At 39.1% G+C, this 72,089-nt stretch overlaps 1 protein-coding gene across 8 annotated transcripts; it reads left to right on the top strand.

The window, feature by feature from the left end:
* Window positions 1–23,175: 23,175 nt before the first annotated feature.
* On the top strand, window positions 23,176–63,353 carry LOC148017041 (protein DETOXIFICATION 46, chloroplastic-like). 8 transcript variants are annotated; one of them, XR_015687861.1, is made up of 15 exons: window positions 23,176–23,414; window positions 23,725–24,566; window positions 24,690–24,784; window positions 24,928–25,036; window positions 25,121–25,176; window positions 30,082–30,137; window positions 59,414–59,552; window positions 59,666–59,803; window positions 59,886–59,954; window positions 60,035–60,145; window positions 60,327–60,455; window positions 61,245–61,322; window positions 62,539–62,647; window positions 62,743–62,805; window positions 62,953–63,026. XR_015687861.1 is itself a non-coding variant. In XM_087662806.1 (15 exons), the coding sequence occupies exons 2-15, from the start codon at window positions 23,888–23,890 to the stop codon at window positions 63,043–63,045; spliced, it is 1,887 nt and encodes a 628-aa protein (XP_087518932.1). In that variant the 5' UTR covers window positions 23,179–23,409; window positions 23,783–23,887; the 3' UTR covers window positions 63,046–63,347. The 8 variants fall into 8 exon arrangements, 7 of the variants coding, with proteins under 7 accessions (XP_087518933.1, XP_087518934.1, XP_087518935.1 ...); XM_087662806.1 differs by having other exon boundaries at window positions 23,179–23,409; window positions 23,783–24,566; window positions 62,539–62,610; window positions 62,953–63,347; XM_087662805.1 differs by having other exon boundaries at window positions 23,179–23,409; window positions 62,539–62,610; window positions 62,953–63,347.
* Window positions 63,354–72,089: the final 8,736 nt, after the last annotated feature.

The following is a 72,089-nucleotide window of genomic DNA, read 5'->3' as shown; positions in this document are numbered from 1 at the left end:
ATATGAATTTCTCATGAAACTAAGAAGAGAAGCTAAGAACACTCCAGATTGCAATCCCTATTAGTTCTTGTAAACTCAAAACACAAATCTCATGTGGAAAACTCCTAGTTGTTATCCCTAAAGTTAACTCTGCTCAAACACATATCAAATTATCAGTCATATTTTTGACATTGAAATAAAACTTGAGTAGATGTATAATGTTCTTTTCATGAAGCTCTAACCTATGTATAAGTAAAATCTTATAAAGATTCAACTCTTGAAATTCAAGCTACGGATACTTGGTTTGCATTGATTCAAGGTAGCTGAATCTCTAGAAAGAGGATAGAAGAGAAGATATGAAACATTAAGATGAACACGCTCAAATTATAAGAAAAAATGAAATCCTATATATTTTTGGTCCTTTAGATACACCTTGAATCATGCATCTTGATTCATAAACCCATTTCCACAATCTAACCTAATTTCTACATTCTATTTGCCCTTTAGATTCTCTTTCTCTCCTCAATCCATAAATCTTGATGTACAAGGATAATATCATAGCTTTATCAACATCCTCATGAAACTTAATACTACATATGTCCACCAAAACAATGCTATGTCCACTACCAAGCAATAATGCTTCATGTAGATTTAGTCGGAACTACGTTTGATTCTATAGTTGATGATAGCAGTGATGTAGTTACTGTAGCCATTGTTATTTGTTGTTGCTAATGTCAAAGATGATATTTAAAATCATAGTGAGCAAGGCTAACAACAACGATATGGCTCTACTAAAATATTTATTTTAATTTCAAATATTGAGAGCTACATCAAGTAGACTAATGCAACAAGTACTAAATAGTGGTTATCAAATCATGAGTAACCAGTAGGGATGCAATGCCAGCTCGATTAGCGGAAGTCATTGATGCCATGTGTCACTAGCTTTCTCAACAGGAAGAAGATGACAGAGAGTAAGCCTACATTCTTATTTATCCTTGTTGAAGAAAGAAAAATCTATATATCCTACATTACTCAACAATCCAAAACATATTGAAATGATGCTGGCTTTATTTCTGTTAATCACCTAGCCTACATCCATTCTCTTAGGTGTTTTGTGAATGGATGTGCAATGTCATGACATCCATTGTTGGGACCTAAAATGGGCACGAAATTGGCTCTAACGGCTATAGCAAGGCTCCTAAACATTTCATCTTGCCACCCCATATGGACAAATTTTGCAATCATTGTTATATTCTTAAGTATGTAGTGAAATGAGAACCTTAACGCACAATATGAGGCCGCATTGAAGCAATCTCCATGCCATGACATCCATACAAATATTATACAATATATATTTATTATTTCACAACACCAAAATTCATCTAATCATTTAATACTCCTCAAAAATCTATTTTTTGTAATTTAATTCATTTTACTCAAATGAATGCCTTTTCAAAACCAATTATTATTATAGAAAGCATGATATTTAAGCATTTAGAAAATGTTTTTCTACTTTTTGCCAAGTAAGAATACTTTATATGCACATACACCATTCATTTTTTTCCATTTTTTAATAAAATGAGACTTATTATAAAATATTTTATAAAACTACTTTACATTTTATTATTTTGGGATGCTTAGATAGCCCACTAATGCTCCACATAGCTATTAATAACCACCTTCATGCTCCCTTGCTTCATTGCTCACATCATATCATGTTTCGACACCCCTTTCCCTTTTCCCTCTACACTCTGATAATGAACACCCACTATGAGGAGAGAGAAAGACTAAAATTTGATCTTTTCATAGAAAGTATTGTTTCATTACTTCTTTTGGAGATGGAGAGTGAAGAAGGTCAAGAAATCATGTAGATTTAGTAGGAATTCCTTGACAAAGATCAAGTCATGTATTCCATAGGGATAGGCCAAGGATAATTTAACAAATGAGATCAAGAGCTAGTTGTTAACCAATTGCTCCAACACAAATCGACAAAAAAAAGAGCTATCAAAAAGGTTATCTTAAGTGGTGGTATGATCCACCTACCTAACCTAGGATAACTGTATCAATAACTTCTACTAGAAGAGTACTCCTATAGCATGGACCACTTGAATTCATATATATTCTTTTTTTTATCATTCTCTATTCTTCATTATTTAGTACTCGAATGTGTAAAATGAAGGAATTAAATGTATTGTGATCCAAAGAGAACAAGGTATTGGCCTTACTTCCAATCTCAATACCTAAAAACTTACCAAGCTCTCATGAGGCAACACTAAATCTGTTTTTCTCGCTCACTTTTATTTTTGCTTTAACAATCCTTGTTTTCTTTTAGCTAGATGCTACCCCTAGGAAGGCAAGGCATCGTCTCTAGGTCTAATTCATCTCTAAGAACCTACTAGGTCTTTGTAAGGCAATGAACATCTACTCTTCGAGTTTTTCTCTTTATGTTCTTATTTCAAGGGTTAGAACCCCCTTTTTACACATCTCCATATTGTATGTATTTCAAACACATTTATCATTTTCTTCTTTTATTCATCATGCTTCTCTAGCTGCCTCACAATTAATAGGAATTTTGAAACTCAGCTTTCTAGCATGTTTTTGTATGTCAAGAGACGAACAACTGCTCAAACCTCCCCAAACATACCTAACCTAATCGTGGCACTTCATGCCTTAACTGTGGGTCCCCAACAAAGAAAGAAACATTCCATTATGCTTAAGGGAAAAGAACTTGAAAAGGAAAGATAATACCTACATTGGCCACAAAAAGCTTCCACCTAATAAGTGGCTCCCTCCCATTGCTTCTTCAAACCTGTAGTACAGCACTAAAACAAAGAATCCTCAAACACACCTGCACTAACCAAACACGTGGCCCTCTTAGCCTAATGAAGTAAATCAGTTCAGTGCAAAAGAAGTGGCTCTCTTGGCCTAACAAAATGTAATATTTATAGCCAAAACAATCAAACCTCTTGCTCTAAAGTAATAAACCAATACATACCACATCCCCCTTTAGAGTGGTATTGGACATTCAGCAAGATGCTTCATTCCAAGGAGAAAATAGAGCTCCTAGCCCTAAACTAGGTGCATTAAATTATTACCTATACCTCCTGAATATATGGCAAGAGGCATATACATAACATATTTCCAAACGAGCCTACAAGCCCAATATAATAATGGTAGATGGGTCTCGACTACTTTTTACATTATCCAAACTAGCCACCACCTACCATATAAAGTATATTTAGATAAGAATCTCCATAATCGACTAGGTCCCATCTCATCAATCAATAGATCGTAATTGCTTGGATATGCTAGGTGGTCTAGCTTACCCCCTATGAGCCCTAGCATATCTCCCAAAAGGCTCTATTGTTAGGTGAGCATCGACTTGGTGGGTTTATTTTAGTCTTTGAGTGGAGTCCTAATATGGACTAGACCAGCTATTAGAATAGCAATAAATATAACAAATTTAAATAAGTATTTTGATTTTCCAAACAGATGGTTTTTTCTTGTATTCATTCATGTGCCTAACTTCCGTGGAGACTTGGTGGGTTTATTTTAGTCTTTGAGTGGAGTCCTAATATGGACTAGACCAGCTATTAGAATAGCAATAAATATAACAAATGTAAATAAGTATTTTGATTTTCCGAAAAGATCGTTTTTTCTTGTATTCATTCATGTGCCTAACTTCCGTGAAGAAACACTATTTAACAAATTAAGTAACAAAGTTGTCTTTATATACCAAACTACATTGTATTAGGATAATTAGAAAACTAAAAAATTGTCATCAGGGGAAGTGAATGGTTAGATCCCCAATGCATCTTTCTTATGACACTATAGTTTTGATTAGCACAGAGGCTTCCAACCACAAAAACTCAATTGCTGAATTAGGACAAGCTAGGGAGTGTGGTGAGCCCTAACTGTCCTAATCTGTCATTCTCAAACCCAACCAATATCATTTTAGTAAGTGAAGTTGAGGCTATTCCTTATGGGTAGAGGGATTGACACATATCACTCCCTCTTGTTTCTCACTCTCTTTGAACCAAGTCCGATAATGGTTCACTTTAGTTTGAGAGATGATAGCAATGCAGTCACATCAAAAACTAACATTAGAAAATACTTATAGAAGACTCTACTATTAATTTAGGCCGATTTATGTTTTATCCTTGTGGGATTGACACTGAGCTTCCCTTGTAGGGTAGACTTGTAGTTCAAGGTCATAGAGTTCGTCTATTTGAAGGGAGTTCTAAATTATAGTAACCTTGATTATCTCTTGATGGACTACCAAAAAATACCTACCTAGGATTTGTTAGCTAGGTAAGATTTGGTATCAGAGAGAGGGAAAATTTTGAGGTATATACCTAGATATTGTTTGCAAATTATTAAAGCTAGAAAAGAGTCAATTGAGAATAAATTCTTTACGATTCATTTTTCCACTGATTTTTAATGCATTTGTATCAAAATGATGAAGCGCTTCCAAGCATTCTGAGCTATGTTTACATCATTGACTATGCATTCTCTAGATTTTGGATCAATTCATGCGTATCTTAGATCAACTTTACGATCCTTTTGCATTGTGTTGCAAAAGGCGATGGGTGCAAAATGGTATGTATCATTTCATCAATCCTAATCATCTTTCCATATTCAAACAAACTTTAGATGGATATGATCTATCGAAAATCTAAACATTGACGATATATTTACTTTTAAAGAATCTAGGGTTAATCCTATTCCATAGCAAGATGGCAAGTTCATCTAAATCATTAAGTGTATGACAAAGTAACTAAAGTAATTTTGGTCAATAGAGTTGTTATTCTAGGCCACTCTCGCTACAAAATTATTGTAAAAAATGTTATACAAACCTTTCTTTCCAATACATACTCTTAGAAGTTATTTGCCAAACCTCTAGGCTATCACACTATCGATGTATTGGATTTCCATGGGTGAACCTTCATAGTAGAACCCTATTATAATGTAATACCTCTAGCAATTGGAAAAATTCAAATAAAAGATGTTTCTTTCTCTTATACACATGCAAGGTCAATAACTCTGAAAAATCTTATCTTGAAACATGAGAAGGTTTATATGGGATCACAAATGCTGTATACTAAACTAGTTATTTGTGTTAGCCTACCTATTTTAGCATGCCAATCTATCGTCTCCTAGTTGTGATCTCCTGTCACAGTCTGGCACGAGACAAAGGAGCTCTGTCAGTTCATTCAGCATTTGTGTGTGTTTCCATTTCCTTCTCGGGTGGCGGGCAACCCATTTTAGGGCATTTTCTGCGTGTCGGCCAAATTTAGGGCTAGTCGCCAGTTTGGATTGGCTGCCGATAGGTCAGTTAGATTTGGGGATGGGGGGCTAGAGGGCTATATATAGCAACCCCCCAATCACTCACACACACTCTCTTCTACTGCGGATTTCAACACTCTATCTCCCGTTCCTCTCTGACATTGGCGTTGCCATTCATTTCAGCCTAATTTGGTTCCCTCACTAATGCTCCAGGGCTACATGCAGAGAGATCAATCCACATCATTGTATTCAGCATTCATTTTGGTCAATGCAGTATTTCTTCTTTTATTTTATGTCTCCCTCCCTCCCTCCCTCCCTCCCTCCCTCCCTCCCTCTCTCTCTCTCTCTCTCTCTCTCTCTCTCTCTCTCTCTCTCTCTCTCTCTCTCTCTCTCTCTCTCTCTCTCTCTCCGTTCATGTTCCTTCTTCCATTGCATGCTCTCACATGGTATCATCGCCTACTTGAGAGCAGGGAGGAGAGATTTCTTACAGATCAACCCCCAACCTTCCACCATCAAACACAACTGAGGTAGCCATATCCAAACACTCCCTACCTTGCGCTTTGCTAAGGCAGCATCATCTAGATGAGGTGACCATATCAAACATTGTGTTTGTCTGCTGTAGGGCAGCATCCTCAAGAGGAGACAACCTCATCTAGCTTTGTGTTTGACTGTAGGCAACATCTCTTGGGTCAAGGGCCCAACATTTGTGGTGATTTGCGACAATTTTTGTGCAGTTGACACCTTCTCTTTCTATCTTGTGTTGTCAATGACTAAGTGATTGTAGATTCGAAAGATGTCTTACCAATTCTTAGGCTTTGATGACTCAAAAGAGGAGCTCCTTTCTCAACACTCCTTTGAGTGGAGACATGAATAATGAGAGTTTCATGATTGATGACGAGAGGAGTCTCCTCGAACCCATTCTTCTTTTGTATATGTATCGTAGGGGGTTCCATCTACAGTGAAGGCTCTGTCAGAGAAGCCTCCATCAGATGTTCATATGCCTTCTCTAATTCCCTCTATTCAAGTGCCTATACATATATTCAAGTCCATCTTCACCAATTGCTTGTCCCAAGGAGGACCCTGATGATGGGGCTACCACGGACCGTGCAGTGTTATGGGATCGGCTCAACTCTCGAGCCCGATCCTTTCTCTTCTCACGAGTCTACAAGATTCTATTTTTGTACATATTCGCAAGCTGCAAACCATGGCGAAAGTATGGAAGAAGCTTGCATCTTTGTATCAGCACAAGACATTTGCCTACGAGATTTCCCTCGAGAAAAAAGTGTGGATGCTCAATCTTGATGATTCTTCTTCCATGAAGGAGCACATCATGAAGATGGAGGATATGAGAGGTGAGATTTCCTCTCTTGGACAGGCGATCTCTTTGAAGATATGGTGATGATTCTCGTGACTTAGCTACCATCTCCTTGGTTCAATGTTTTCTACACAGCCTCATCTTGAGGACCCGTGAGAAACTCTTATGGGAGGAGCTTTCACCGCTTGTCTTGGAGCATGACAAGTGACTCATAGAGGTGGGGGTCAGTGGTTCTAGCTCCACCAAGGCTTTTACTATAGGTACATGTGGAGAAGATGTAGTAGAAGGAGAAGGCCAAGGACAAGAAGGAGAGGACATGAAGGATTTGAAGGAGAAGAAGCCCAAGTGCCCACACTATGGGAAGGGCACTCATCTCGAGGACATGTGTTGGCAGAAGTACCCCCATTTGAAGCCCAAGCAAAAAGATTCGACGACAACCCAAGCCACAATGGAGTGGCTTTGTACATGTATTTATTGAGGAGGATACAACCCTTGCTTCTACCACACTCAAGAGAAGCCTTGGCTCATGGTGGATAGTGGTGCTTCTTCTCACATGACTTTTAGGAAGGATTGGCTTTAGGACATCCATTCTAGAGGGGGCACAGTCACCATTGATGACAACTCTATTGTTCCTATTTGGGGCATGGGGACTTTACCTTTATTCTCTGACAGGAAATCTTCTTTTGCTAGAGTTCTTTATGTACTGGATTTGCACTTTAACCTATTGTGTGTCCATGGTCTTACACAGCTAGGCACCTAAGTCATTTTTACCTAGGATATAGTTACTGTGGAGGATGCTTCTACAGGTATAGCTCTTTGGATAGGGACATGGGAGGGTGGGCTCTACAAGCTCAGAGCCTCAGCCACGTGGACTTCCCACAAGCTTGGGCTACTTTAGCATGCTCTTTATGGGCATCTTCATGTTGATGCGATATAGTGGGCTTCTCAAAAGAAGATGGTGGAGAGACTTCCCGATTTCCCTCCTCTTTGCACTTTATGCCCTAGCTACTTGAAGGGCAAGCAGCATAGGTTGTCTCACCCAAAGGTTGCCTCTAGGAGGGCTTCTTCACCATGGTGGAGTTGGTGCATACCAATCTTTATGGACCTATGGGCATGGCCTCCCTTGGGCCAAGTACTTGATGCTAATTATTGTTGATGACTTTAGTTGTTATGTGTGGCCTTACTTTCTAGAGTAGAAGAGCGAGGTGTCTCCTGATTTTGCGAGTGGACAGTGTTTGCAAAGATGCAAATTACTTCTAAAGTCCATGGCATACAAGCAGATCATGGTGACAAGTTTACTTCTCACCTCTTTGCTCAGTTTTGCAGGGACCACTGCATTCAGGTGGAGTACTCCCATCTGAACACACCATCAAAGAATGGCATGGTAGAGTGTGCGAATTGGACCATGCTAGAGATGGCATGTTTGATGTTGGAGCATAGGAGACTTCATCATTCTCTTTAGGGTGAGGTGGTGGCTATTGCAATTCCCATCCGCAATCGATCTCTAATTTCTACTTTACAAGACATGACTCCATATGAGGCTTTCTTTGGGAAGAAGCCTTCCATGTCTCATTTTCACATCTTCAAATGTGATGCATTTGTCCATACGGACAAGAAGAAGAGGAAGACGAAGCTCAACTCAAATTCGAGGAAGCTTATCTTCATGGGCTATAGCAGGACCATGAAGGGATCTTGGCTCTACAACCCGACAACATGAAAGATTAAGGTGAGCAAGGATATGATCGTTGATGAGGTTGTGGCCTTCGAGGATTTGATTGATGGTTCTCTTCCAGGTGATACTTTATCATCGACTGGCCCTCCCCCACCTTCAATACCTCTTCTTCCATCCAAGTTGTCTCTTAGCACCCCTCCATCTCTTCAGCTCCTCCCCCTCCTATTCCTCCTCCTTATTCTTTACCCTCTACCTCGGCTTCCCTTCCACCTTTGGCGGATATGACTACTTCTTTGTCAAGTTCTTCCACCCCTTCAACCTCCCCTTAGGAGTCTTCTCAGGACACTTAGCTATCTAAGGAGGAGCCATCCTCAAATGAGGAGGATATACCTTCCCTTTGGTGAGGGGGAGTCCCTTCTGTAGATAGGTGCTTTGCAGGTTTCGGAGCCTACTCAGTCTCCCTCGCAACAGAGCAAAGCAGAAGCCTATTCCAATTCCTTAGTAGTACAAACAGCTTATCCAAGACTTAGGTGCCACTCACTTTCTTGCTACTCCAAGTCCACATAGATTTGCCTAATTACAACACGATAGTTCACTTTGTGTGAACTATGATCTTATGCACAGATTCTTTAGGATCTCGAGCCTTCTATAGTTGTGGAGGCTCTTGCATAGGATGTTTGGAGACAGGCTATGCAGGATGAGGTCGATTCCATCAAGCAAAATCACACTTGGGAGATCATTCCACATCCCAAGAAGTGAAAGGTGATTGGTGTAAAATGGGTGTATAAGACCAAGTACCTTGCAGATGGTTCCTTCGACAAGCACAAAGCTAGGCTTATTACCAAGGGTTTTGCTCAGAGGGCTACTTTGAGACTTTTGCACCTACAACTGGGATGCTTACTATTTGGGTTATTTTGGCTCTTGCAGCCCACCACCACTAGCTTGTTTATCAAATGGATGTCAAGTCAGCCTTCTTGAATGGCATCCTTGAGGAGGAGATCTATGTGTCATAGCCTCCATATTTTCTTATGCAGGGGAAGTAGGACCATGTCCATAGATTGCGGAAGGCCCTTTATGGCCTAAAGCTGGCTCCTAGAGCTTGGTACCAAAGGATTGGCCACTTCTTTGTGCATAGTGGTTTTCCTCGCTCCGATCATGACCTCAATCTATACTACAAGGTTGAGGGTGGCCAATGTGTTTTGGTTATTTTTTATGTTGATGATCTTATCATTATAGGGAGCAACACTTGGGAGATGGATCATACTGGGGCTATTTTGAGGTAGGAGTTTGACATGATGGAGCTTGGGATCCTACACTGCTTTCTTGGGTTGGAGATCTATTAGATGGCATGACGCATTTTCATTTCCCAACATAGGTACATCTCCTACTTTCGGAGTTTCATATGGCCAAATGTCGGCCTATTTCTTGCCCCATGGACCCTGAGTCCATGCTTGTGGTAGATGGAGTTTTCCTTGCTAATACTACCCATTACAAGTATCTTGTTGGCTCCCTTATCTTTGGCTTATCCACACATAACATGTTTTTTTTTGTGGTGCCGTTGTTGTATTCTTTCATGAAGACTCCTACACAAGATCACTGGAGGGCCATATTGCATGTTCTTTGGTATTTACAGGGGACTCGATCCTACACGATCATGTATGGAGAGAGGGTCACTCTTTCTAGATGAAGTGACTTGGATTGGATAGGTGATGTAGATTTGAGATGATCCACTACAAGATATGCCTTCTCCCTTGAATCGGGAGCTATCTCTTGGAGCAGCAAGAAGCAGCCTACCGTGGCCCTTTCTTCTACTGAGGCTAAGTATTGGGCCTTATGTTTAACCTCTATGGAGGTAGTTTGTCTTTGTTGTATGTTGGTGGAGATTGGCTTTCCATAAATAGGACCTACAGAGCTACACGTGGAGACAACCAAAGTGCCCTAGCTCTAACCAAGGACTCAATGTTTCATGCTCACACAAAGCACATTGAGGTTTAGTACCACTATGTTCAAGAGCAGATCATGGATCCGGAGTTGGCGGTGGCTTACTATCCCATGAATGACAATGTAGATGATCTCTTCATGAAGCCTTTTCCCAAGGCTACTTTGCTTCATCACATGAGATTGTTAGGTCTCCAAACTCTCTCAGGATTTGAGAGGGGGTGTTAGCTTGCCTATTTTAGCATGTCAGTCAACCGTCTCCTAGTTGTGAGCTTCTGTTAGAGTCTAGCAAGAGATAAAGGACCTTTGTTAGTTCATTCAACATTTGTGTGTGTTTGCATTTCCTTCTCGAGTGGTAGGTAGCCCATTTTAGGGCATTTTTTGTAGGTCAATCAAGTTTAGGGGCAATCAGTCAGTTTTGGCTGGCAGCCAATAGGTCGGCCAGATTTGGGGGGTGGGGGCTATATATAGTAGTCCCCTAGTCACTCACGTGCACTCTCTTCTATAGATTTCAACACTCTATCTCCTCTTCCTCTCCGACATTGATGTTGACATTCATTTCAAGCTCATTTGGTGTCCTTGCTAACGCTCCAAGCTATGTGCAAGGTCTGATCAGTCCATATCATTGTATTTGGCATTCATTTCAGTCAGTATAGTATTTCTTCTTCTTCTTCTTCTCTCTCTCTCTCTCTCTCTCTCTCTCTCTCTCTCTCTCTCTCTCTCTCTCTCTCTCTCTCTCTCTCTCTCTCTCTCTCTCTCTCTCTCTCTCTCTCTCTCTCTCTCTCTCTCTCTCTCTCTCTCGCTGTGCTTATGTTTCTTTTTCCATTGCGCACTCTCACACTTTGAACATTGTAAACTAGGATATTCTAAGTTGATATTAATTTTATTGAGTTAGAAGAAAAGAAAACCCTTCTCAAGCAAATAAAACCCCTCGAGTTTGGTGGGAAGGGTAAGGATATATAAACACACAATGAAGTTTGGATTAAATCTATGGAGGATTATTTTTTAGCCACAAGGAGCATGTCTTTGGTTGAAGCAATCGTGTAGAGACATTCGAGTCTCGGAGGTTGTTGTTACTCCTCATAAAGAAAGCTAAGCATGAAAGGTATCTTCCACCTTTGTATTATGCCTTGAATATGAACAAGTTCTTTGAACTTTACTAGCTATGATTAAGCTTGGAAGCATACTACTCCCGATTTGTGACTCTTGAGAAGTGCGCTCTACTTATGGATATCTTCAATAGGCGGCAAAGTTTTACCAAGGCTTAAATCCTCATTTGGATATGCAATTGGAAGCTATGCATCTGACAACTTTAGAATACTTTGATAAGAGCTAAATCACTTACATCCAAGCAAGCCAACAAGAAACACAAGTTATTGGGGTCGAGGATTGCCCAACAAAGAACCTCGAGCACAAGGACAACAACAATTTTACACAAGAAAGAGGGCCAATGTTAATACAATTGGCAACTTCATACTATTAAATCAAAACAGTGGCACTCAAAGGTGTTTCCATTGCAATGAACTAAGCCACTATAAAAGAAAATGTCCTAAACTAAAGCAACATTTTTTATAAGGAAAATTTCATGGCCAAAATAAAGGTGAAAGAGAAAGAGGAAGCAATAACTCTCATACAAGAGGAAGAAAAAGATCCTAAATGAAAGTAGAAATGTAAAGAGGAATGATTCATGCCGCACTTAATAAGAATGGACCAAATCACTAGTTGTCGGTGATTCAGACACTAATGAACCATCAAGGTAAACCCTTCTGAATTTTAACAAATTGTGGAATTACTCCTTTCTTTATTTCTTCAAAATGTGCATACAAACTAGGCATAGAAGTTACACTAGCATCTAAACTTTTGGTAAAGTTAGCAAATGGAAAGGAAGTTGTATCATCACAACAAACTAAGAATGTCAAGTTTGATCTAGGGAATGAGCCCACAAGTGCAACATTCTAGTGTCATGAACCTGGGCACTTATGAATGCTTGTTAGGAATGGAGTGGCTAATCCCCAATGATGCTTATATCCATTGTGAAAGAGGCAAAGTCTCATTTCGAAACCTACAAGGAAATCAAGTGATAACTCAAGGAAAGCTAGAAAACCAAAAATCCAATTAGCTAAAGCTTTATGAATATTGCAAGGGATAAGAAAAGGATTGCATGTATACTTAATCAAACTCAATTAAATTAGTCAAGACAACAAATCAAAGGAGAAACATTTGTGGATGAAGGAGTATGTAGACATTTTTCCAAAAGGATTAACTGAACTTCCACTCCTCATAGAGAAGCTAACCATGAAATTAAGCTTCTTTCAAGTATTGCTCCAATTGCTCAAAGGTCGTACTGAATATCCATTCTTGAAGCTATCAAGTTGAAAGAACAACTCAAGAAATTACTGAATTAGGAATACATTCAACCCAAAGACTCATTGTGGGGAGTCTTGATCCTCTTTCAAAAAAAGAGAGATGGAACTCTTCGTCTTCACATTGACTATCACTACTAAACCATGTCACAATCAAGAACAATTATCCAATCCCTAAGATTGATGAGTTACTTGACTGAATTCAAGGAGCTAAGATCTTTTCAAAGATTGACTTAAAGTTTTGAATACTATCAAATAAGGTTAAAAGAAGAAGTCATTCCTAAAAATACATTTAATATATGGTATGGCCACTATGAGTTCATTATTATGTCTTTTAGACTAACCAATGCTCCTACAACCTTTAATAAATTATTGCATGACATCTTTCAACCTTATCTTGATGATTTTGTTCTTATTTTCTTCGACCACATTTTGATATATCGCAAGAAAGATGAGGAACATGAGACACAAGTTTGCATTCTTCTTAAAATAATGAGGGTACACAAGCTTTATGCTAAGAAGCAAAAGTGTGTGTTCTTCAAAAGTTAGATTGCATATCCATAGTTTATACTATCAAAAGAAAGAGTTGATGTAGATCTTACCAAAGTTGAGGTACAAGAATGGCTACCCCCAACAATAGTCAAAGAAATGCACAATTTCTTAATATTAAATAGCTGGTACCGGATCTTTATCAAGGATTATGCCTTGATTGCTACACCTTTGTCGACACTCTCGCGAGCACATCGCCAAGACCCATGGACCACTTATTGCTTCAAGCGTTTCAAGCTGAGAGCTATGGCTACCTCTCACATAGTCATGCACACTCTCGCACACCTTCAAATCTGATCAAGTTGCCTCCTCCCACGAATATGCCAGTAGCTCCATGATCCAAGATGCGCTTTCAAGTAAGCTCCATCTCGAAGCTCCAAGGTCTATAGCTACACGCACAAGAAAAGAGAAGAGAAGAAGGAGAAGATGAAGAGAAAAGAAGAATAGCTTCTCCACGGTTCCTCACACACACACTCCCCCTCTTACACTCCCTCTTACCAAGCTCCAAGCTTCAAGCTCCATAGTCATGTATGTGAGAAAAGAGAAGAGAAGAAGGAGAGGATGAAGAGATGAGAAGAAGAGCTTCTCCATGGTCCCTTACTCACACACACACACACACACACACACACACACACACACACACACACACACTCCCCCTCTTACACTCCCTCTCTCATACACACAAGAAGTAAGAAACAAGAAGAGAGCAAGTTTGGTCACATACCAAGAATGAGCTTCTTCATTCACTTTTTGACTTTTGTACATGCCTCACCTTCTCCTTGGATGGTCATCCCCTTTTTGGTCTGGCCTTTGTCTATTCCTCCGCTCTTTTTCCTCCTTTTTTCCTATTAGCATGGCCTTAACCCATGCCTCTTATTATTTATAACTTGCACAAGAGAGAGCCCGACATTCTTTTACAAAATAAATCACAATGCGCCTGGCGCTCATTTTGCAAAAATATCAAGATGTGCTTATTCTTGTGCCCCTTTGTCCTCCATCTTCCTATTGCCTTGGGATTGTCTTCTACTTTTAATTTTCCAGATTTTTCGTCTTGGTCTTCCGAGGGTTAACAACCTCTCACCAAGTTGCTAAAGAAGGAGACTTACATTGTATGGACTCCAATCGAGTAATCTAGTTTCGAGAGACTCAAACAAATATTAATAATTGCTTTCATTATGAAATTTTTTGACCTAAATTAAGAATTTGAGGTTGTGATAGATGCAAGCTCTCTCATATCAGATTGCATACTTATACAAGAGGGACATCTAGTTTCTTGTTTCTCAAGGAAGCTAAAGATTCATGAAAGAAACTATATTACACACAACTTAGAGTTGTTGGCCTTCGATCCACACTCTCAAGCTGTGGAGACATTACCTACTTGGCAAGAAATTCACCTTGGTAGCAAATCATAAAAGTCTTAAATGTATATTTTCCCAATCGAATCTAAAAATAAGACAAGGAGAGTATATTGAACTCTTATAAGAGAAACAACTTTGAGATTAAATATATGCCAAGCAAGGAGAATATATTTGCAAATGCTTTAAGCCGCAAGGTTTTCGACGATGCTCTCATTGTAGAAGAACCCTTAAGGGCAAGATCACTAGTTGCTAGAATGTCAACATCAAGTAATACCATTATCCAAATGACAATGGAAGAAGCTACATGAACCCTAAGCATCAACAATTAAGAAGGGATGCTCAACTTAACAATCAAGATCCTAAGTTGCAACTTAAGTAGCAAGCCTTCTTTATTAGAGAAATACCTTATGTATTTCAAGAAAAGATTATGCATTTCGTAATACTTTGGGAAGCCCACGGCTCTCCATTTTGAGGATATTGTGGCTATGCTAAAACACTCAATGGAGTTAGAAAAAGCTACCATTGAGAGGAGTTGAGAGGTGATCTACGTATATATGTCACTAAATGCCTAAGTATCAAAGGGTGAAAGCAGAGTGTGTTAAAATGCCAAGCAAGGTTCAACATCTTGATATTCCTTAAATGAATTGGGAATTCATTAGAATGGATTTCATGGTAGGGTTTCTTCCAATCCAAGGAGAATAAAACTCTATCATGATAACTATGGATACGATTACAAAGGTTTCTCATCTCATACCTGTCAAGATAAACTACAAGGCTTTAGATATTGCAAGGTTGTTTATCAAGGAGATCTTTAGGCTTCATGGGTTACCAAAAAGCATCATCAGTTCCCAATGAGATTCCCTCTTTAGTTCTCAATTTTGAAAGAGCTTATTTGAAGCTATTGGTACACAGCTATGCTTAAATACAACATATCACCTATAAATTGATGGCCAAACAAAGTGAATCAATCAAGTCATAGAAGACATCTTGTGGGAGCTTCTCGCTCGATTGCCAATACCTATGGACTGCTTATTATTTCAAGTATTTCAAGCCGAGCATAATAGCTACCTCTCACATAGTTGTATGCACTCTCATACCTATAAGTGTAGTGACCTTACCTCTATGCTCGATTGAGTTGCCTCCTTCCTCAAGCACTCCAGTAGCTTCACAATCCAAGGTGCAAGCTCAAGCAAGCTCGATCCTCAAGTTCCAAGCTCCAAGCTCCATGCTTCATTGATGCGCGCGAGACAAGAGAAGAAAAGAGAATATAAGAAGAAGATAAGAGAAGATGGAGAGCTTCTCCACCATGGTCCCTCACCCTCACACACTCACTCCCTCATACTCCCTGTCTCAAGCACAAGCTCAAGCAAGTAAGAAGAACAAGAAGAGAGCTAGTTTTGAACACATGCAAGAACGAGCTTCTTCATTCACTTTTTGCATTTTATACAAAACCCTAATCCTCTTTTGGGCACCCATCCCTTTTTTTACATGACCGGCCATTTTAATCTAGGTCCCCTTTTCTTATTCCCTTTCTATTTACATTGTGCCTTCACTCATGCCCGTTTACATTTACAATTTGCATAGGAGGGAGCCTGGCGCTCTTTTACAAAGATTTAGAGTGCACTTTTATATTTAAAATGTGCCTTTTTTCTTTTGCACTTTCCCTGAACTTTTACGGTTGCGGGCCGTGTTCTTCCACTTTGCCTAGTGTTTTTTTAATTTTCTTTTTACTTTCTTGCAGTTCCTAAGGGTGTATTATTGCTTGGTGGAATATCTACACTCAGTGGAATTTGCTTACAGTGCCTCATACCACCAAAGCATCAAGATGACTCCATTCCAAGCCTTGTATAGAAAAGATTGCCTCACCCACTTAACTTTTCTAATTCAACATTAAAGATAGGAGCCTCAATAATGCAAAGTAAGGTTTCGATCCCTCATTGCAATAGTTAAACAAAGGTAAGCACATGGCTCCACAAATTTTATCGCATAATATAAAGAGCCAAGGCTATAGCCTTATGCTATATGGCTTGGGCTATGTGTTATTCACTATATATATATATATATATATATATATATATATATATATATATATATATATATATATATATATATATATATATATATATATATATATAGAGAGAGAGAGAGAGAGAGAGAGAGAGAGAGAGAGAGAGTGTGTGTGTGTGTGTGTGTGTGGAAGATATTGAGGGTGATGAACATGGACCTTCATTGCATCTTCCTTCTCGCGAGTTCCCTTACTCCATCTACCTACTCTAAGGTTAAACTCAACCCCTCTACCCACCTTCTCCTTAAAAATCTCATGCAATCCCTCTCACCTAGCTACTAAACCTACTCTCATAAGCTAAAAGTTCACTCTATTCAACTAGCCTATACTTCCTTCAAGCTTATCCTTCTAACTTGAGGAGCCTCAATTCAAGATACACAAGTCCATAACAAAGGATAAGGAAGGTGAGGAATGTGTTCACAAGATGGCCCCAACACATAGAAACATTGAAGCTAGATAGGAGGTAGCACATATAAGTGACATCCCCATCATACCATATCGAGCCAAGGTGCTTCCCTTGCAATTTTGAATAGTATTTTGATGTAATAATATAAAAAACCCTGATGTACAATGGTATAATATAAATCGACACTACTTGAGGTCCAAAATCATTATGGATACTTCAAATGTTAAGTTGTCATCGCTCTCATGAGCAAACTACCAAGACCCACGTACCACTTATTGCTTCAAGTGTTTCAAGCAGAGAGCTATGGCTACCTCTCTCATAGTCGTGCACACTTTTCCACACAGCAATGTAGTGAGCTTACTTTCGAATCCGATTGAGTACCTCCTCCCAACACAAATCCGCCAATGGCTCCACGAATTTAAGATACACCCTAAGCAAGCGCCGAGCTTCGGCCTCCATAGCTATGCACTCAATAAGGGGAAATAGAAGATGATGATAATGATTATGAGAGGAGAAGAAGAGACTCTCCACAGTTCCTCACACCCTCACACACACACTCTCTCCCTCTCTCACACTCCCTCTCTCCCTCTCTCATGCACAAGAAGGAAGCAAGAGCAAGAAGCAAGAAGCAAGAAGAAAGTAAGTTTGGCCATACACAAGAATGAGGTTTTTTATTCATTTATTGACTTTTATACATGGCCTTATCCCCCTCTTGGGCGGCCATCCCCTTTTTGGTCCTCCTCTACTCTATTTTTTCCTCCTTTCTATTAGCGTAGGCCTCAACTCATGCCTCTCATTCTTTACAATTTGCATAGGAGAGAGCCTGGTACTCTTTCACAAAATGAATTGCAATGCACCTCGTGCTTCTCTTGCTCGCATATCATAGTGTGCTTCCTTTTACATTCGGAACATTTTCATGCAGTTCATGTCTTCAGTTTTTTTTTCTAAGTGTGCATTTCTCCTCCATTTTCCTCTCACCTTGGGATTGTCTTCCATTCCTGATTTTGTGGCTTTTCCATCTTGGTCTTTTGAGGCTGTAACACAGGTAGATGGATGAGAAATTATAGCTAGTTAGGAGGAATTTCAAATAGGAATGCCCTCCCACAATGGTACCTAATCCCTGTTTTAAAATGTTTAAACTATGGGATATTTAAAATTGTGATGATGAAATAATTGATTCCTTGAATATTAGAATCAAGTTTCGATTTTGAAATAAATATTCAAGGAAGTTGTGATAATTAGGAACATTGATTAGAAACTATCCTATTGATTCTATAAAATTTATTATTAGGGAATGATTAACCTCTTGAGCTAGATAGGGTTAGGAAACATCAATATTTTTTGCTAGGAAATTGTCTAGCAAGGTATCTTGATGAGTAGTTCATTCTTGGGTAGAAATATAATCCTTGATGAAGTTAATATAAAAGAATAACTTTGATATTTCTAAAAGGAAAACATTCTGTGCTCAAAATAAAAGCATTATGTTATTATTTGGATTGAGAATGCAATAGCCCAATGCAAGGTATCTCATTGATAAAAGCAAGAGCCAAGAACAATAGCCATGAATTAAATTTGAGCGAAACATATGCTCTAAGCTTATAGCTCCAACGAACATTTATGCACAAGTGCAGTTATCATATTGCTTATTGCATTTGAAAGAATTGTTTGCATTGTTTTTGGATGCTAATAAATAATATATCCAAAACATGCAACATTCTTGGATGTGCCTATTAGACCTCCACCAAGTTTGATTGTGCTAGTTCTTCATCAAGGGAGATGGATTATCGCTCCAAATTGATAGGACCAACATAAGGATACTAGAGGTCTCTCCATAGGGACTTGTTGGATGCTACAAGGTGCTAAAGAGCCAAAGGGCTCTTGTTGTAATTCCTTGGGTATGCTAGGACTAGCTTACCCCTTAAGAGCTCGGGCGGATCTTCTAAACGATTGTGATGCGTTGAGGGCGAGCTTGGTGAGTCTATTTTAGCCTTTGAGTAGATGTCTGATATGGATTGGAATAGTTATTAGAATAAGAAGAAATATAGATTTGAATAAATATTTTGCTTTTTCAAAATGATTAATTTTTCCTATATTTGTGCTTGTGCCTAATTTACATGAAGAACAATGTTTAATAGATCATTTAACAAAGCTATATTTGTGTGTCAAACTAAATTATGTTAGGATAATTAGAAAAGTAAAAATACTGCTCAAGGAAAGTGGGTGGTAAGATCCCCAACAAATCTTTTCTATGGTAGGGTGGTCTTGGTTAGCTAAGAGGCTTCCACAAAAACTCGAACACTAGATTAGGATGAGCTAGGAAGTGCTGAACACTAACTATCCTAGTGTGCCATCCTAGAAACCAACTAGTATAGTTTTAGGGGGCTGAAGTTGATAATATATCTTATTGGTAAAGGGGTCACTGCGTATCTCTCCCCATTGTTTTTCACTCTCTTTGAACCATGTGTAACCATGGTTCACTATAGTCTGAGGGATGATATCAATGCAATCACGTAAAAATTGCTGCTAGAAAATGTTGGTAGCATATTGTAATATTAATTTAGGCCCCATTTTAAGTGGATCCTTATGAGGTTGAGATAGAACTTCCCTTGCAAGGTACATTTAAACAATTCAAGGTTACTGATGTTTAGTTATTCCAAGGGAGTTCTAAATGATAGTCACCTTGATTACCTCTTTGGTGGAGTACCAAAAATACGTGCCATCGAGATTTGTTAGATAGGCACATTACACTTTGCATTATTATACAACAAAGGCTAGAGTGATATAGATAGTAGTCTATTTGACTGTAGAAGTGAAAGTATATTAACAATATACTAATGGCTTTACATATGCATCTTGCCAAGCTGGCAATGTACTAATGCCCTCTAGGGTTTATCTTTAACTACTTGGCCACACTTGGTTAGCATCTGATTTTGAAATCAAGGCCTACTTTGTGGTAAATGTGCTACTAAAAAATGTCTTCTCCTTATATGGGAGGCTCACAAAGTTAAAGTTAGTGATTATGGATGTAGTTACATGAGGGGTGAAACACTGATCTTGAACAAAGAATAAAGGAGGGATCCCAAGGGAACGACCTCTTTCTTTATAAATTTGGAAGAGAATTACGCCAACTCTCCACCACATATATTGTATGACACTTGTGTAGCTTTAGACATTGCATATTATAGAAAGCAATTTGCTTCTCCCTTAATATTGTTGACCACACCACTCATGCTTTTCTACTTTCTAGCACCTTCACATCGTGCTATACATTTTGTTAACACAAGTTTTTGTCAATACCAAGCTTGATGATCCAAGAGCTACCAAACAAAAGGCCATGTTTATGAGGGATGACTTAGATTTTATGCACATGTATTAGGACATGCACACTTATGCAAGTGGGGGATTGGCACAACCTCCACTTTTATAAATTTTGAAGAGAGTTGCTTCTCTCCTCTTTGCAGGCAATGTAATCGTAAAAGATTTTGATTAATAGTATAACATTAATAACAAGATTGAGCAAGAAACAATAATATTACAACAACTCATACTTTTAATGAACCTTAACTAAGTGTCACAACTTGCAAAATCGACTATACATGATCGATCAATGGACAAAATAATAGTTCTACTATTAAAGCTATGGGTTATTGATGGTAGTCAATGCATAGAGTACCGTGCATTGCATTGAACCTTTGAATTTGTCTTTGGAGTTCAATAAGGTCCCATAAGTTTGAGGAGCTTCACCTTTCATGTGCATGACAATTAGTAGCACCTCACTAGAAAAATTTGCCACAAGTTGGCTATGCCTGCTTCATGAGAATGAGGTTTCAATTTCTAATCTCTACCATCCTTCAAACTTTGAAAGTTTAAGTTAAGCCTAGACTTGGATATCATAATATTCAAGGCTTAAGCATATATTAGAAGATTCAAGCATGAAAGAATTGTCAAATGCCTTTACTAGGAACAAATGGGGGATTCATTCTTACTATCCACAATAAGCGCTTTGATCAAAGTTGAGAATTGAGGCTCTAGACATGCCACACTTCCAGTTGCAAATGCATGCATTGATGAGGATGGACTTGAGTACACCAAATGCAAACTTCATGACTTTATGATGAAATGGGGGATTGGTTCTTGCTATGTGCAATAAGTGATTTGATTTAAGGTCGAGAGTAGATGCTCTAGACATGCCACGTTTTAGGATACATGCATGCACCAATGAGGATGGTCCAAAGAACTCCAAATGTAGAGCTTAGGACTTTGATAGCGAGGGTTGTGACAATGGTGATTAAGTATATACACTTGAGCCTTGAATATTGAGCTCTTCCTCTTGAATAATTGTAATCGTTATCTTAATTCTCATAGCTTGAGACTTATATGAGCAAAGAAAGAAAGGGAAAACTATCACATTAGACTTGCAAATTTGAAAGATATGGACGAAAGAAAATGCACTCATGTGGTGCAAATGCATGTATATCATATATAAACAATGAGTTGCAAACTGTCACACTAGACTTGCAAATTTGAAAGATCCGAATGAAAGAAAACACAATCATGTGGTGCAAATGCATGTGTATCATATATAAGTGATAAGTTTGTTTGTTTGTCAAAAATTACAATTTATATAATAAGTAAAAGCAAGTACCTAGGCTTTGATGTGCAATAATTACTTCAACATATATGGTGTATTTTATATTAGAAATTCATTAGATAGTATGTGACACATGATGCAAATATAAGATACACAACATGCATGCTACACTTTCGTTTTGGAATGTGATTATTGCACCTTCTGATAGTATTTATTGAAGGGATTCACATGCATTTTTCACCCAAATGTTTTGAACCTTCGACCTCAAAGAACTCACACACACTCCGAAGGGCCAAGGGCCATTAACTCAATGGTAAACCAACCCCCCGCCCGCCCCCCCCCCCCGCCCCCCCCCGCCACTTTCCCCAACTAATAAAAAAAAGGAGTTACATGGACAACTTTGTAATTCTAAAGAAACCATGTCCTTTTAAGAAAAGAGTCACCTTTACATCCACATAAATTGTAAAAGGAAGTTTTGTACGAAAAGTTAGTGTTTCATGAGCAATGGGACCACACACATTTCTTGCACATGTATTGAATTTGGCAAGTTTTGGTTGCCATGGGATCTAAGAGTTGTGACACACACAAGTCGATCCACCCCCCACCCCCTTTCCCCAACCAAAAAAAAAAAGGAGTTACATGGACAACTTTGTAATTCTAAAGAAACCATGTCCTTTACATCCACATAATTTGTAAAAGGAAGTTTTGTACGAAAAGTTAGTGTTTCATGAGCAATGGGACCACACACATTTCTTGCACATGTATTGAAATTGGCAAGTTTTGGTTGCCATGGGATCTAAGAGTTGTGACACACACAAGTCGATGGACCTACTGAGTCGATGGAGGAAGTTATATATATATATATATATATATATTTGTGATAGAGAAAAGCATCAAGTGTATTTTCTAGAATTTGGAAAGGTCATTAGAGTAGCTTCAAAATGAGGGTAGTCTATTTACTTGCTACATCTTGCAATGGTGATATGGTTTGATTGAGTTGTGCTTTCTTCTCATTCTCACTCCAATTTTGGTGCGATGTTGTTAATGTGTGCGCGAACTTTTCAACTCTTGGTCAAATGGAACTTACTATATGTCCAGGCTCTAACTCTTGAATCAAGTCTTCATGTGCACCATAGAGTTGTGTCACGCCCTATGCATAGAGGGATAGTGGGTTTCATAGTCAAACGTGTTGCTTGGTATCATACAAACTCACACCTTAGAGAGTGACGAGAAAATACCAATATGCTAGAGAATAGGATTTGATTGGCATTGGTGAGGAGATTTGCATGCATGAATAACTATCAACCAATGAACAACATTAACCTCGCTAAACCTAAGTTAGAAAAACCGTAGCACTGTTCACCTTTGTCCCTGCCCCCATTGTTAGCAAGCGTGACCCAGCCCATACTTCTGATATGTGAGATATGTATACCATGGGAATGGGTACTAAGTCCCCACTTCCAAGGAAATTGGAAAAGAGAATAGTGACGCAATCCTTAGTATTTGTTGTTTTGTCAATGAAAATAATAACTAGCAAATAAATACTGGTACGAAGAATATACCTACGGGAAGATGAGTACATAAAGAAGGACAGAGACACTCGCCACTGTGTCACGTGTTGGTAGGTGTATCGGGAGCAGAAGACACAGAGTAAGAACTTAGAAGGTGGGGGTACAAAGGAATTACCGCGCACGCGCGCACAAACACACACACACACACACTCTCTCTCTGTGTGTCTGTGTCTGTCTTTCTGCGTGTCCGTCTGTGGGCCTTCATCGCCATTTCTTGCACATACTGAAATTTCACTCTTCGTTTCTCGGAGAAAAAATTTGCGTTGCGTTGTTCTCAGAGGCGCATTTGGTGAATGATTGGATGCGACGTTACCAGGTCAGGTCAGTTACAATGTCATTCTCCTGTTTCTGCTTTCTGCTTGTTGTACTTATTCAGAGAGAGGCCACAACATCGCATTTCTGTCCGCCCTTCGCATTCGCATTGATTTACGGATTGAAAACCTTCGCTATTCCATGCTTTCAAATGAGAGAGAGAGAGAGAGAGAGAGAGAGAGGAGGAGGAGGAGGAGGAGGAGGAGGAGGAGCTGCATTGACCTAAAGGAACGCAATTTTCCTTCATTTACCATCACTGTCCAATCGATTGACGAGAGAGCTTTTTTGACTCATCGTTTTGAAATTCTTCTCTAAGCAGGGTGATGCACGCCGGATTCTCTCATTTGACAGCCTGATTTTGTTCGTCGACCTTACAGATCCTCGCCATTTTAGCATAAAATGGGATAATAGCTCTCTCTCTCTCTTTCTCCCTCTTTTTCTCTATCTCTCGCCTTTATTTATCCATCTTCCCATAGCCTGTTATGGGAAGCGCCTCTCAGCAGCTTCTTCACAGCAACCCGAGGAGTTTGTCATGCACCGAATTTTATAAATGGACTCGTTGTTGCATCGGAGGTTCCAAGTTCAACATATCTGTCTCAGGCAAGCAGTGGAGAGGAGTTTATTTCGGATCATGTCTGATTGTCAGAAGGTCGGACAAAAAGCCTGCTGATAGGAAATATGGAGCAGCAAAATGGAGGTGCTGTGATGCAAGTGCGTCTGAGATATCCCTCTCACCGCTGGAGATTGTGGGAGTTAATGCCATACCAGAAGACTCACTGGTTGCATCCTTGTCTAGAAGCACTGTATCAGTTGACATCGGCGAACTTCAGGCCGCAAAGTCTCTTGAAGAGGCCGGAATAGGGATTTTGGAGGCTGATTTTCACTCCGAGGCCTTGTCAGTCGACAAACTAGCAGCTACATCAAAAGTTCCTGAGCTGCAGAATAGTGAAAGGTCAATCGCTTCTGCTGAGGAACTGGTTGCACCTGAGGAGTTAGTGCAGTCCTTAGGGACACAGAATGAGAAGAGCTTGCTGCAGCAAATGTGGGATATTGTTACATTTGCTGGTCCTGCCCTTGGGATTTGGCTTTCTGGGCCAATGATGAGTCTAATTGACACAGCTGTTGTAGGTAACTGCAGCTCAATAGAACTTGCAGCTCTTGGTAAGTGCTTGCTATAACTCACTTGAGCATTATTTGTTATGTTGAAAAATGTTAGCCTTTTTTTTGCATCACAGACTTCTAAGGGAGTGATGCAAATGATCTGATAAATGAACATATTTCCAGGTCCAGGAACTGTGTTTTGTGACCAATTGTGCTACGTGTTCATGTTCCTCTCTGTGGCAACTTCGAATGTGATTGCCGCCTCTCTTGCAAAGCAGGTTGACATTCCCAAAAGTGCTTACTCATATGTTAAAGCTAGCCAGAGGGGATGTGCATGGGCACTAGTGCCCCATAATCTTGCCTTGCTGAAACAAAAAGAGGAATGACATTTGATTTGTGTGTTGAAAATTTTATGTTGCAGGATGAAGCTGCAGCTGCGCATCACTTATCCAGGCTGCTGTTTGTTGCTTTGGCCTGTGGAATTAGCATGTTTGTTTTTACAGGAGCATGTTCTTCACGGCTTCTTGCAGGTAATCTATGGTGTGTCTGTGGAATGAGATGCAGGATGTGCTTTAATTCAAACAGTTACTAAATTGTATACGTTTTATATTCAGCATTTGTTGGGCCTCAAAATATTGGTTTAGTTCCTGCTGCTAATTCGTATGTCCAGGTATGATTAAGTAAATGCCATATAATCCTTTTTCCTATTCTGTACTACTTGTAAAGATCTTGTATAGGTTTTATATCTGTTTGGTTGTAACTTACAAATAATTTATACTTTTTTTGGCTGCAAACCCACATAAAATTTGGGTTTATGTGCATGCTGCAAGCTTTCTGAAAAATTTGTTGTGTGTGAAGTTTCAGTAATATTCTAAGGCCAATTGAACAGCTCTACAACAGTTATAGGAGACAGAAGTACAATTAATGACTGATAAATGGGCTCAAATTGAGAAATTAATTGTTTATAATTGAGAGTTTCACTGCACAGGGAGAAACTGAGCTGTTGATCAGAGCCCATTGATTGCTGAAAAATGAATAGTGAAAACTCAGAAAGAAATCAGAGAAACCCAACAGCTGTTCTAGGGGTACCAAGTATTATCTAAATTCCGTGGGACACTTAAATACCTCCACCAGGAGCTAGGGTTTAGACACAATGTCATCCACTATGTGTCAAAAGATGACATACCAGCGAGACAGTAGGGTTTGCGGGGAGGAACACGGAGTGAACTCGGCAAACATGGAGAAGAGAAGAGAAGAGAGAAGAAACTTTGATGAATGGAATGATGAAGTTTCAAATCATGGACTGAATGTGATACAAGGGACCAAGGGTGCCGTAGCGCAAGGAAGATGATGAAGACAGCCACGAACCACGAACTGCAATGTCCTCTTGAAGGGGTGTGAGGGTAGTGGAGAGGCTGGAGAGAAGAGGTGACGGACTGAATGAATCAGCCGTAAGGAATGAATGAGAGAGTGGCCTATAAATAGGCACAGTCAGTCTAGGATGGCGCCCCTTTTTGGGGCTGCAAACCCTAAACGCAAAACGCAGAAATACAAAAAAACGCATATTGCGGGTGAAGGGGTGAAGGGTTTCTCAACACTACGGTGTACATATGCAGGCCAAAGTCAGTCAGCCAGGATCTACAGCACAGATGGAAAGGATTGCAGTCAGCTGCTATGATGGCAAGCAACCTGTTGTTGTCTATATAAGGCAAGGAATCTCCTTTCTCAATCATGCAATTATTATATCATGGTAGTAGTTACCCAAGACACTTCTGATGGGTTCCTAAGCTATTTGTTAAGAGTTGGGGCTGTCATGACTTCTTGAGAAAGCTGGTTGCAGAGCCCTTGGATTCAGATGAGAGCAGCACAGCCGACAGCTGCAATTTTATTGATGGGCCTGGCCTTGCTGCAGCCTGATGAGAGTTGAGGGCTCATATTTGGCATAAAGGGAATCAAAATTTTACGGATGAAAACATGTAGGCAATCTTGAGGACGGCAGGGACTTAGTGGGTGGGTAAACTGCAGTTAAGCCAGTTTCTGCTGGGGCTAGTTTTAAATTTGCTGCTGTCATCCAATTTAGGATTTTTTGCATGGAGGTCAGCAGTTCTCAGGTCAGCCAGTTTTACAGCCTATTGATTGTTCTATCCTATTTCTTCAGCCTATTTATTGGCAGGCTCCAGACATTGCATCAGGATTCTGATTCATCGCTATTTTCACACCCTGCTACCAACATTTTGTATCTGAGAGTACACTTGTTGGTTGTTGGGCCTCATGGTCAGGACTATCTATTGAAGGAGTGGACCTTGATTCAAGAATATGTACCCTGCTTTTTCACCATTACTGCCGATAAATCCAAGAGATCATATGCTCATTGAAGTTGTTTAAGAATTCCTTTAAATCAACGGGATGAGTTGACATTCACTCAATTGTTTTGTTTTTGTTGTTTTTCTGAGGGTGTTAGGGGGCTTTGGTGCAACACATGTTTTACGTGATCTGATTTTTGACATCATAAATTCAGATTTTGTACAGAGGCACTGGCCGTTGAGGGTTCATTTGTGAATTCCCCCCAAAAGAGGGAACTAAAGCTTCATGAGAGCATGCTAGAGATTGTTGAAGAGCATAAGCTGAGATGGCCTATGCTCTTGGTCTTAGTGTATGCATATGTTATTTTGGTTGTGCCTTGGTTGTTTAAAAATTGCCGTATTGTAACTAGGGTTCATGAGTGTAGTTCACCAACTACAATGCTATAGGCCATAGACCATGGATGGTATACCCATGGTTTCTAGATTTCCACATAAGGATAGTAATTCATTATTTAGACTCTACCAATGAGTTTTGTTCCAAAAGGAAGGAGTTAATGTTGTTTGAATTCTCGACAATTGTGTGAAAGAAATGGTATGGCAAACACAGCAATGCAAAGTGTATGACAACATGGGGAACACAATGTGAAGAGTGCTGAATGATATGGAATGTATGAATGAATGATGATACGAACAGTGGGGTCTCAAACCTGTCTCTCTAGGACTGGGGCAGAGGTGACTGAAGGAGTGTTGGAGTGTGTCGTACTCCAGCGGATCCCAAAACAGCAGCAGCAGTCTCCAAATGCAGGTCAGGATGCAGAAAATGCAGAGCAGCAGCTGAAGAAGATGTCTGGTGATGAAAATGCTCAGTATGACTGATGGTGACAGCATCAAGAGTGTCTTGGACAGCAGGACAGCCTGATTCTGCAGTAAATGCAGACATACTGCTGCTGGAACAGGTGCCAGCAGCAAGTGAGACAACTGGGTGAGATTGTGATGAAGATGCTGAAGCTGAGGGAACTTTCCTAAACAGGTTGCCTAGGTGGAAAGGGGCTCTGGACAGTAGGGCAGCACTCATAAAAGACTCCTTGAATTGGAGGTGCAGATGGGAGGTGCATTTGCCTAATAAAATCATTTAGCAATAATTACTTTTTGGTGCTCAACACTGTACCTTTTGTAGAGGTAACCCAATTTAGACTCATATGTGGACGAGGAGGATGATTGCTTGAGTGCAATTGAGATTGTGGCCACTCATCTCCTCATAGGTAGATACTTTTTTCATTGCTTCCCAGTGCGAACAAATCTTACACCTCCTTGTGTTTAATAAGGTCAAGGATGTCAATGTGAACATGGGGCTATTTAACTAGGCCTATCCTTGTACATCCATCTTAATCTATCAACTAATCATTCTAAATCTCTATCCCAAACTTTCTCTGTGTCCCTCTGTCTTTGTCTCTCTTTTCATTAGACTCATATAATTGAACACCAAGGGGAGTCACTTCCCCTCCAAATACTAGCCATGAAACAAGGTAGGCGTCTCCTATGGATGCCAATGATAATCTACAAGCCAAGCAAATGATGGAGCTTGATCATAGTTGGGATCCTCCTTGTGCTACTTGCCAAGAGGAGGGTTCATTGAAGTGTTCAAGGGACACTGGAGTGTTCAAGGGATTCTCCTCCTTGTGCTACCTACCAAGAGGAGGGTTCAACCAAGTGTTCAAGGGACAAAGCCTTGATCGCATGAACATTCCATGTGGACGTATGTATCCCCATCTATGATGCAACTCCTAACCTTAGGATAGATTATGAAGCACAAGCTTTACCACTAGACCATTTGGGAATCTCTCTCTCTCTCTCTCTCTCTCTCTCTCTCCCCCCCCCCCCCCCCCCCCCGCCCCCTTGCACGGCCCCCCAAACCCACCCTAGGGCACAACGACGCTATCACACTTTGATCCCCCTTCTTATATGTTCCTTTCCATCCCTTGTTGCTTATAATCCTAGTCTAGCCATTGCCCTCTTGCTTTTGTAGTATGGAGTCTTCTTTTGATTGTTCTCTACCATCACTTGGATTATGCCCCTTAATCTTTATTGTGTCTTTGTGGGCATGTAGTCCCTTTTGACTTGTTGATTTGCAGCCACTTGGCCATGTCTTGCTTGTTGACTGCTCTATGATCTCCACTTGCTTATTCCAACATTGCCCTTTTGTCGACATTTGAAGAGTTCCTAACCACATTAGGATAAGGTTTTTTTGAACCTTAAAGTTAATGATTAGGGTTTTAATCTTTGTTCACTTACCTTGGCTCCAATAAGTCACTTTTGCCACTTTTTCATCATGAGTCGTATGTGTTGTGTTCTTTTATTTTACTCATCTACTAGAGATTGTCATTGTCCATTGTTCCCTACATTGCTCAAGCATATGCACCTTCTTGAAGACAGCCCTTGTGTTGATGGCAACTTTGGGTGACAATGTTTGTTTTGCATTGGCTATTGGAGTACCATGATCTCGGCTATATGACTCCTTCAATGTGTTGTAAGTCTTTTTGAGCACATGGAGATAGTGACAATAAGCTGTTGTGGACACAAGTGTAAATTGATGATGTAGTTCTCCCCCACGTCTTTCTTTGTGAGAGAGAATAAGATGATTGCTTTGTGCTCTATGGAGGGTTTCCCACCTAGTTTCAAGTGGTGTGGCTTCCTTGACCAATAACCTTTGGATAGGCAGTTCACTTTGTTAAGCTAAAAAGGTGCATTACATATTAAACCCTCATTATCTCATTAAAGAGTCCTAAAACTCAAATGCAAAAATGTGTGTTAGTGTCCCATAAGCTAATTGCACACATTTGGTTGGTTCCTTCTCTAAAGATAGTGTGTTAGGCCACTTACATCCTAAGTCATCCCTTTGTCATTTAGTTTGCCCATCACTCTAGCTATTGTTGTATTCATTTGCTGTTGTTGACTTAACCATTTGGTGGCAATACACTTGTGCTTGGTTCATCTTGCTCCATTGTCATTCAAGCCGCTATGCAATTGCTTCAACCCTTGCTAGATGTCTTGAGTTGTTGCTTTGATCAACATGACCTTGAGAATGATTGTGTTCTCTCCTTAGTAGGCTGCCTTGTTGCTGTTCATTGCCTACAGGGCAAATGTGTGTTCATGTCTATTATGTTAATTGCTAAATGCATGCAACTTGACAGATAATATTATTTTTTGACTTCATAGGCAGATACATGCAAACAATTTCCTATCATTTTATCTTCTATTGTTGTTTTTCTCAGATCAGGAGCTTGGCTTGGCCTGCAGCCTTGGTTGGTATGGTTGCACAGAGTGCAAGGTACTTTGACTTTTCAGTTTGTATTGGTTGATTTTGCCATTTTTTTCTTTATTCACTCACATACATTCTTTTTTTGAAGTTTATAATTGAGGTACTTCATATATGTTTATTGGTTTGTAATGTGTTCATCCTTACAATGTTCTTGAGATTTCTAGCTCGTTCAATTGTAAGATAGATGGCCAAATAATGCATTAGGATGGTTTTAGTATGCTTGAGATTCTTGTATTGCCTAATGTAATGGAATCAAAGACATGGAATTTGTTTAACTTAGGTCAACCTTGTTTAGTCATGGAGATGATGAGTTACGATTCCAACTTACTCAATTGCAAGCATCATCTAGGAAAAGGAAAAGTACTATGGTATTGTAAGTTTTCACTCTAGAGGCTTAATCTTAAATATTTGGGTTGTTAACTTGCATAGTGTCTAGATAGAAGGCTAGGTTATGTGTATGGACGTGTGTGTATTTATATATAAGTGTATAAGCACGAATCAAAATAACATGTATGCTTTGATACCATGTTAAAATGACTGCTGTGAAAGCAAACCAAAGAGACAGTAGGGTTTGTAAGGAGAAACACAAAGTGTATATGGCAAACGTTGAGAGAAAAGAGAAACTTAGAAAACATAGACGAAGAAGATGAATGATGAATCATTGAATCATGCTAAGTGAATCAAGTTGATACAATGGAGTTGAAGCTTTAAATATAATTGCATTGTCATGTTTGAATCAAGTGGTAGTACGTGTAGGGAATCCACACAGTGAAGGGAGTGAAACGGAGTCCTTCGGTAGTAGGATATCAAAGGTAAATGCTGAATAGTTAGGGAAGGATAGTCAGCTGTAGAGGGAGTGAAAGGTAGTCCTCAAGAGCTGTTTGAGATGAAGGATATGCTGAAATCTCTCCTAGATGATGGCTGCTATCAAGGCGATCGTTGGGCAGCTAGCTTGAGAAGAAAATGCAAGAATATTTGATGATCTCTTCATGTAAGTGGTTGTAGATAGGCAATTGTTGGGCAACCCTTCAAGAGTGAAGAAAATAAAAAAATGCAGGTATTTGATGTAGGGTTGATAAAGAGAGTGTAACCTCATGTAAATGACTTGAATTTGTTGCAAATGAAGCTTAATGATGATACTAGGTGAGGAGGGTTGATGCGAGATGATGTAGGTTGCAAAATGCTAGGTGGAGATGGATGTAGAAGCCATGAACCGTAATGTCTTTCTTGCGGGGTGTGAATGACAGTGGAGAGGATGGAGAAAGGAGAGAAGAATGTGAAAGAGAGTGATAATGTAAGAAGGAATGAATCTGTGGGATGAAAAATGAGAGAAGTTAGTACCATATTTATAGGCACAAACTATCTCGAGTGGTGTCCAAACTCTCTTGAGTGGCTCCTAGTGAAGTCTCTCGGATGGCACCCTAGCTCTCTTGGGTGGTGCCTTTATACTAAATAATGATCCAAATAAAGTCTTTTTGGGATTGTAAATGGAAATCAAAATAGAAGTGAAGTAGAGAAAATATATTGAATGACTTGGCTTCTCAATACCTCCTCTCAAGCCCAAAAAAGAGCGAAAAAGAGAAGTGCGAGAGAGAAGAAGATCAACCCAGGGAGCCCAATGTTCCACCTGTAAGATAACATGCAGTGAAGAGTTGTAGACATGATGAGCTAAACTCAACCTTGGGAGAGCAGTCCACAAGCTTTGTTACTCCATGTTGGAAGGTGTATGTAGGCTTAGCCTCCAAGCCATGGCTTAAACATACAAAGCCTTGAATTAGGAAAAACCTATAGATCTTGGGTATCAATGGTAAAAAGAGCATGAATAAACTGATGAGGCAATGGATGATATGGTATAGAGATGTCAAACACCCCAAGGGTTGTTAACAAGATGGGTGAGGAATTGTAGGAATTGTAGGATGAGAGAGGATCCCCATTGAAGTCGAAGGAATGGAATCCCCCTTTGAAGAAGAAAGATGAACCCTTGTTGGATCCCCTTGCGAGAGAGATAGGGAATTAAGAAACTTATTGATCATGGCTTTCCAAACATCGAAAGATAGAGGAAATACTACTTACATTGTTGAAGGAGATATCTAGGGCTTCTGTGGAACAGTAGCCGGAGAGCTTCCAAAGGTGGCCTCTAGAACCTAAATAAAATAAGGGAGTGGAGGGATGGGTATCACATAGAATCTCCTTGATGCGCACATTAAAGTCGGTGCCCATGGAGCAATACAAGGGAGATGAGGGAATAGAGAGCTCTTGAGGAGCCAAGGGTGGATAACAATCACTCTCTCAATGGAGTGGATTATAGAGCCAAAGGAGAGGAAGGAGTTGAATAGCCTTTATCTCTTGAAGGAGTGGATTGATGAGAAGATAGTATCCAACAAACATTGTCTCTCGATGGAGTGGACTATAAAACCATAAGCCATGGTTGTGGAAGCCATTGGACGTGAAAATAGGTGGGGGGGAAACCTTCGTAGCACATTGTGGTGGTCTCTAGAAGGTTGTGGTGTCTAACGATTCTCCTTTTGCTTGTAAGGACTTAGTGCACATTAGATGCGTCTTATTGCCTTGAGCATAATATTCTAATAGTCGATGCAAGATGATCTTTGTGGCTTAGAAGGGAGATGTGGCATAAGGAGTGCTTGGTGGTAGACGCATATACCTTGGTGGTGTAGGGAGTAAAGGTTGAAGTCAATAGTCTTTGGGAATATGACCATTCTTGCCATAATGGGAGCACCTAGTGGATTGTTTATTAGGAGAAGCCATAGCAACCAGAATGTCAACTTGGAAAAGGGAGGGTGAGAGGGAGAAGAAGAGGATAACTCTTAATGATGCAGCGGAAAGGGAGAAGGTAAATTAAAAGATGCTACTACTCTTGCAACTTGGTTTTGTCTTCAATGTAGAGAATCTTTGCCATGGGGATGTGAAATTTTAAGATGCTTTAATCTTGCTGATAACATTTGATCAAGTTATTAATCAAATGTGCAATGTTGTTTAGCACGTGATGTACGTAGGAGTTATTTCATGATAACAGGCCAAAGACCTCGAGGATGTAGTGGGTGTTAAAAGAAAAAATTGTAATAAGGTATGTCTGACAGGTACGATGTGGTATTCAATGTTAGATTTGGGCCTAAATCAATTTATTGGCTACTAATGTCAGTGGTGACATTAGAGACTAGGCATTAATTAATTAGTTAATACTGGTCTAAGGGTCAATAATTACTCAGGGATACTTGGAAGACAAATTGGTCTAGTCAATTTAATTATTGGTTGGTGAAATTAATTTTTTGATCATTAGAATAATTATTAAATTATTTTTAGAATATTACTTTTGAAAATTAATTTAATAAGTTGAAAATGTTGGAAAATGGGATTAGAAGACTGCTCCTTGAAGTGGAAAAAACGTCTTTTAGGGGCTGGTGGAAGTCTATTCTAGCCATTGTGAGAGAGAAGGAGGTCCTTAAAGAGTAAGGAGAGGTTGCTAATGTGATTTACAAACATTGAAGATCAGTCCTATACCATGTGACAGCAGTTTGGAGCTCTCCAAGAGCAGTGACAGTAGCCCAAGATTCTTCTAGTGTAGATGACAGCAAAAAGGAGGGGGCAACAGTCTTTTTGTGGTCCTAAGCTATAGGTGACATCTTCCATGGCTGTTTGAGTAGGGCAACAATAGCTTTTCAACATTTCTTGTGATGGTACTTTGAAATTTCTCTCTCTATAGCATTCTCTCTTATCCCTTAGCCATCTCTAGTTATCTCAGCATTTTCTAGCAGTTTGAGCCATGAGAGGAGTAGATTTTGGTCAATCTTTGCTGTAAACCCTAATTTACAGAAAAAATTAGGGTTTGATAGCAACCTCGGGATACATCCTTAGAATTAAGGGCCTAGGACTTGAACCAGTAGTTGAAATTGAAGAATTTCAAGGAGATATAAAAGGCCAGGCAGCCAGTATCAGTTTTGGGGCTGAATTTGTCTTTCAATGAGCAACGTGAAGGCCTATCCCCAAGCCAACCTAAGGGAAAATTGGTTTGGAGGCTTGCTAGTCAGTTTTGAGAGCAAGAGACACTTGGATTAGTGGAGGAGATTAGATGATCTCAATTGTACTCATTCCATTTGCAATATAAAATAAAAAAATTCTACAAGGGGGTGTTGTTTTTGGGGCCAATTGGGTGTCCAATGTCCAAAATTAAAGTTGTAAAGTGTACATTTTTAGTTTATGTGAATTTTATGCTTACTGTAACTAGTACTTTAGTTTATGTGAATTTAATGCTTACTGTAACTAGTCCAAGGAGGAAGGCTGGTTTTAATCTTCTTGGCTTTGTGAGTGCCTTTGGCTCTGATACAGTGTCAAAATAAAGGCAGTAGGGTTTGCAAGGAGAAATATAGAGAGTATACGACAAATACAAAAAAAAGAAACTCAGAAAACATAGAGGAAGAAGATGAATGATGAATTAATGAATCATGCTAAGTGAATCAAATTGGTACAACAAAGTTGAAGCTTTGAAGATATTACATTGTCCTTTTTGAATTAGGTGGAATACTTGTAGGGACTTTGCACAATGAAGGGAGCGAAGTACTGTCCTTTAGTAGTAGGATGTCAAAGGTAAATACTGAATGGTGAGGGAAAGGACAACTAGCTGTAGAGAAACAAAATAATCCTCAGGAGATGTCAGAGATGAAGGGTATGTTGAAAACTCACCGAGATAATGGTTGCTATCAAGGCGACTTTGGGTAGCTAACTAGAGAAGAAAACAAAATAATTTGTTATGAAAATCTCTTTGTGTAAGTGGATGTAGACAAGCTTGCCAGCCCTTCAAGAGGGAAGAAAACACAAAAATGCAAGTATCTAATCTAGGGCTGATAAAGAGGGTGTAACTTGTTGTAAACGGCTTGAATTTTTTGCAAACGAAGCTTGATGATGAGATCAGGTGAGGAGGGTTGATGCTAGATGATGTAGATTGCAAAACGCTAGGTGGAGATGGATGCAAAAGCCTAAACCATAATATTCTCCTTGCGGGGTGTGAACTATAGTGGAGAGGATGGAGAAAGGAGGAAAGAATGTGGAAGAGAGTGACAGTGTTAGAAGGAATGAATGTGTGGGATGAAGAATGAGAGAAGTTAGTACCATATTTATAGGCTTAGACTATCTCGATTGGTGCCCACTGAAGTCTCTTGGGTGGCACCTCGGCTCTCTCGGGTAGTGCCTTGGTACTAAATAGTGATCCAAATAAAGCATTTTTGGGGTTGTAAATGGAAACCAAAATAGGAATGAAGCATGGGCCCTAGGAAAATACATTTTTATCAAATAGTCGATCAAGCATTTGGATCCAATTTGATGTTCCTAGGTTTGGGAACAACCAATTTTTTCAATAATGTTGCAGTTAAAGATTGTGCAATTCCATTTGGTTTGTTCAAAGTATTGTTAATAATGGCTCTAGTTACCGTTATCAGATCGAATGATCATACTAGTTTGGCATTGCTGAACCTTGGCACCTTATGAAGGTTGGAACATGGTGCACTCCTATGAATAAATAGGAGTTTTGACTTATGGCAAAATCATGTCATTCAATATTTAGAACCTGATTGAGCTTAAGGGAGAAAAGACATTGTGAAGCTTAGAAGTTATAAATATGATTTTGAATAGGTATTTTTCTTTTTGAGAGCTCAAATAGCTCTATGATGTACACATACTTATAAGTGAAAGGTACAATTGAGAAGTGCTTTGGAAGATAGACAAGTAGAGACTAAAGATAAGATTCAATTGGGTGTACTTTGACAATTAAGAAACCCTTGAAATATTTTAATTTGTTGATTTTGCAACAATTAAGAAATTGTTAAAATTTTTTAATACTCCATTCTTGATATTTGCTACCTTGCAAACTTTAAGAGTCTAAGATGTTTATTGAAATTGGAATGCTGAAAACTCGCATTTACTGTAAGAGCCATGCTTGCAAGATTTGGAAATTGCCTTTATAAAGAAGTTGAATTCTACTTCAAAGCTTAGGGAGAGAGGACCTCTTGATGGGATAGTCTTATGATGGAATTTGAGAGTTGGCATTTGATTGTTTCTTGGAAACATGAGCTTGTGCATGTGCATAAATCAAATCATTTTTTACTCGTTGTTGTATTGCTTCCTTGATTTGATTTCGGAGATGTGTATCTTATCAGCTTCTTATAAACATGGAGTCGTGCATTCAACTTTATGAGATCGTGATTATAAGCTCATTTTTTATATTTACCAGGTCATAGATATTATAACACCTCTAGTAATTGCTATCATGTAGTGCAAAGGATGCATATTTTAATAATATGGTTGAATTCTATATTGGAATCAAATTTACAAAGTTTATGGAAGAAGATAACATGTGTAAGTGTTGGGAAGAACATGAGAATGACAATAGGTTGAATTGGATCAACTTGATTAAATATCACTATAAAAATTAGGAGAGAGAGAGAGAGAGAGAGAGAGAGAGAGAGAGAGGTGCAGATTTCTATCACAGCAGACAGAGATCTGTGATACAGCAGACACACAGAGAGAGAGAGAGAGAGAGAGGCTTGTGCTGTTTCTGTCTTCTGTGAGCTTTTGGTTCAGCATCCAACCTGCACAAGTGGTGATACAATATGGCTGGTCTGGATATGGCCTTTGTCAACCAAACGGTGGCAGCCCTTGGTCTGGATTCTAATACAGAGGAACCAGAGGATATGGTTCCTTGTACGGAGGAGATGCCCCCTGGTCCTGACTTCTAGCCTGCGGGCAAACGCACCAAGCATACTTCGGAAGAGACAATGGATCATCAGGAACGTTCTTATGCGTAGGTTGCTTCTGATTCTGTGGATTCTCAAGATGTTGATTGGGAGCATTTGTTGGAGTTTGCCAACACTCTGCTTGGCGATTATGTTCAACATAATCATGAAGCGTTTTCCGACTCTAGAATTGAAGATGTTTTGGAAGCCACTATGGATCCGAAAAATGTCCTGCGCTCCTTCTCGGTGTTTTATGAACGTGCTGTTATACTCTTCTTCGCTGGTAGGATTCCAGTGCTTGCTCATATTCGCCAGTGGCTGCAAAGTCTACTACAAGGGGAGTGTGTTGAAGAGATTTTTGTTGGGCCCCGAGGCTTTTATGAGGTGCTGTTGAAATTCGAGAAGCATCGTGCTGATCTGCTGTCTAAACTGCCACTGTTCTTTGATCGCCGTTTGGTCCATGTTGTGCCATGGCACCCAATGGCAGATTTTCAGCGCTTGCTTCAACATGAATGCTTGGTGTGGATTGAAGTGGAAAATTGTCCGGTTGTCTATTGGCCACTGTTAAAGGATGCCATGGCCGTTGTGGGCACTGTTTTGGTCCCCCCGAGCCTAAGGGCCACAAATCGTAACCATTTGTGTATGTTATGGGACACTGCTCGGAAAAGGCTTGCTTGGTTACGTCTTAACTGCTCTGGCATGCATCCTTTGCACTTTCGTCTGAAATGGGGTAACTTTGCAAGCCATTGTTTTTCGTGTGGTAAATTGGGGCATTTTATGGCCGAATGTCCAGTAAAGCAACCGACTTCAGATGCGGAGCATGTTTTGCCTCCTAGGGAAGATATGGTGCTTGTTGCTCCGTCGTAGGATGCGACCCAGCCCCCTAAAGTTTTGGATAAAGGCAAACATGTTTCGGGCTTGGATTCTCGTGACAATGATTGGGTGGATGTACGTGCCAAAAAAGATAAAAGGTTTGATGTTGGCATGGCGGATATTGTGCCTAATGCTTCACAAGATTCCTTGCGTACTTATACGCGCAGGAAAGACATGTTGTCGTCAGAGCACCCTTCTCATGCTATGGTTTTTTCTATTCCTCGCCATCAGCCCGCGAGGAAAGTATATTCGGATGGTTCGAAGGGCCCACCTGCTAAGTTGGCTTTTGATGCTAGAGGTAATGTGATTACCCAATGGAATCGGCGTTATCCCCATTCCATCCCCAAGTCAGTGGCTATACCGTCTATCTCTAAATTTGCCCGTCAGAACTCTTTTGTCGTGTTGGTTGATTTTTTGGACGAGGGAGTCTTTGACATTCTAGCAGAGAAGGTTAAATTGAGGCAAGTGTTGCCTCGTTCTTGATCTTCTTTTTGAATATACATGAAGATAGCCACGTGGAATGTGAGAGGCATTTGTTCTCACAATAAGCAGCATGCCAGGTGGAGTTTATTGCATGAGAATCAGTGGGATGTCTTGTGTGTTGTTGAGCACAAGAGTCACGGCCAAGCAGGAAAAGTTGTGGATTGCCATGGCTTTCGCTTGTTTTATGCAGGGACCCATGCCATGCATTATTTTGGTGTGCTTATGATTGTCCATGAGAAATATCAACCTGTTCTTATAAAAAATGATGTACATGGTCGTTTTGTGGTGATTGAAGTTTTATTTGAAGGAGAGATCTTATGGTTACTTGGGATCTATGCTCCAAATGACCCTTTATCCCGTCGGGATCTTTGGACTTTGCAGACCTCCTTGTCACTTGGAAGACGGGGTTTCTTGATGGGGGATTTTAATATGTGTGTTGATCCTTCGCAGTCCACATCAGAGCATTCGGTGATGGATACTTCGGAAAGCCGTGTGTGGAATGCGTTTGCTCTTGCCGTACTTAAGCAAGATCTCTGGTCATGGTTACATCCTTCTTCTACAGGATTTACTTTTCATTTTGCGCAATATACATCTACATGGTCGCGATTGGACCGCATGTACATCATGCAGGATGATGCTTTTCTTCCTAAGATGCTGGAAATGAAAGTGTTGCAGCAATACGCCTTGTCGGACCACTTTCCTCTACAGCTTGAAATGCTTGCACAACCCATTGCACCTTTTAAGCAATTTCTGGATAGACTCCCTTTGCGCTTCAACTCGTCTTATTTGAAGCATTCAATCTTTCAAGGTTATATACAGCAATTGATTGATAGATTTTTATTGGACTTCCCTTTTGAGGACAATGCTTCTTTTGAACGATTGCTCTTTAATGTGCAGCGGGTTGCACAGCAGTATGGGATCCATCATGCCTCTCTTTGTCGGCGGCGTCGACACGCAACGGAGGAATTACTGGTTTTGGTTCGTTCTCTCCTGGTGGAGACTGCAAATGATGTATTTCTGCTGCCATTGGCTATGCGTTTGGCTGATCTTCTTAAAGAGTTTCAGTTGAAATCTTATCAACAGGCCAAATTGCAAAATTTGACAGAGAATTTGCAAGATAGTGCTTGTCAGACTCATAAGTTCTTTCGTGCTTTTCATGCATCTCCCGCTCGAGAGAATATGACTAGACTCCAGGATGCAGAAGGTCAAATGGTCACTAATCCTCAGACTGTCAAGAATCGCGTGGTGGGGGGACTTGCTCAAGATGCTGCGCCGAACACACATAGAATGCACAAGGAGAAGCTCACTCAAGAGACAAGTAGAGAGATGGAGGCCAAAACGTTTTCTTGCTGATTTCTTCTACGTGTGGACCCATCTAACCAAGCGGTCCATCATCAATGTCCGTATGTGTTGAGCTTGTCATCTCAACACAAACTATTGTGAATATGTGTAGGATTTATTTTCTAGACCTTCTTGGTTCTACTCCTTCACCTTCGGACCAAACTACTCATGCTCGCTCAGTTTTCTATGATTTGGTCTGCAATCAGGTTCCACATGATATGCAAACTACTTTGGAGACAGATATTTGTGAGGCAGAGGTTATGGAAGTTTTGTTACACTTGCCCAAGGATAAAAGTCCCAGTTGGGATGGTCTCACCAATGAATTCTTTGAGGTTTTTGCTACCAGTTTGGTGAAACCATTGATGGCTATGTTTCAGCAAGTTTGGGAAACGGGGTTCATGCCTTCCTCATGGAAAGAAGGACTTATCAAACTGCTTCCAAACGACTCATTCGGTTCTCTCGATGCTATCTCTTATGGCAGCTTCTACTCAGTTGGCTGGATTGTCTCTTCCTTTTGGACAGCACTTCATTAGTCAATCCTTGGCTGATGACAACTTTATGATTTTGCGTGCGGATAAGGATAATCTTCGCGAAGCATTAGATGTTTGGACTCTCTTTGGTCATGCTTCTGGTCTTCATATCAATACTTTGAAATCAGCCATTCTCAGTTGCACGGAGTCAGATTTGCAGTCACTGGACTGGCAGGGAATGGTTGTTCCATGTGGTTCCATTCATTGTCAGGTATCATGGGTACCCGTTGGGTGTTGATGTTCGGCCGAAGCAACTATTAGAGTGGATTTCATAGAAACTGATAGCTAAGTTTCTGTATTGGAAGTCACAGGCTTGGCCTTTCCATGTTCGCCTCAAAGTGGCTCAGACAATTATGTTGCCAATGCTCACATATTTCTTGCCATTGTTGCCTTGGACTACTACTACATTGAATGCTCTTACTTAGTGCATTCGTTTTATGTTATGGAAGGACTCCTTACATGCAGGTATTTCATGGATCTCTTGGTCGCATGTATTTACCCCCAAACGCATGGGTGGTGGGGCTATTTTGGATGGCGAAACTCATATGCTGGCACTCCGTTGGTCTCTTTTTCGTACCATGTGCTTGGATCATCACCCGTGGGTCTTGATAGCCCGTTGTTTTCTTGAGAATCACGGGCTTGTGCATGGTAATACTCAAATTCGGAGCTCCTGGTGGCATGTTCTTAATGCAGACTCTCGGTTTTCTAGTCCTTCATCATCCTTGCTTGCTCGCTTGGTATGTTCCTGGAAATTGGTTCTCCAGAAGGCTCAATGGCATCCAACCGAGGATCACTTAGCTACTAATTCTTTTCAATAGGAACTGTTGGCAGCCTCCCGATTACTTTCTTGGGAAGGCAAACATGAGCTCAGACCAAAATTTAATCGTATGGCACGTTTGGGCTTGACTTCAGTTGGAGATGCCACCCTTCCTAGTCGCAATGTGTTGATATCGTTTCATACAGTTAGAAGGCTTTTCTGGATCCCTCGTGGATACCGTGATTTATGGGGATAGCTTTTGATGGTGCTCCAGAGCAGACAACCCTTTCCTGCCCTTGCTTCGGATCGTCCTTGGTAGGACTGGGACCTTGTAGGCCGCCTGAATTTGGAAAAGGCCTCAGCTAACCAGGTGTATCATCTTCCCATTAAAGATCATCAATGGTTGGTTACTAAAGCCAATACTATATGGGGATTGCGTAAATCTCGGTCATGGTGGAAGGCAACTGTGATGGAGGGCTGGATGAACAAGACACCTTTCAAATGCAAGGTCTTTCTTTGGAGGGTGATGATCGGTGGTCTTTCAAATGCAAGGTCTTTCTTTGGAGGGTGATGATCGGTGGTCTTTCTCTTGCTTCAGCCCTTTCCAAGCGTCGAATCTCCAATGGCAATTGTTTCTTTTGCACCACCAGTGTGGAATTGGCTCGTCATCGATTTATTTCTTGCCCTCTTGCTAAGAAAATGTGGTCACTCTTGTCGGCAGTTTGGCGAGCAATGGTTGGTTTCGCGCTAAGCCCTTTTGATTGGGTTTTTGCGCGGCCCAAATACCCCACACCGACTCAGTCGCATATGAAGATCTTGTTTCACTTTCTTATATACTGGGGCTGTTGGCACAATTGGACTAGTCGGAATGCTTTTCTTTTTGATTCAGCCTATAACGTTCAGGGACATATTGCTAGGCTTAAAGGCCTCTTGCATTGGCAGATAGATCTCATTCGGTACTCTGACTTACTCCCTTGGGAGGACTTACTTCCTTGGCATATGGCAATTTCCTCTACGTCGTTGCCATGACTTTTTGTAACTCTTTTGTAGTTTAGTGCTTTAGAGAGAGAGAGAGTTACACACGATGGCTTAGAGCCATCGTGTATCTTGTAATCATGTAAACTTGTACCTTTTTTTCGTAATTAATACAATTACCTTTTACGAAAAAAAAGAGAGAGAGAGGACATCACATGATTTGATAGTACTGTTCATGTAATAGGTTGTTCTCGCTGTTTTGATAGCTTGCAGGCCTCATGTAAATATTAGTTACGTAGTTGAACAAAGAGTGCGAGAGATAGAGTATGCTGACCTCTTGGTCTGATGTAATAGAAAATAACTGCTATAGACAGAATGTTGACCTGATGGTCTGATGTAAATGTTCACTATCTAATTCAACTATCTTCACGAAAAAAAAAGAGAGTACATCACAATGAGAGCCCTTTTAAAGGATTTTATTGAAACAACATGCGTACAAAGTGCTTGAACCATATACAATGGGGTTGATTTGTTGCAAATTTAAGAATCTCATAACACAATAGAAAAACAATTTGTATGCTTTCTATTATTTTACATATTGAATTGTGTATTGGATTTGTTTTCTTTGCACTTATTAGATATAAATGAAAAGCGAATGAAAGTTGGCGACTAATGAGTGGTCATAGGTTATGGTAGATCCATGCAGTGGGTTAAAGAAATGATAGTACACACGTTTACCTATATGCCTTGATTGGGTGCTTGTGATTGAAACTCAAGCATATCAATATTAGGCCAATTCACAGGAAGGATTAATGCCTTGAAGTGTGGGTTAAATCTACCAAAATAAAGTGTTAAAATCAATAAGATGGCATGATTACAAAATGTTTGTATAATGTGCATATGTAAGATGAAAGATTAAAATTCACATATCTTTACATTGAAAACTCGTATGAAGATTTCAGGATTGTTTTATAATATATTCATAAGATCTTTCACATAACACCCATATTGGGGGGTTCCTAAATTTTAAGAGTCTTTGATTAGTATACAAATGCTAGTTTAAAAAACGGGGATAATATTCTAAAAATAGTAAGTTTTGTGTTTTCTAGTAGTATTTACTAAATTCGATTGTTTTTGTCTTTAATAATGCTTAATCCAAAAAAAGGCCATAGAGAAGAGACAAGTGTGAGGACAGTTGTTACACAAGCTTCCAAGTGTACACCTCATGATGTGTGGTTGGACACTTGTCTTGTACTATTTCACTTTTCCTTTTTACACTAGCTCTTTTATTTCCCTTAGAAAAAGAGCTTATTTTTTTTCTTTCTACATCAGTTTTCTTGGCTGTAAACTGTTGTACAATAGTTGGAGACAGCCTAAAGTTGACCTCATCTATCTATAACATTCTTCTCCATATCTCCATTATTGAACACCTCCATATTTCCTCTTCTTTTGTTGTATTTTATAAGAGAATAAATCCATAAATTCATTACAATCTCTCCTTCTTAGGCTTCTTTCATTTTAAGAATAAGAGGCAAGCCATCTCGTTGTATTGTTGCTCATCAATGGAGAAAGGGTTGATTTTCCCTATTTCTATTTTCATCTTGTAAAGAAATGAATTGTTTCTATTGTATAGTAACTTATGCATGTGTGTATACATACATTTTCATGATCTTGTGAGTGTAAAAATTACTTATTCTCACTCTTTGGTTGATTGTAATTGAGCTCTTTTCTTAAGGACTTGGGTTGACCAGAAATAAATTCCTTGGGAAAGGGGGGGGGTAGAGGTTGCCCATTTTCAACTCTCAATCTTTTTTGCATTACTTTTATATTTCTGTGGCTGTTAATTGTTGTATTTATCTTTAAGTATTTGTTTTGTTCATTCTTGAAATATTAAGTTTGAAAACAAATGAATACTATAATTGTTGAGCATATTATGTTGTTCGGAGCATTTACAGAGAATTAGGGCTTTGAAACCCTAATTTCTACATACATCAGATGGGAAGTTGATTTTTTTTTCTTGTGCTTTGATATATTCAAGATGAATAGAAAAAGCTTTTTGAATAAGTGTTAGACAAATGTGTATAAAGCATATGGTTGTAATTTCAGTATTTGAGCTTGTTGGAAATAAAGAGAGAGACCTCTAATATATAGGTGTGGAGCTTGTATACTTAAAAAGTGAAATATAGAGGCTACATATGACAAGTGTTAAGCAAAATGGTAGGTGTAGGGACACTTTTCACCTTTAAAATGACACAACCTGTTCTAGATGTGATATGCCAATTTTTAGGTGAAAGAAGCTTCTAAATCTTCTACTCAAAATCTCTCAAATGGTTAAGAATTTGAGATAGTTGTTGAAGACAATTGTTCCTTGCGAAATTTCATAGCCTTTGGTGAACAAAATTCCATATTTGAGTTAACTTTCAAAAATAATAATCTCCTAAATTTTAGGAGTCACCATATTTGGATTCTGGAGAGCTTAATTGAATAGATTCACCGGTTCATGTGTTGTTTCTTTGATAATGAGTATTTGTTTTTACTTTTTGAAACCACTCATTATGTGGGCTTCTTGTTAATGTGATGAACCGAGTGAAAAAGTCTTAGTTATTTGGGCTTTTTGGTCAGTTTGACCACTCATCTAAACTTTTAATTTCTCTTGGGCATCTTGTCAATGACTATTATCCAAGTATAATTGTAGGGTATTTAGGCCATTGGATACCCTTGAATAAAACGATAAACATTTAATTGTATTTTGAAGTACTTAAATAATATATCTTTCTAGGGTCTTTGAGCATTAAATTAATTTGAAGTATTGATCCACTACATCTTGATAATAGTTGATATAGAAAAGATTGGTTATATCATGCAAGCTGAGTTGGAAAGCTTTAAATACAATGGATTTGAACTATATTGTAGAGGTGGATTGCAAAGTGGTATCTATTAAGAGTATTTGTTAGAAATATATATACCCCTCTATAAAGTGTGTTTGGGGTTTTCTCTAGGAGGCATTTATAGTGTACTTCTCAACTATTCCCTGTTTGGCTTCATATCCTTGTTTGGCTCCATACCAATAATAGCCCATATAAAGTCACCTTATTTGCCGTCCCATCCTTGAGAGTTTGGATCATGCCAGAACATGTTTGGGTCAACTCAAGTAGTGGAAAGAAGCACAAAAAGTGTTTGAATGATAGTTGATGAAAATGTGGTAGATTTGCGGCTGCTTAAATGCAAAAAACACACACTAAAATGACTTGCTAACAACAAACACAGCTTGAGAAGAGTCTTTGGTAGTGGGCAATGGTTGAGAATTAGTTGATAGCAATTGGTATGTAACATTGATCAACAAACACAGAAATCAGGGCTGCAAATTGTTGCTAATTGAGTGAGAAGGGTTGGGTGCAAGTGCTACTTGATGGACAACAAACTTGAATTGAGATATCCGCTAGAAGGGATGTGGATAGTAGAGGACAAGCACCAACAATTTGCAAAACAAAGATGGAATGAGTGGTGGTTAGGCATATTATTTATAGATGAGTGGATCCTTTACAAATTAGGGTTTGCATGTGAGACACTAAAACGAACCTTTTTTCTCGGAGAGGGTCGTATTAAGTTGATTTTACCACTTTAATCTTGGACAATGGACAGCTTGTTGACCCCAAAATTGGCACCCCTTGCAATATTTCTTTGATTTTTATTGCAAATGGATGGAGTAAAACTGAGATTCTCTGATTTCCTTTGCTAATCCAAATATCTGTTGTTGTCATAAATGACCAGGAAGCTTTCAAACCAATTTGCCCCTTGGTTTGCTTAGGGATTGGGCTTTACCTTGCTTGTTAAAAGACAAATTCAGCCCTTAATCTAATATTGGCTAGCTAGCCTCATGAATCTCTTTGAAATTCTTTGATTTCAGGTGTTGGATTTCAAGTCCTAGGTTCTCAAACGTGAGCATGCATCCGGAGGTCACTGTCAAACCCTAATTTTTATTGTAAATTAGGGCTTACAATAGAGACTAATTGAAATCCTTTCCTTTGATAGCTCAAATTGCTAAAAAATATTGAGGTATGTGAGAGATGGCTAGGGGATAAGAGAGTATGCTAAATAGAGAATGAAAGAGTTTTATCGCGAGAAACATTGAAAAGCTACAATTGCCCTGCTCAAATTGCTATGGGAGCTATTACTTACAGCTTAGGACTACCAGAAAGACTATTGCTTCCTCTTGTATGCTATTATCTGCACCAGGACCTTGGGTGGTTGTCACTTGGTCTTGGAGGGCTCCAAATGATTGGTGGTTGCAAATCACATCAACAATCTCTCCTTGCTCTCTAGCAAATTTCTTCTCTCTCACAATGGTTCTACCAATTCTTAAAAACGTTTTTTCCTCTTATATGGGTAAGTTTTACCAAGTGGCAACCTTCTAATCTCATTTCTAACATTATCTAGCTTATTAAATTAATTTTTAAAATATTAATATTAAAAATTAATTGAATAATTATTCTAGTGTGCAAAAAATTATTTTCACTAGCTAATAATTAAATTGACTAGGTCAATTTGTCTTTTAAGTATCCTTGAGCAATTATTGATCCTTAGATTGGCATTAATTAATTAATTAATATTGAGTCTATAATGTCACTATAATGTCACTATTGACATTAGTGGCCATAAATTGTTCTAGGTCCAAATATGATACATGGTATTACCTGGTACTTGTCAGACGTAACTTATTACGACTTTTATCTTTGGCACCAATTGATATCTCGGGGTCTTGGATTTCATACTGTGAAATAATTAATTTGTATCTCACGTGTGCAAGTGACATTAGCACATTTGATTAGCTTTTAATCAAATGCTAAGCAAAGTGATAAAATTTTACGTCCTCGTAAGAGACACAGTCATTCTTTAGAAAAGTAGTCATTTAATGAAACTTCTGGTGATAAGTATATTTTGAGATTGTAATAAATAGTTGATCAAGGTATAATGTATATTTAAAGCTCAACACCACCTCTCGAGTCCAAAATTGGAACCAAGAAGGGATTGCAAAGCATTGCCATTCCTAGACATCCTATCCCAAAGTAGCTAGGGCATCGGTTGCCGTTGGTTATCCAATGACCTACTAAGACTAAAAGCGAAGGCTATCTTACCAAGATCATAGAAGCGATGGTTATCTTACTAAGGGATCGAAAAAAGGGTGCTTGTTAGTTGTCTAGTGGCCTACCAAGATCTACAAACACGATGGTGGAACCACTTTGAACTTTTTCTTAAGAAGAAAAAAATCCTAGTAAGTATATGTGCCCTTGGGTGAAATAAAGAGAGATGGTTGGATCCAACATACCACAAAATAGACAAGCTTCTTTGACCATTCGTGAGTGTCAGGGAAAAAGAAAGGTATGGGGAGCAGGTATACATGGTTGCCATAGAAATTGCTCGAGGGAGATTGCCATGTGAGCCATACTTTCAAATGCAAATTTGTCACGTTTCCTTGAATGTTGGAGAATTGACCCAAGGATTTTTCATATAGGTGAAGGGTCTTTAAGGATTAATTATCAGGTCTGGTAGTGAGTATGAAAACTATCTAATTTATTGCTTTGGTTTTGCGTTTGTAATCCAAAGTTGTTAATGCAAGTGTAAGAAAGGTTGTAGAGTACATCCATAATGAAGTAAGGAAGAAAGAGAATCACTATTAGGCTTAGTGATCGCACTCAAGTTTGTCCATGGATAAGAAAACTCAACCAATGAAAGATTAAAGAGGTGAAGTGGATAAGAAGTCTTCAACCTATTGTTGGGTAATTGATTTGTCCTCTCCTACTTGGAGGGATCCTTGTAGTTTCATGTGAAGGGAAGAGTGTGCAATGGGAGTGAGTATAAGTCAAAAATGGAGTAGCAGTGTTGAGAGAGAGAAAGAGTGAATACCAAGATGAGTGTACCAAATTTTAAGGGTACACAAAGAATAAAAGTATATTTATATGTTAGGATACAAAATAAGTGTATTCACACCCTTATAACTTTACACAAAGACAAAGGGACATTATGCCCAAGAACCTTCCACTTAAAGACTTGAAGTGGTACCTTTAAGCTAACCTACTCCCACTAATCAGATGCAATGCTCATGTTGAGCCTTTGCAAGACTCTTAGTGAGAACATGTGCAGGGTTATCTTGGGTTTTGATCTTAGTCAGTGTGACAAGATCGTTATCTAAGACCTATCAAATACAGTGGTACTGAACATCTATGTGTTGGGTACGTGTATGGAACATAACATTCTTAGCTAGACATATTGCACTAAGATGGATCTTGGCACATGTGTGTGGACTATAGGGCCCTCAACAAAATTACAATTTGGAATAGGTTTCCCATTTCAAGAATCGATGATATCGTGGATAGATTGGATGGATCCAAAGTATACATTTGGATTGACTTGAAGAGTGGCTACCATCAGATAAGGATTGCTCCTCAAGATATTCATAAGGATTGACTTGAAGAGTGGATACCATCAGATAAGGATTGCTTCTCAAGAAATTCATAAAACAACATTCAAGACAACTTTTGGTTCGTATGAGTTTCTTGTGCTGCCATTTCGTCTCACCAATGCTCTTGCAACCTTTAATAGAATGATAGAAATAATATTTAGAGCACATCAGAAGTTTACAGGTACTTTCTTTGATGGTATTTTGGAATGAAGAAGAGTATAAGCAACGCTTGAAAATAGTTACAACCAAGCATTGGAGTATGCGAAGAAAGACCAAAATCCTTGACCAGACGGCCAAGCCAAATAGCTTCCTTAGAAGCTTCTGTGGTTGAAATATATTCAGCCTTTGTAGTACTAAGTGCCATAATTTTTTGCAACCTTCAACTCCAAGAGATAGTCTCACTAGCCAAAGTAAAGGCATATCCATTGGTAGATTTCCTAGTGTCAAAATTTATTGCCATTTTCGAATCTCAGAATCCTTATAATTGTAGCGTACCCTTTTCATAGCATATACACTTCTCTTGTGTCTCTTTTAAGTATCTGAAAGTACATTTCACTGCTTCCCAACATGGCTTGCTAGGGTTAGACATGAATATGCTAACAACTCCCACTGCATGAGCAATGTCAAGGCGAGTTGCAACTATAGCATACATCAAAGATCCACAAGTTGATGCATAAGGTATGTCCTTCATATCACTGGCAGTTGCATCATTCTTTGGGCAATCAGCTTTACTAATCTTTGTATGTGGCAGTAAAGGCACACCAAGAAGCTTAGCATCAACCATATTAAACTTGTAAAGTACTTTACTAATGCAATTGTCTTGTGAGAGAAACAAGTGCTGCCCTCTATCTCTTTTAATGTGCATGCCCAAAATGTGTTCAGTTGCCCCCAAATCTTTCATAGAGAAGATTGTACTTAGCTGTCTTTAAGAGCATTCAAAGTACTCTTATGTTTTCTTGCAATCAGTATGTGATCCATATAACAAACCAGTACAATAAGACTTTCATCATCAGCCTTTTTAGTGTATAAGTAGTGATTTGCATGATTGCATTTAAATTCATGGTTGAGTATGAAGGTATCAAACTTTTTGTACCATTGTCTAGGGGCTTGTTTCAGCCCATATAAGCTGCATTTCACTTTACAAACTAAATGCTTTTTTCTTGGAATGGGAAAGCCTTTTGGTTGTTTCATGTACAACTCTTCATCCGGATCACTATGAAGAAAAGCAGTTTTCACATCCATCTGATTTAATTCTAAATCCAAGGATGCAATGAGAGCAAATAAAACATGAAGCATAGTCATCTTCACCATTGGTGAAAAGGCCTCTTAGAAGTCTCTATCTTCCTTTTGTGTATAGCCCTTAGCAACCAACTGTGCCTTGTACTTGGGCTTTCCATCAATACATTGTACTTTGACCCGTTTATTAGGGATAGCTTTCCAATCCTTGGGCAAATATACAAGCTCACAAGTGTTATTTGTATACAAAGACTTTATCTCTTCTTGCATAGCAAGCTTCCACTTTCTCTTGTTTTCACATGATTGTGCCTCTCTAAATGTTAGAGGTTCACTCTCATTAGCTAACCAAATGCAATTCAAAGATGGATGAAACCTCTATGGCTCTCTCACAAAGTATGCAATTGTATCTTTCAACCACGCCATTCGATGCAAGATTATAAGGAGATGTCAACTTCCTTTTAATACCATGCATTTTATAAAACTTTTTGAACTCATTAGAAACATACTCACCCCCATTATCCGTTCTTATAGCTTTTAACCTAAATCCTTTTTGTGTGGTAACAAAAGCACGAAACCTTTTAAAGGTATCCAACACTTTTTTTTTGCTCTTTAACACATACACCCATGACTTTCTATTGAAATCATTAATAAAAGTGACAAAGTATTGTGCACTCCCATATGAAATAACAAGCATAGTGCACACATCAAACTGTACTAAATCAAGAGCATTGGACTTCTTAACGACACCAGAGTAATAAGGAGACTTCATATGTTTACCATATATGCAATCATTACAAAATTCGAGACCAGAGCCTTTTACATCAAATCTCCCCAAAGAGGAGAGAACCTGAAGGCCCTTTTGGCTCATATGGCCAAGTCTTTTGTGCCAAAGTTCCATCTGTAAATGAACTTTAGCCACAACCAAGAACTTGCTAAGTAATGATGTACAATGTAAATAATACAAAGTCCCTTTTTTGTTGCCTTTAACAATCAGCTTAGAGCCCTTGTGGACCTTCTAAGATCCACCACCAAAGGTAGTAAAATATCCTCTTGCATCAAGCTGCCCAACTGACAGTTGACTTTTCTTTATGTTACATACATATTTGACATCTTGTAAAAACAGCTCTTGGCCGTTTTCAAGAACCAAGTGAATGGTACCTAAACCCTCTATCTCATGTGCATAGTTGTTGCCCAAGTAAACCTTGTCTAGGCAACTTGCAATGTATTCAGAAAATGACTCCAAGGAAGGAGTAACATGAAAAGAGGCACCACACTATCCATGATTGGTAACATGAAAGTAAGGCATTAATTACTTTCTTTTTGGTAATGTGCATATCATTTGTTGTTGCCATAGTGTCTACATTGCACGAGGCTGCAACAAGTATCTCTCTAGTGTCAGAGAGCTCTTTAATGACCACACTAGATGCAACATTTGCCTTTGCAACTTCTTTTGAGGGAGAGCTGTCATTATCTTTCTTGTCATCCTTCTTTTTCTTTTCCTATTGTTTTTTCCTTTCTTGTTATTTCTTGTAATATTGGCAATCCAGCTTTTTATGCCCTTTACGTCCACATTGATAGCAAGTACCGTCTTGTTGTTTGCCATTGCTTTTACTTCTACTTTTGCCTTTATTTGTTGCATTATCCCTCTTCTCTGATCTACCTCTAAGATGATAGGTTGAGCCATTGCTTTCTTCACTAGACTTTCTTTTGATCTCCTCATTGAGGATGGAGCCGCTAACACCATCAAAGGTTAAAGTAGTTTTATTGCTAAGTGAAACAACCAAAGCCTCCCAACTATTAGGTAAAGTCATTAGCAAGAAAATAGCTTTCAGTTTATCATTAAAGGGTTGCAAACGAGAGTCTTGCAACAACTGATTCAAAATCCCTATGAAAGCACTCAAATACTCAGATGCTAGCTTAGACTCATCAAACTCTATATTCACAAGCTTGCGCATGAGATGCATTTAATTTACTGGAGTTGTATTTTTATAAGTATCCATTAACTTTTTCCATATAGCATAAGCTCTTGATTTCAAAGAGGGATTTAGTGTCATTGCTGCTAGAAGCATTACTGGCCATTTGTCAGCAAAGTGCGAAGTACCAATGCTGTAATTTATGAAGGAAATAATAGGCCGCACATTCAGCTGATTTCAGCCCAAAACTTTAGGAAATAAGAGCAAGATTTCATGTCATTGTATTATAGACAATGCCCAAATACAAGTACAACAGTAGAGGGAATGACTTTCAGCAATATAACTGAAATTTCAGCATACATTAGATGCATATATCATTGCCAGGTGACTCCCACTTTAGCAATGCCACAAAAAATTACATTTGCAACAATCCTAGATTTGTAAAAGATCTCTAAGACTGCTGCACCATGAATATTCAGCAATACATCAACTTAATAGGAGCCACCTGATATGTGTACTACATACATATGTGTCCAAATCAACTTCTAATACACAAAAATACCCAAGAATTCTTTGCAATTTCTCCAAAATCTCACAAGCGGGAGATGAAAGACTCAAATTACATTGCTTACATCACCAAGATTGCTTCAGCAAATGTCCCCTAAATGCATTGCATACTTCAATTTTGCCAAAATCTACAGATTTTAGCAAAAGCCCCAAAATTTCATTGACCAATTTGCCCCAATTGCATTAATATGTGTTCTCGAGAGCATAAAACGAGCAAATTTAGTAAGATTTCTCGAAATCTTGCAAAACCCCTAATTTCTCAGGTCCAAATGTGCATTCTGCTTAGTTGAACAAAATTTCACTGATACATGAAAAGTCCCAAAATTTTCAGAGCCAATGTGCACTTTGTTTGTAATTTTCAGGTTAAATGTCACTGTTATGCATCTGGGAAAAAGCCTCAAAATTCAGCCATGAAAATTTTGAAAAATCTTAACTATGCTTCCACGTGTGTAGCGAGGCTTGTATAGATGTGCAAGTCACACAGAATGTCAAATGGATTGTTGACTGACTGTCGGGTGCTATCGCGAGCTGTGGTAAACTGTTGCTTGGTCCATGCTAGTCAAAAAAATTGCTGCTAGTTGTCGTGAGCTATCACTTGGTCCACATTGACCTAGGAACTATCGCCTGTGACTTGGGAATTGTTGCTTGCCCTCGCCTAGTCAAAATGACTGCATAGATTTAGGGTTTTTGACCTGTCGCTTGTCCGTCGTCCAGTACACGTGCTTGAAGCTGTTGTCTACGCTCAACTTGGCTTGAAGTTGATATTTCTTGGTGCATACAAGTTGAATCTGACATGCATAGAATTTGGGAAGCGTGCACACCTTAGCTGCAGCTCTGATACCAGTTTGAAGGGAAGAGTGTGCAATGGGAGTGGGAGTCAGAAAGGAAGCAATAGTGTTGAGAGTGAGAGAGTGAGTGCCAAGATGAGCGTACCGGATTGTAATGGTATATAAAGAGTAAAAATGTATTTATATGTTAGGGTACAAAATAAGGGTGTGTTCACACCCTATAGCTTTACACCATGAAGGGACTTCACACTCAACACCAAGGAGGTTGCTTCCTAGTCCATCTGGTTAAGAGGAGATTTTAGGATGTAGTATTCGAGATGGGGTAACTAGTGCCCTTAACGATAGCGTCTCTTGTACTTTTTGCTTCATTTCCTTGCAAGAATGGTGCTTGGAGTCATTCCTGAATTAGACCCTTGTTGTGTTTAGTGTCTCGAGATATAATTTTACTTCTTTGTCATTTTATGTTGTTGGATGGTCTTCTTGGTACTCTGAGTAGATTCTTGCTTGGATTTCTTGGACATTGGTGAGCTAATGCTTGTGGGAAGTTGTTTCTTCATTCATGCCATGGTAACCATGATATATGCTTCACCAAGGATGAAATGCGAGACACGTTTCACCAACAAAACATTCCAAAATACAATAGTTCATATATCTATTGAATCCTAGGAAAAAAATATATTGAATACATGCATCTTAAATTTATTATTTTGTCGTTTCATATGGCATTTCACTTGGGGCCTACTCAAGGTTGAAACATTTCATGCTAAACCAATGTTTCAGGGATGAATATTTTAGGAGTGAATTGTTTTACGGTTACCTTGCTTCATTCTGTGTTTCGTCCTTGAGGAGTCTTTTTGGTGCCATCTTTGAGGCACATCCATTTTTTGCAAGTCTAGGGCATCCATGGTTCCAAGACTTTGCTTACTTCTTTGTATCATCGTATTGTCACGGTGCTCAACATCTATTAAGCATCAAAAGAGGTGTAGGAAAATGTTTTCTACTTAGCAAAGTGCTTTTGGCTTCCTCTAGGGAAGTATTCATAGCCCGTTCGTAGTGAGTCCTCTTCGCTCTTGTCCATGTTGATTCTTGGAGCCTCATGACTTGTAGCCTATATAAAGGCACCTATTTACTACCCCATAGTTGATGCTTTGCTTATTGTTCACTTGCTCTTGAGACTTAGTTGGTGCTTCATGTTTTTCCACTTGTAATTGTACTTGGTGACTCATTTTCTATAGCTCTTATGTGATTAACATCATTGTTATGTTGCTTTACATTGTTTTCATTACTCTTGCTTATGTGTTACATTGTCTTGTTACTAACTCGCGTGGGATCCAATGATGCTGTAAACATGTATATATATACTCTCTCTTGCAACCTCTCTTGCACCCACCAAACTTTCAATAGTATCAAGATACAATAGCCTGGTGTACAATCAACTTGCACCCACCACACTTCCAATAGTATCAAGATACTATAGCTCAGTGTACAATCAAGCATTATCTTGTTGATTAGTGGACCTTTGGAAAATGGGTTAGACAAGGACGACCGATGAGTTTATCACTTGCTATATTGCTATTGCTACTCTTGTGTGGTTGCCATACACAAATAAATCTGTATGGCCTCGTTGAAGGAGAATTTCATGGCTTGCAGTTGCATGATGGAAGTCATCATACGGTTAAGGCTTGTGGTGATGATTCTTTCCTTCTTTCTTTTTGACAATGGTCCCAATGGTTTTAGATTGATCATGGAAGCTTTTTAAACTCTTTGGACAAGGATGGTTTTTGTATATTTCTTTTAGAAATCAAAGCTATATACTTTGAAGGATTGTGATTGACATGTGTTGTTTTTATTTTTTTGTTTTGGCTATTTGTTTAAAGATAACTTGTTGTTCCAAAGCTTTTTAAGTAATCTTTGCCACCACTTAAGAGGTTTGATAAACCTACACCTTAGTTACCATGGTTCCCTATCCAAGTATTGAGAGCTCACCCTAGGTATTTACTCCAAAGGTTGAAATTTTTGTAGATACTTTAAAAGAGTAAGATATCGTAAGCATGCAAACTTACTCTTAGCCGTGGCCATGAAGAACATTATAATAGTAGTGTAGAGCATGAATAGGACCTTGGGATCTATAATCCCAAAGGTCAAAATGTGAAACTTTCAATTAAGGGCCAAAAGAGTGGTTTTAAAATTTAATGTGAAAGTTTGGGCAAGCTTGTTAAAAAATAGAATTCAAAGTTTGGGCAAGCTTGCTAAAAAATAGAATTCAAAGTTTGGGCCAAAGTTTGTGGTTCATTATATTTTAAAGTTTGGGCAGTTAAATTGGATCTCTAGTAGTCAATTAATATTAGATAATGAGAAAACAATGTGGATTTTCAAATGGCCATTTTCATCTCCTTCTTTTCCATTCAAGATACTTGCAAGTTGGGCCAGATAGTTTCGATTGGTAGAAGGTTGAGAGAAGCCATTCCAAAGTTGAGGAGATCAATCATAGCTATGGTGTGTCAAGAAAAGTGATGGGATGATACGCACTTATATCATATCATAGAGACAATAGGGTTTGCGAGGAGAAACTCAGAGTGTATGACTAACACTAAGAGAGCAAAAGTTGAGAAGTGAAGAATGATGAACATTGAATTATGTTGGTTGTGATGAGGATGTGAAATTTTATTCCTTTACTTAGCATTCGATTAAAAGGTAATCAAATGTGCAAATGTGACTTGTACATGTGAGATGTACGTCAATTATTTGACGGTTAGGGATCTAGGATCCCGAGATATCAATTGGTGCCAAAGGCCAAAGTTGTAACAAGTAACACATGACAGGTACTAAGTGGTACCTAGTGTTGGATTTGGGCCTAGATTAATTTATTGGCCACTAATGTCAGTGGTGACATTAGAGGCTAGGCATTAATTAATTAAGATATGCTAGTCTAAGGGTTAATAATTGCTCAGGCACACTTGGAAGACAAATTGGCCTAGTCAATGTAATTATTGGTTGGTGAAGTTATTTTATTGAGCACTAGAATAATTATTAAATTAAATTTTAAAAATTAGTTTAGCAAATTGGATAATGCTAAAAAATGGGATTAGAAGGTTGCCACTTGGCAAAACTTGCCCATGCAAGTGGAAAATACGCTTTTGAGGTTGAGAGAGAGAGAGAGAGAGAGAGAGAGAGGTCATGTGGCTGGTGTTAGAGTCTTGGTGATTCGTGTCTACTCTTTTTCTTAGTTGACTTGATGGTCTGATGTAAATATTGCTACTTAATTCGATTATCTTCACGAAAAAGAGAGGGGGTCATTCCAGCCTTGTGCAAGTTGATAGAGAAAGAGAGAAGGCTATCATAGTTGCTACTATAATTGACAAGCCATTTCTAGTCAGCAATAGACACTTTAAGAATTGCTGTAAATCCTAATTTACAGTAGAAATTAGGGTTTTGATAGCTACCTCAAAATGTGTGCTCAAAATTGAAGGCCTAAGGCTTGAATTCCAATAGCTAATATTGAAAAATTTCAGGGAGATTCAAGAGGCCAGCCAGCGAACTTCAATTTAGGGCTAAATTTATTAGTCAATTTTCCAAGTAAAGCAAGGGGAAAATTGGTTTGAAGGCTTGTTGATCATTATTGACAGCAAGTAGTACTTGGATTAGGAAAAGAGATTGGTGAATCTAAGTTGTACTCCATCCAATTGCAATGGATGATAAAGAAATACCCTAGGAAGCCCTAGTTTTGGGGCTAACAAGCTGTCCATTGTCCAAGAGTAAAGTGGTAAAGCGTGCATTTTCAGTTTATGTGAATTTTATGCTTTTTACAATTTTTGATTAATCAAGTCATTACCACCCTCTCTGAGGAGGAAGGCTGGTTGCCCTAATACAATGGAGCAAAGCTCAAAGATGACTACATTGTCATGGTTGATTAAGCAGCATCAGCTATAGGGAATCTGCATAGTCAAGGGAGCAAAATGCAGTCCTTCAGGCAGTAGGGTATTGAAGGTAAATGTTGAATGGCGAAGGACGGTTGAGGGAGCAGAACACAATCCTCGGGTGCCACTAGAGAGAGAGAGAAGATTACCAAAAACCACCGCACTCCGGAGTTAGAGGGACAGCAGGGCAGCCTGCCTCTCACTGAAATGCAGTAGAAGAGAGCCTACCTGCAGCAAATCTCAGCGTACGGGGGCAGCAAACAGCCTGTTAGAGATGATGTGGATGCCGGAAAGGTGCTAGGCTGCAAAACACAAATCTTGGCTGGTGGGGAAGATGTTGCATGTAGCAATCTTGATGATCCCAATCGGCTTGATGATGGAAAACAGATGGGTTGCAGCATTTGACCTGAAAATGCACCTTGCAATGAGTGGAACAGGGCGCCAGGCAGCAAGTAGCTACATAAGATGGTCCATGAATTGAGATGTCTGCTGGGTAGGGGTGTAGACAGCAGTGGAGAGGCTGAGGAATAGAGTGAAGACTGATAGAAGAGAGTAATCTGATGGAGAGAGTGAGTGTATGGATGTGTGCGAGTGTGCGGAATGAAGGAAGTTAGTGCCCTATTTATAGGCACAGGCAGTCTTGAATGGTGCCCTGGAATGTGGGTGCCCAGCCCTTTTTGGGGCTGCTAGACAGCAGTGGAGAGGCTGAGGAATAGAGTGAAGACTGATAGAAGAGAGTAATCTGATGGAGAGAGTGAGTGTATGGATGTGTGCGAATGCGCGGAATGAAGGAAGCTAGTGCCCTATTTATAGGCACAGGCAGTCTTGAATGGTGCTCTGGAATGTGGATGCCCAGCCCTTTTTGGGGCTGCTAGAGTGAAACCCGAATGAATTAATGAAAAGAACTGCAGTTAATGAATGGTTTTCTATGGGCAAAATAATTATCTTCAACATGGAGAATTTTGGATAGCTTTTCCCAACCTTAAGCACATCCAAGTTAGTTTTGCAGTGTAAAATGTTCTAGAGTATGGCTAGAAATGATTTGAGTAGTCATGGAGTGCTAGGGAAGTATTCTACTGATTTTTAGTCAATCTAAGGATTTGGGCAGTGTGCCCTTGGTCTTTGAATGATGCTCATAATTAAAATGGCCTGCCTTCTAGAAAAATTGGAGAAGCTTATTTTTTTGATTGCAAATTAATCTGCTCATTGCTAGGCATCTTAGAGTTATTATTCTTCCCTCTCTTTGGCTTCCTTTGTGAGAAGTGGAAAGTAGAGCACCTTTGAAGATAGTAAGAGAGGCTTGTGGGCTTGATAAAATAACTTGTGAAACACAAGAATCGACATTCAAACTCATAGAAGGTGGGTAGTCGTGACCAATGATATGGTTTGTTGCATAATATCGAACTTTCTTGGAATTTATTTGGGGTAGCTTGTTACGGAACAGGGTGACTTGGTCATCATTTGTGTTTGGAGGCCAATAGTGGCCAATTTGGGAAGTAGGTGCTGATACTTAGCCAACTTGAGAGGTACCTTAAACTCTAAGAGCTCGTGGTTGAGATTTATGCAATGGATATGATTGCGAGCTGTATAGCGGTTACTCAAATGTACCCAATGCTCAAATACAATGTCAAAATGTTGGAGTTGGGAGCAAAATTTAGGCATAAGACATTGCACCAACTCAACAATAGCTGTAGCCTTGTAGTTCTCCTAGGAGCAAGCTACCTCTTAAAAACACTATTGAGGATTGGAGTTACATCCTTGGCTGTTTGGATGGGTGCAAGGAGCATTGGTCACAGTGGTCATATAGTGACCTAGTGTGAATGCACTAGGGGCACTTTAGGGTTAGGGCCTTGAGTCTTATTAACCACAGTGACCAATGCTGCTAGCCCCCATCTTGATGTACAAGGATGTAACAATCAGGCTGAGGTTCTTGCCCTTGAACTAGGTCCCATAAGTCCTATGAATCCTACACATGCAACAATAGTTTAGACCACGTCATGTAATTTGACTTGCTAAAGCATGCTGTATCACTAAATGATGTGCACTAAGCAGTCAAGGCAGCCATTAAGGCAAAGTGGACAGCCAAATGCAGCAGCTCTGGACTGTGTGCATATGATAATTGATTGATGATGCAGAAAGTTGTTAGCTTAACGAGAGTGCAGTATTGCAAACAAGTGAGGTGGGTTACCTCAGGGGAATGAGAGGTAGTAGATCTATCACCTTCTCATTCTAACACACATTTATGCATTGCTGCTGAAAACTTTGAAAGGGCCGAATCATTAGCCAATAAGTTTGTTGAGGATTTGGGGGTTGAGCAGTTACTTTCTAGCTGGTTTTGCCCTACATTTATGCAGGGAAAATGTTAGTCCATAAATGATCCGCGATTTTGTAAGGTGCCTGCACAAGGGAGTTCATTGCACTAAGTTCATTTTATGCATGATAGTTGATGTTCCTATGCTTTACAATTGTCTTCAATGCAGTGCCCTACATTTATGCAGGCAAAATGTTAGTCCATAAATGATCTGTTATTTTGTAAGGTGCCTGCACAAGGGAAGTCATTGCACTAAGTTCATTTTATGCATGGTAATTGATGTTGCTATGCCTTACAATTGTCTCCTATGCAGTCACACTCTCTTTTTCCAGTTAAATTCCATGTTTTCATGAGATCTTATTCTAGTTTGATGGCTTTCTTGGTGTTGCAGTCTTGGCATGCAAGACTCTTGGGGTCCCTTAAAAGTTTTGGCCGTTGCAAGTTCTGTAAATTTGTGTGGGGATATTTTACTTTGCACCTTCCTTGGCTATGGCATTGCTGGTGCTGCATGGGCAACAATGCTTTCTCAGGTATGATTTTCATGGTGTTTTATCTACCACTACTGTTGTGTCGTGTTTCAGTCTTGCACCGTTTTCTGACCCGAGAAAATCATTAAGACCAACACTCGGTTGTGTAATGACAGTACATAGGAGGATATCTGATGTTGAGGTCACTTAATAAAAAAGGGTACAATGCTCTGGATCTTCGCATTCCGTCAACCATTGAGTTAGTGCATATGGTTCGAATAGCTGCTCCAGTACTCTTGACAATGCTGTCAAAGGTCATTGCTTTATATTATGGCAAGTTTTTCATGGCTACATCCTTAGGTACAAAGCATGAACTAATTTTGTCTTGGAAATCAGGTATCTTTCTATGCATTTATCACATTTCTATCAACAACTTTAGGAGCTGTGACTCTAGCAGCCCATCAGGTGCATATATACACTTCTGGTGACTAAGTTGAGCTGTCCCAATTGTTGGCACATTTGAATTTTATTCTTTGTCTATGTAGGTGATGATAGGAATCTATTCTACATGCACTGTTTCAGGAGAACCATTGTGTCAAACTGCTCAGTCTTTTATGCCTGGCCTTATTGAAGGGAAAAATAAAAACATTTTGAAGGTATTGTTTGCTACATACAATATGGACTGCATAATGTTTTCATTTCTGATATTGCACACTTTTGAGTTTTTCAAGGATGGTGCAGTTCATTTCTAGAGACTGAAATTTTCAGGCTTCTCTTTTGCACTGCATTAGTTAACCTGCATGCATTAACACATCTTCAATGATCCTGTGGTTTTAGGCAAAAATGCTCTTGCGGTCACTTCTCTTAATTGGTTTTCTGTGCGGCATGTTCCTTGCGTGTATTGCAATCTGCTTTCCTTGGGTTTTTCCTCAAGTCTTCACCAACGATTTTGGAGTAATAAGTCAGGTTGGTGAATTCCAATCTCATGTGTTCATTGCATTGACACTGAGCACTGTCTTGTCTTTTGAGAAGAATATCTCTCTTTAAGGCCTTAAAAAGATTTTGATTGTTCGAGCAGTCTGTTTCATTGTCTTAAAGCTTAGTCTAATTATACAAAGACTTGGAAAGGATGACATCAATGTCCTTTATTTTTGCCAAGGTTCAAGCCATTTGTCAAGATAGACACTGTTTATTTTGTCATCGAATGGTTGTCATACACAAACTGGTACCAGTATTTCAGATGTGCACTAACATTACATGATTAATGCAGTCTTGCTTGTTAAATATTTGTTTCTGACTTGTATGTTAGATGAGGTCCATTGGATTGGATGGTCTTGAGAAAAAAAGTGACCTATGTGCATCTAGCTTATGGGTTAGATGGAGTAGTTAAGCTAGTAGCGACTCAAAGCATATTGCATGGAGTTGCGGTGTGTAGGAGTTATCAAGGACCCCTATTTTGGGTTTGAAGGGTTGTGGAGTCAGCCCTTGGGGAAAAGCAGGTTCTTCTTTAACTTGCTGTGTACTCTTTCCGCATTTTCTTAAGGCATGCTTTGATCAAGTCTTTACATCTGGATTGAAATCTTGTCTGGTGGACTAGATACTCAACAACATCCGCTTGTTGTAATGTAGCATTGGTTTTTTGAAGCTCTAAGGCAATGGGGTGGCCTTTTACTTGTATATTCTATGCAGGTCTTCTTGAGATTTTTGAAGTCAATTAGTATATTATTCAGTATTGAACTTTGAATTTCTGTGCAGATGCGAGGAGTCACTGTGCCCTTTCTTTGCAGTCTTGTGATTACACCACCCTTGCTTTCACTTGAAGGGACACTGCTAGTAAGGCCTACATTTTTAACCTGATTATTATATTTGAATTATGAGGCTGCATTGAACTGCATAATGGTCACACTAGCATATGTCATACATGAATTTGCTTGGCTGACATCTAACTTGAGACTAGAAGATTGAGGATGAGACCTATGCTCTTCGATCACATTTTTTCTCTGAGGAGCCAGGTGTCTTGTTTTTTCGTTACGGGTAATTGTCGTACAAGAGTTGAGACTAGTATTTGGGGGGGGGGGGGGAATGCATGTGTGTGCATGTGTGTGTGTTGTGCTCTGTATAAAGCCACCCATTGGCACTCCTACGTTATCATTGTACATCCACTGCATCACTTGTGCTCATGCTTGGCTAGTGCTCTCCATCTTGATTCCTGGTGCCTATTTGTTGTGAATGCCTACTTTGTGGCCACTTTAGGCAATTATTATGTCATCATATTCATGGTAGAGGTAATTTTGTTTGTCCCATTTCCCTTGTTTACGCTTCAGATTTTCTAGTATACTATCACGTAGATAGATTCTCTCTGTGCTTTGCTCATAGTCATTTGTGCGTTGATTTAAATAGCAGGGAGCATGCTTGCATTTTGGGGCTGCAACCCTTATCCTTGCAAAATCTAGATTAGTTAGATTAAAACATTGTGGTCTAAACTCCAAGCAACAGCCGGTTGAGAAGTCATTACAGTCTTCCATATATATACATGATGACAAACCTTGCATTTTTAATTCTCTAGGTTTCATGACAGTGTTTCGTTTTGATCTTTCATGGCTTGCATCTTTGATGCTTAGGTCTGTGATGCTTCACATGCATGTCACTAAATAATGTCTAGTGTTGTGACAATGTTTTGTGCTTGCTTCTCAGAGATGGTCATGACTAAGGCAAAACAAGGTCGAGAATCCAGGAAATGATTATAAGCACATGGAGGTGTATAAGAAGGCCTCATGCCTCCCGTGTGATCTAAATGGTTGTGCAATCTTTTCATGCCTGCTTCTAAGAAAGTGAATGCTCTATAAGTGGGGATATGTTGCTAGGCTTGAGTCCCCCATTTTTGATAGGGACTTGCGATCTGCTTTGCCCTGAGTCCAGAGAGAGAGAGATTGGTTTATTCCCCCATTTGTGATGGGGACCTGCGATCCGCTTTTCCCTGAGTCCAGAGAGAGAGAGAGAGAGAGAGAGAGAGAACACATTGGTTTATTGCTTCGATTTTATCCTGCAGGCTGGTCGAGATTTCAACTTTCTGAGCACGAGTATGGCAACTTGCTTCCTTGGTGGTGCAACCATATTATTGGTAGGTAGTTTCCAAGGGACGTTCCGTCACCAATAATGTAAGAAGGTTGTCATCTCAGTCTATTAGGATATATATCCCATAATGCGAGGTTGATAACTTTACTGAGAAAATCATCTGGCTTCTGTGCTGCAGGCAGTCAAACGTCTGGGCTTTGGGCTCCCAGGTTTTTGGTGGACCCTTGCCGGCTTCCAATCTGTATGTCCTCTAAATTCAGTCACACACACACACACACACACACACTCAAGAATATGTTCTCTCTGTAGATAATATGTGTTGAGGGGGTTTTGGCTAGGGTAAACAGAAAGAAGAAAGCATCAAAGAAGGTTGTCTTTCTGATTGCAGGCGCGTTTTCTTGCATCCTACTTGAGGCTGAAGTCTGACAAAAGTGTCTTAAGAGACTCGCCCATTTCCGGGTTGCATGCGAAGAATGCATAAAGATGTTGGTCTCGGGACGAGAAGCTTGCCGTCCAACATATTTGTAACAATTCACAGCCCTCGTCAACTCCGACACACACCCCCAAAAACCAAAGCAAACCAGTAATTCCCTCAAAGTTTACACACCCATTGCTTTCTACAGAGTGAAAGGTCTCTCACCCATTATTCATTTTCCCACAATTATTACACGTGAAATTATTGTTAATCGAATTAATCAATATATTACATTGGCATGTATGTCCCTTGTTTTGTGATCATTGGCCTTCCCTTGAGGGTATGCTATTCGGAATCGTTGATGTCTGCTTTTGGTAGAATTAGACCAAGTTAACTAGAGTAGTTTTTGCTGTTCACTTTGTAGTATTAAACAGTCCCAAGCAGCTTTTGGGAACTGCTTTTCATTGAAGTAAAAGAAAGAGCATTACTTTTTACCCAAATGCTTGCTTATCTAGATGTTGGTAGGAAATTATTCTCTTCATCATCTTCCTCTCCTATTATATTTAGGTAGGCCCTTGCAACCACATTGCCTGTTTTATAGGAGTGCATATGCATGCACACTCAGGGGTCCAGGCCCGCAAGCATGCACGCACATGGGGTACAAGCAGATGTGCAAGTGAACTCCTGCACATAAGTAGGCATGCAAGTGCACACATGCTCATACGTTTTGTTATACCCAAAAATGCGTGTGGATATTCATGGGGAAGGTCTACAAGTTGAAGATACCTTTGGAACCTTCATGAAATGCGCCTCCTCCTGAGAAAAAAAACAATGCAAAAAATGAGGGCCTTTTCAATATCAAAACAATGCAAAAAAGAGGGGCCATTCAAGAAGGTAATACAATCACATCTACGAGGCAAAAAGGAAAATTACGAAAAGTTAAACATGACGATGAGAGGAAAGGAGGTTTACCAATGTAAAAGTAACTTGGGGAAGTAACGTTGCAGTGATACGAAAGTTTATAAAGACCAACTATTCTCATGACAATGTATGGTACTATACAATTGTCCTATTCTCAATGTAAAGCTTGTCAATAAGACAAGACTAGACATTGACATCCAATTTTATACAATTGAGTGATGCTATGAATCCTTTGGATGTATAAGAGGGACTTGTGAAGATGCCTTTTACGTGTCTAGGAAATGGTGTTTTATATTATGTTAATGTATCGAAAGATTTGAAATCCAAAGAAAATGTTAGTTGATGTTTTCGAGGTTATTTGATTGTAGAACCTACAATCTACATCTTCTTAAAACATTATTGCACTTGCAATTCACTTTGTAAATGTCTCACAAATGTTGCTCTTTCAAACTTGGATGTTTCATTGAGGGGCTTGATGAGTAGGAGTATTAGCCTTACCTAACATCAACAATTGCTTACTTACCAATTGAGAAAAATTGTAAATCTTGTTAATTGGTTAGAATGACAAATCTTTGAGCGTATCATCAACACAAAGATTTGTCATAATTCTTTGAGTGTAACATCAACACAATTATTGGTCAAATTTTTATTCAAAATTATGCAAAGGTCTACACTTCTTTTAAGGACCTCTACCATATAACATTTAGCTTTGAGCCTAAGGGATTGCCAATGAAATTGATGTGCTAAGCAACACGGCTTCTATAGGTTTCAACAACATTCATGCATAACCTTGGATCTTGACTACTCCATTGTTGGGACCTTTTTGAGTATTTGTAAAACTAAACACCTTGTCAAATCCCTTGGCTATGCAAGGTGGGTTGTAGTTGAAGCCTTGTTCTACTAATGAATGTAGACCGACAAAGTTAATAGTCCTAATGGATCAAGCATTATTTGATTATAAAATGGGACTAGTAGATAAAAGGCCAAACCATAGTACGGATCTTCACATAGCACTTGCATTAGACACTGACAAATTCACTTTTTACATAGCCCTTAAATACTTTGTTATGATGGGATGTTTAAGAGATTATTTGCTTTATGGCTTGGATTTATTTGAATGTGGTGTTTATGAATAGAAATCTCTCTTCTTGTGAAGATAATATAAATAGTCTCTTTCACATAAGAGGATAGTTCTTAGAGAGTTGCTAGTTAGACATTAGTAGATGTTTTTACAAATACAACTACATAAGAAGAGATTTGCTCCTAATTTGGTAGCAAGGATATTAATTTGGTGGCTTTAGAGGCATAATCAATTACAACTCTCCTCACTTGTGACATAAAATCTAAATGTGATGATGTGTTTAAATTTATACCAAGCACACACCGTCCATCGCTCCATCTTAGGACCCTTACACATGCATGCTAGAGTGAAGATTGATGTGCATCATCCCATGAAATCTATACACCTACTTCAAACCTTGACGTTACAAGTTCAAAGGCTATGAATTTTAATATTAATTTTATAAGAGATTTAATGATAGTAGTCTTGGTGCCTCCCCTAGAGCTGCACGGACACAACTCCTCATTGCCATTACCATCCGATTGTTCATAAAGCCTTTCTAAGGCTTAGTGTAAAATTGATTCATGAAAACTATTTACTTTATAACATACTAAAGCCTTGCATCCACACTTAATTTTGGGTGTGAGGTTGATGAGAGTTTTACCAACTAACTTTACTCTTTCTTCTTTTGGGTTAGCAATCTTTGTTGATGTAGGTACAATCAATCAAAAATTTCAGCAATTCTACCAAAATATTTTATATAGATGGGGTAACTTCAAACTAATGAAATCAAGAATGGCTCTATAGAGACACATCGATGTTCTCAACCGTCATCTACAATAAATTAAGCATAATTATCTCCCCAAGACTTTCTCTCCAAGGCTTATTTCAAGCCTTAAGGTCTATATGTAAATTTAAAACATTGTGAGTTAACTTAAAAATATAGGAGCATACTTGCACAACCCACATTCATTGAGAGGCAAGTTACAACCTTCCTTAGTACAAGTTGCATGAATTCTATGAATGGAGAAGTTACTAGTCTATACACCTAGTTTGACTATTGACTCTATGCGACAAGAGGTAAAAATGAATCATGAGGTATGCTTCTTTCCATATATATTTTAATTCATAGGAAAAATTTGTTCCAAACATTTTGAAGCTAGCATCTTACATGGTGGTAACTCATATGAATTTATTTCATACATACATACATACATACAAGTGTATATCGAAATATAGTATACTTCCATAACAATCTTAGGGGATAGCTTAGTTTGATTAAAATTCATATTTGACATCATTAAATAGAACATTATATATTCATTCTCTAAGAGACCTAAATACATTTGATCTAAACTAGTTTTAGAAATCTCATGGTGACTGATCTTGAGTATTTCTATTGTTTTTAAGAATATATTATTTGTTTGTTCTCTAGTTTTGTTGTTGTTGCATATAATATTTTGCTCTATATTTATGTTATTAGCATGAGTATTTATTGGTTGTAGTGATTATTAGCATGAGTATTTACTGGTTGTAGTGATTGCTATCCAAATGCTTTTATGGTTTTAACGTCATAAGTCATCTATTATTAGATTAGGAGAATAAACTTTAGGATTACGAATTCCAACCTTGAGTATTATCAGTAAAAAGAAGTAATAACATGGAAATAGACTTAAAAAACGATAAGTTTTGCTTCAAATTAAAATTTTGAAAAGTGTTAATACTACTTTGTCTTTCTTCTCTAGAATTGATTATGTTAGACTCTAACCAAAAGAAAGATAAATAACTAATTTTAGGAACTAATGAAACAACATGGTTAGATTTAGAAATAAATAAGTAAACACATGAAGGAGATTAGGAAGAACGGAAGAAAAGGACTAATAATTAGAACATCTTTCAATCTCAAGTTTGTATGTTAGATAGGTATCTATTTCATAACTTTATTTAAGCATTATTGTGGAGTACATGACCCATAAACCTTTCAAGGTAGCCAAGGAATAAACCTTCGTAGGCTACTATGTAGTCCCTTTGAAATTCCTTCCATGATAAAACTTTAGTAAGGAAGATTGTTTCATAACTTGAATTTATGGTATGATTGCTAGAGCTCAACAAGATTCTTCGACTTGATTAGGTTTTCTTTCCCTAAGTAATACATACCTTACTATATCATATTGAGGTCTATCTATTGATGCGATAGTGTAATATTGATATCCCAGGCCTTGGGACTCTTGTTAGTTGATGTACAAAAATAATTCTTTGGAAGAATCACAATGGATTTAGAAATTAACACTAACTTTGCAATATGACAATCTAATTGATGCCTACCACTCAATAACATTAAATATCCCACGAGCACAGATTCATCACAGGAGGTAGTGTTTTGTGTAAAACCCATGGAATTTTATAGTGCAAATTCATTGTAGTAGATAGTACTAGTATACGGTGTAGATTCACCTCACAGTAGGCAACACTTGCATGTAGTTGGCCACCCTTGTGTATTGTTCTTTGAGTTATCAACTGAGGATAGTTGCTCTTTAACCCCTAAGAAATAATATGGAATTATGTTTATCACGTCACTTTACCAAAATTATGGAACTATATTTATCATAGCCTTTTATCAAAATTTATTGTAAATTTTATTTATTTGCTACATGTTCCATGACTTATCATGTGAACATGTGTGTATGGTAGCGGTCGTGTTATGCGTGGAACATAGATGAAAGAATACTAACGTGTATTGCGTTGTGGTGAGCAAATAATTAGATGGTGTAAGTGAAATTATTATTATTATTGGAGTGTGTAATTTTGTGCGTGAAATTTATGCACTCTTCAATGTGAAAAAAAAATAATACTAGAAGCAACATATTTTGTATATGCATATTAGCACAAGGACTTCTTAGCATGCACACATGCACAATATATTTATTTTTGATGTATTTATTAGAGAAGATAAAATACTATTTTTGTAAAGTTATAAGAATAGAGCATGTTCTCATTTATATGCACAAAAACATGTCATGCAAAGTGAGTAAAAGAAAAGGATCCTTTCAATGTATTTTGGGCACAAAAGCTTATTCTAATAGCTTTATTTTTGATGTATTATTAGAGAAGACAAATACTATTTTTGTAAAGTTATTAGAATAGATGTGCATTCTCAACTTATTTGTATAAAATACTATTTTTGTAAAGTTATTTTTGATGTATTATTAGAGAAGACAAAATACTAATTTTGTAAAGTTATTAGGATAGATGTGCATTCTTACTTATTTGTACAAAAGTATATCATGCAAAGTGAGTAAAAGCAAAGGATACTCTCAATGTATTTTGGGCATAAAAGCTTATTCTAATATTAGAAATACATGCATGGGAGAGGTGCTCTCCCATACATGGGGGAGATTGTACCTAATCTTGTGTCGTGCATGCTTTTTCTATTTCTCTTCTCTTGTTCGATTTGTGTTTAAGGAAATTTGAGTTAATAATTTGTTATTATATGGTGAAGGTCCTCAATAGTATAAACTATATTCAATATGAACATTGTTGGGGGTAAAGGCACCTCTGCCTAGCCGCTTGTGTATTACTACACTGACAGTCACTGCCACTGCACACTGCAGGTGGCAGGCGCCCATCACCGTCACTTTATTCTTTATTCTTTTAGTGACATTTTGAATAAAGGAAGGCCCGGTCACACATTGTGACTGTTGGAATTCCCATTTCTAGTCTCTCCCTTTCTTGCTCTTGCTCTCCTGCCATAGCTCTTGAGTTCAACCTTCGATCCGTTGCTCCCTTTCAACTGGTATCAGAGCTTTGCTTTCCGACTCTTGAGCTTGGTTTGTGGCATTCTCAGCATCCCATCGACTCCCTACTTGCATTGGGTCTCCTTCCTGGCAGCCATATCCGACTCCTTCAAGCTCCCATCACTCCTCGGCTTTCCGAGCACCTTCCCGACATTGTTGGGCACCTTCAAGGCATTACATCAGAGGTATTTGATCATTTTTCTTCAAGGTTTACTTCAGTTCTCAGGTCTCACAGGCTATAAACAAGTTGTGGGCAGCCATAGCTCACACCTCTTGGAGTTTCCTTCACCTGGATCTTGCTTCCAGCCTATCAAGGCTTGCTGAGGCTTGGTGTAGGCCTTCTTTGGCCCTCATTTGTGTCCCCCTTTGGGCCCCATTGTTGACACGTGGGACAGCAGACCCCCCCAGCAAGCTCACGTTTTTTTTAATGCATGTTTCAAAATCTGGCCCAAAAATCATTCTTTTTGTCATATCTGGGCATTCAGAACCCGATTTAGGCAAGATAAGAGTCTCAGTTGGGGTTTTGGCACGCTCCGGACGTGAAGGTGATGTCAGATTTGCCAAATTCTGATGACAGAATCTTCTGCAATAGATTTTAGGTTTGAGACAACATGTATTTGTATGCCTATGCTTGTTTGGGCATGACTACATACCGGTTTGATGCCTATTGCATCTCGATTGATTGGGGGATTGAAGCTACATATAATGCTATGATTTTGGCTTGATTTTTGGGATGAAAATACACAGTTTATAACAGTAAATGCATGCTGAATACTCTTGGGCTGAAGCTATCTTTCATGCTTTGACATATGCCTATTGGTTCCGGATGTATGTCTTGGGTTATGCTATGATGTATTGATCATTGAGGGACGATTTTGAGCTTGTCATTGAATCCGGATGATTTTGGAAGCTTGAGCTTATTTTAGCCCACACTTATTGACATTGGTATATGCTTTGACAGTGATGCTTCTTGGGTTTATGCATACCCGTTGCCTACGGCTTGATGCTCATGTCATGGTTGATTACTCTATGCATACGTTGAGCTTGAGTGCTCATTGAAGCTCCACCTTGGATGTATTTTGGATTATCTGGAGTAGTCTTGGATGTTACTTGACTTGTCAGAGTTTGGATTGGGATGTATTTGATGTCTTTCATGCTTACGGATGCTCTACCGCCTACATGTTCGGGATGTACTATTGATGCATTGTCTTGGACTTATGTCATTGGCACTGTGTCTTGCCTTGGATTGAGCTCTTGAGCTTGTACATATGACTTTTGTGCCAGTGGGAGCATTCTTGAATGCTTATCAGACATTGAAAAGGCAATACTTTTATGCATTGAGCCGTTACATGCCATTGAGCAGTTACAGACACTTGAGACTTTGATACTTCTTACCTTTTGGGATGATACATCATATGTCTTAGTTCACTGTATGCTTATGAGCTAAGTCTCAGTTTTGGATTTGTATCTTTGTGAACTAACACCTACTTGTGTCAAGTTTTGGTAGTGATAGGAACACTTTGCCTCATTGACTGGGGGATGTGCCTACTCACTGGTAGATGTTTGTATGACATACTTGGGTGTTGGATTCATGCTTATCGACCGTCATATGCTTATGCTATGCCCGCATGATGCCAGCTTTGGTCTTGGCAATATCTGATTGCCTTGGGATCCGATTTTGGCACTGTTAGCTCTCTTTTATTGAAATCTAAATTTTTTTACAGTAAGCATATATGTATAGACTGACATGGGTTTTTCATGTTAAAACACTCTGAAATGATGTACTTTCACTAGTACTTGGTGGGTAAGAGCTTTGGTTCCACTTTCCTCACCATTTTCCCTCGATTTTGGTGATTTTTTTGGTCATTTTCTGCAGTAAATGGCAAGCAATTTTTGAACTGTCTACAGTCTTCCAGCCTGCATTATGGTGAGTTCGTCCATTGATCGTGCTATTTTCAACATCACTAAGATTGGTGGTACGAATTTGGAAGAGCCAGATTTGGCATGTGTTGGTGCAGAAATCACAGATCAAACCTTTGAGGTTAAGTGGGCATCCGCCTGCAACTATGCCAAATGAGGAAAGGCTTGAGCTCGATGAGTTATGCAAGTTCACTATTGTATTGTCTCTCACAGAACACGTTCACTATAATGTCTTTGAGGAAGAACAGAGTGCATGACAGTTGTGGGAAAAGATAAAAAATCTCTATGATAAGAAAAGTCCAACGAGTTAGATGTATTGGTTGAAGCAGCTTATGGATCTGTGCATGAAGGAGAATGTGACTATGTCTGCTCACTTGAGCCAGTTCCATGTTATACTCAAGAACTTAACTTCGCAGGACATCACTTTTGTAGAGGACGTCACTCTTTTCTTGCTTGGTACTCTTAATGAGTCATGGGATGTATTCCGCACTGCATTATGTGTCTCTACTGCTACCTTGAAATTATCTGATGTTGAGAGTGCTCTTCTGTAGGAAGAGGTTAACCGTAAAAATTTGGATGCCTCTCGTGTGTCTCATTCTATGACAGTTAGAGGCAGGAATGATGGATATGGAAAGCATGGTAGTGGTAGTGGCCGTGGACGGGATTCTCAGAAATCTCGATCCAAGTCTCGTGGGAAGTTACGTAGCAAATCCCGTGGCAGGAATGCAGATGTTAACCCCAACACGAAGAAAGAAAAAGGAAATAAAAAAGACGCAGGGCAAAGGCGGAAAAAAGGTAGCCCGACTGAAGAAAGAATAGGAGAAAAGGCCAAAAGCGCAAGGGCAACCTTAAAAGTCCAAGGCAAATGCAAAAGGGGAAAGGCACATTTTAAAATTAAAAGGCGCATCCTGAAATCTTGTAAAAGAGCGCTGGGCTCTCACCCGTGCAATTTGTAAATGTAGACGGGGCGGTGGAAAGGAATCTAGGAAGATAGAAGAACAATGGGAAAAAGGGCCTAGACTACGGCCGGCCATGTAAAAAAGAGGAAAAGGGGATGACCGCCCAAAAGGGATATAGGATTTTGTATATAAAGTTGAAAAGTGAATGAGAAGCTCATTCTTGTGTGTGGCCAAAAGTAGCTCTCCTCTTCTTCTCTTCTTGTTCGTGCTTGCTTGAGCTTGTGCTTGAGAGAGGGAGTGTGAGAGTGTGAGGGAGTGAGTGTGGGAGGGTGAGGGACCGAGGAGGAGAAGTTCTCCATCTTCTCCTCTCTTCTTCTCTTTTCTCTTCTCTTGTCTTGCTTGCGGCAATGGAGCTTGGAGCGTGGAGCTTGAGGATGGAGCTTGCTTGAAGCTTGCACTTGGATCGTGGAGCTACCGGAGTGCGTGGGAGAGGAGGTAACTCGAACGGCATGGAGG

This window comes from Lygodium microphyllum, chromosome 22 (assembly GCF_053477565.2).
Source record: "Lygodium microphyllum isolate KBCC chromosome 22, Lygodium_microphyllum_v1.1.10, whole genome shotgun sequence".
In the NCBI taxonomy this organism is placed as follows: domain Eukaryota; kingdom Viridiplantae; phylum Streptophyta; class Polypodiopsida; order Schizaeales; family Lygodiaceae; genus Lygodium; species Lygodium microphyllum.
Note: the sequence above shows the minus strand (reverse complement) of the source record. Positions and strands in the feature narration are given on the sequence as shown.

Coding starts and splice junctions, on each gene's coding strand:
- LOC148017041 (XM_087662806.1), top strand. CDS start 23,888: ATGGGAAGCGCCTCTCAGCAGCTTCTTCACAGCAACCCGAGGAGTTTG. Junction 25,037..25,120: donor TTCTTCACGGCTTCTTGCAG/GTAATCTATGGT, acceptor TTTTATATTCAG/CATTTGTTGGGCCTCAAAAT. Junction 25,177..30,081: donor CTGCTAATTCGTATGTCCAG/GTATGATTAAGT, acceptor TGTTTTTCTCAG/ATCAGGAGCTTGGCTTGGCC.